The 72089-nt window shown below is 43.3% G+C and overlaps 2 protein-coding genes across 2 annotated transcripts in view; one reads left to right on the forward strand and one right to left on the reverse strand.

Annotated features, from left to right (window-relative positions):
* Positions 1–3496: 3496 nt before the first annotated feature.
* LOC147107675 (uncharacterized) lies at positions 3497–52774 on the forward strand. Its single transcript, XM_086006070.1, has 11 exons — positions 3497–3616; positions 5743–5809; positions 21253–21329; positions 30503–30563; positions 39160–39227; positions 40643–40747; positions 43049–43139; positions 46055–47556; positions 48903–48933; positions 50525–50639; positions 51593–52774. The coding sequence occupies exons 1-11, from the start codon at positions 3536–3538 to the stop codon at positions 51636–51638; spliced, it is 2244 nt and encodes a 747-aa protein (XP_085862196.1). The 5' UTR covers positions 3497–3535; the 3' UTR covers positions 51639–52774.
* Positions 52775–70913: 18139 nt separating this feature from the next.
* The window catches only part of LOC147107676 (T-cell receptor-associated transmembrane adapter 1-like), a 21741-nt gene continuing 20565 nt past the window's right edge, over positions 70914–72089 (reverse strand). The window contains exon 6 of the mRNA XM_086006900.1: positions 70914–72089. This exon is cut by the window's right edge and continues 1035 nt beyond it. The gene's annotated coding sequence lies outside the window, so the exon portion shown is untranslated.

Raw genomic sequence — 72089 nt, forward strand, 5'->3', positions numbered from 1 at the left:
AACGTTTTCTTCATGACAGGAACGATGGGTGTCGCCCACTCGCTCCAGTCGACCTTAGACAACACGCCCGCCTTCTCCAGATTCTCCAGCTCTGCCTCGACGGCTGGGCACATTGCATATGGTACCGGTCTTGCTTTGAAAAACTTGGGAACTGCATTCTCTTCTATTTTTATCGAGGCGGTTACGCCTTTAAGCGTGCCCAGTTCTTGTTGAAATACCTCTTTGGCGTTAGCTAAGATTGTTGACAATCGTCCAGGAGTGACGTCTTCATCTTTTTTACCATCCACCGTCATTGCATGAATGGAGTGCCAATCTAAGTTTATCTTCCTGATCCATTCCCATCCCAATAACGGTGGTCCACCATTTGGCAGTATGTAGGACAGCAACAATTTCGTTAAAACTCTTCGCCTTCGGTTTGGCTGGAGTAATCAGGTCCCGCAATAGGCCGTACGTTCTAGCGCCCATTAAGTTTAGCAATATCGATGCCTTTTTCTCCGCCGCTATTTCGTTTGCATCGAAATATACCTCGACTCTTTCCACATACGTGGTCCAGTCCTCTATTGTATTATCAAAAGCAGTGATACAGCCAGTCTTCGGCATCTTGCAAATCTAAAATGGCGCCTCCCGCGCTTTGCCTTCTTCCCCGATTTAACAAAATGGCGCCTCCCGCGCTTTGCCTTCTTCCCCGCTGATTAAGATGGCGCCTCCCGCGCTTTGCCTTCTTCCCCGCTGTTGTTAGCGCTGCTTTCCACGGTTTCTTGCGCGTTTAATATATATTTTAAAAAAAAATTATTTTCCCATCATGGAACAACCCTGTGGGACTCTTGCCTCCCTCTTCGCGGGTCTATACGCAGCCCGGCTTCGTAGCACCGGCCGCGCCCTGTGTGCTCCACCCTTTCTCTCTCTTCTTCCCGACAACGCTGCTCGGCCCCGTTGCAAACCACCCGCTCGAGTTCGCGACCGCCGCAGCCCAGGAAGGATCAGTGCGCTACCTGCCACCAGCCCGATTAGCTGAAGCACCGTCGACAGGAACCAGGCCCCGCATCCGACAGCTTCTCCAGCAATCTTCAACTCTGCAACACAGGGCGGATGCCCACGGTCGACGCCCGTTTCTACTGCCTCTTACTTTCTTTTCTTTCTGGCCTCGACCTCTGCTCACTTCGCTGTAGGAATGGATCCCAGGAGGTGGTGCAGACTGTAGGTAGGTTCGTATCTGCTCGTCGCCAGTATTACGTCCGTGAATGATTGAGACACGGACAGCAGGAGTGGAACAAAATAAGTCTTTACTGATGGAAGTCAATAGTGAAACTGAAACAACAGAGGCTCACTAGCGCCTTTTATACAGGGGTGGTCACTGCCGGTACTGCAGTCTGAGACCAGTTATCCTCTTAAAGGTACATACACAACAGGAGGCTTATGATCAGGAGCGCTGGGGGGCGGTAACAGATAGGAAGGGGGGTGTTTTGAGATTGGGGCTGAGGGATGTCGAAGGCTTCCTTGAGGGGCATAGCGAGGGAGCAGTGCTGAAAGAGCCATTTACCTTGGGGAGCCGGCAGCTCCGACCTCTGATCAGCTGCCAGGAATCCCGAAGGGCGGGTCTCCTCCTCACTATTAAATCTAAGTCGTGGCGCCGATGATGTCATCAGGCCATGACATTGGTATGTTAATTAGGCCTCCGCCTGCCTTTTGCGGGAGCCTCGTACATGGCCTGATTACTGCACTTTAAAATTTAAAGGGACGAATAAGGTTGAGTTGCCCGATCATGATATTTTAAACCAGCCCCGACAGGCGGGAGATGGTCCAGTGGCGGGGGAGGGGTTAAAATCGAGGTCTGTGTGTGTGTGAGGGTAATTTTAACTTGACTCACGGGAAACTGATGTGATCAGAACAGCTGCCCATTTTATACATTCCCTAATTTTACTTTCCATTGAAGTCAGCTTAAAATTACCCGTGTATGTATTGCAGGCATGCTATTGCTTCGGTAAACTTCAGTGTTGAATTTTTTTCAATACTGAAGTTTACCAAGGGGAGGAGAGGGTGTGTGTGGGTGGGAGGGAGTTAGTGTTTGTTCATGATACTATGGCCATCATGGTGTGGGGCAGGCTTGACGGGCCAGCTGGTCTTTTCCTGCCTGTCAATTTTGTATATTCGTATGTTCCTTATTTGGGAGGATGGCTATTTTATTGCAGAAACTGCATTCAGTTGCTCATCTTTTGCCAGGCAGCCCTGACTGCAACTTGCTGAAGAAGGTTCCCCTCATCTTTAAAAATGGCACACTTCCTTGCCTGTACTTCCCACAGTATGACTTCAATGCATCTCTTAGGAAAGGGAGCTGTCCTCCCTCCTCCTAAGAATTGGTAAACTTCTCGCTAATCTCCGCACAATACACAGCCAAATAAACAATTTACAGACAACAGAATGTACAACTTTAAGGTGTTGCACCAGCACATTTATGCTGCTGCCCAATAAGTCTTCCATCTCCCAGCCTCTGCAACCCTAACACATGATGCAAATCGCCCTAGAAGCCAACCAGACATATGTAAATGAGGAGACCTTGGAACATGCGGGGAAGTCACATCTGCAATAGAAACGTGAAATGCCCCAAATATGTCATGCTGTAGATGTGTGCACCATTCCTGCTGGGCTGGCAGGGTTAAAAGCTGAGCTGCTGTCTCCATACCAGATACAGCAAGTTGATGTCTATGCGTTAGCACTTAACATCTGAACCAAGCAATTTGGAGATGGGAATAAAACCAGAAAATGATGAATTGGTTACACACCTGAAATGTGGTTGATCTGTATCTTCTCTTTAGACCTGCTGTGTGTATATTCAGTATTTGCTGTTTTAATTTTAATTTCCAGCATTTGCAATTTTCCTTACTTCGGAGAAGGTGGGTGTTAGGGCAATACTTGTGGGGGAGTCCAAAACTAGGGGCTATGAAGATAAGATAGTCACTAAATCCGATAAAGAATTCAGGAGATACCCAGATTGGTTAGAATGTGGAACTTGCTACCAGGTGGAGTAGTCAAGGCGAATAGCATAGATGCCTTTAAGGGGAAGCTAGATAAGCACATGAGGGAGAAAGGAATAGAAGGATATGCAGATAGGGTTAGATGAAGTAGGGGGCCAATTGGGCCTAATGGTCTGTTTCTATGCTGTAAATTCTATGTAATATCACTAAAATTCACTTCTGAATTGAATGACACGAGATACATAGCATTCTTCCTTTTTTATATAAACCATGAAATCAATCCCTTGCTGCTGCAGACAGTACAGAAGAGAAGAAGTTCACTCTATCAAAAGTTACTGCTCAATCCAAACTACAAATCCACTCACTCAACCTCGCCTCACAAAATAGAACGGCTACAGTGCGCACGCGTGTTCGGCGAGAGCGCTCTGGGCCAATGAAATGCAGCACACGCATTGTGACGATGATCTTTCTGTTAGCAAATCAGAGACCGAGGCGCGGGGCCCTTCGGTTTGAAAGTGCGGGGCGGTTAGCAGCTTGGGCTGGTCGAGCGGACTGGAGTCGCCATGGGGGAGTGGGATCTGGGAGACGGGTTGAAGCACAACGGCTGCAGGTTCAGTCAGGCGCTGGAGCAGATATTCCAGAAGGTAGTGAGAAGCTTGGTGCCGGGAGCGGACGGCTTGGGCTTGTTGATTTGCAATAGGGCGGGCCGGCACCGGTTTGTGAGCTTTCAATTTTGGGCAGAACTTGGTGCCGCTGCGCAGTCCGGTGTGATTCCCAGCAGGCGGGGAGGAGGGAGGAGGAATCTGCCCCTGACCGCTATCCCGTGTCCCTGCTGGAAATATGTGGATGTTGCATGAAGAATGGGATTGCATTGATGCATTTTGGGAGGATGAATGAGAGACACTATAAACTAAATGGTACCACTTTTAAAGGGGGTGCAGGAACAGAGAAACCAGGGGGGTCTATGTACAGAAATCTTTGAAGGTGGCAGGGCAAGTTGATAATGCTGTCAAAGCATATGGTAAGCTTTATAAATAGAGGCATAGACTACAGAAACAAGGAGGTTATGCTACACCTTCATAAAACACTGGTTAGGCCTCAGCTGGGGAGTATTGTGTCCAATTCTGGGCACCGCACTTTAGGAAGGATGTCAAGCCCTTGGAGCGGGTGCAAAGGATTTTTACTGGAATCGTACCAGGGATGCAGGACTTCAGTTATGTGGAGAAGCTGGGATTGTTCTCCTTAGAAAGAAAGACTGACTTGCATTTATATAGTGCCTTTCACAACCACCGGATGTCTCAAAGCGCTTTACAGCTAATGAAGTACTTTTGAAGTGGAGCCGCTGTTGTAATGTGGAAAATGCGGCAGGCAATTTGCGCACCGCAAGGTCCCACAAACAGCAATGTGATAATGTCCAGATAATCTGTTTTTAGTGATGTTGATTGAGGGATATATTGGCCAGGACACCAGGGATAACTCCCCTGCTCCTCTTCAAAATAGTGCCATGGTTTTTTTATGTCCACCTGAGAGAGCAGACGGGGCCTTGGTTTAATGTCTCATCTGAAAGATGATTAGAGCATAGACGGTTAATGGAATATGTAATACAGGTGTTTAAAGTCATGAACTATTTTGATAAAGTAAATAAGGAGAAACTGTTCCTGCTGGTAGGAGGGTTGGTATCCAGAGGACACAGATTTAAGGTAATTGGCAAAAGAACCATTGGCGCGATGAGAATTTTTTTTTTAATGTAGCGAGTGGTTGTGATCTGGAATGCACTACCTGAAAGGGTGGTAGCAAATTTTCAGACCGTGCATTCCAGATCACAACAACTCCATGTATTTTTTTTAAAAAAAAGTGTTTCCTCATTTTGGCTCTGGTACTTTTGCCAATCAGCTTAAACCTGTGTCCTCTGGTTACTGACCTTTGTGCCACTGAAAACAGTTTCCCCTTATTTACTCTCATGATTTGAACTCCTCTCAAATTGTCCCTTAACCACCTTTGCTCTAAGGAGAACAATCCCAGCTTCTCCAGTCTCTACATAACTGAAGTGCCTCGTCCCTGGTACCATTCTAGTAAATCTCTTCTTCTCCAAGGCCTTGACATCCTTCCTAAATTGAACACAATACTCCAGCTGAGGCCTAACCAGTGTTTTATAAAGGTTTAGCATAACTTCCTTGCTTTTGTACTCTCTTCCTCAATTAATAACGCCAAGGATCCCATATGCTTTTTTAACAGCCTTCTCAACTTGTTCTGCCACCTTCAAAGATTTGTGTACATACACCCCCAGGTGTCTCTGTTCCTGCACCCCTTTTAAAATTGTGCCATTGAGTTCATATTGCGCCTCCTCATTCTTTCTGCCAAAATGTATCACTTGACACTTCTGTGTTAAATTTCATCTGCCATGTGTCTGACCATTCCACCAGTCTGTCTTATGTCCCCCTGAAGTCTGTTACTATCCTCATTGTTTACTGCATTTGAGTTTATATATAAAACCAGACTAACACACTTTTTTAGAATTAATATATGTATATATAGTTGCAGTGTGATATTCATGCTTTGAGAAATATGGTGTCAAGATGTCAATTATTTGAAAAAGCATCAGCACTGATAGCATTTTTCTACTAAAATTAAAATATTTAGATTGCAATTAAGTACGTTTTTTCAAATGTATGTGTTTTTGCATTTATCAAATACCAAATAATACAACCTTTTATATATAGTTTAACCCAACTGGATAATCAAATTATGTAATCTTTTTGGCTTTCTATAGTACGGTCAACCATTTGAAGATGACCTGGTTATTAATCTTGAGGATATGACCTATGATACTCCATCAGGTAAGACTAAATAACTCATTACAAATAATATCATCTAGCAAAGTCACAGGTCTGAGGTATGCACCTATTCTTTTGAATCAGATTGTGCAAAGTCTCTACCACTTGTGCAAATTTTAAATGCCGTAGTATTGTCAGCAGGTGAACTCCTTTTCCATACATTACAGTTGCCTATGGTAGAACTGGTATTACAACACAGGTTGGACAGTTGATGCTGCTTTTATGTTGCCCCTATTGATGCAGCACCAAGAGAATTTCAGTAATAGTGTGAACAGGGAACTATGGTTACGTTGTTTGATTGTACAGGAAACTCTTTATTATCCGGCACCAACAGGACCGGCATGGTGCCGGTTTATCAAAAAGTCCGGATTACAGAGAGGTATAGTTTAAAAGGTACAAGAGCTCCGTACACAGCAACAAATCCAGGCTTCCCTGTTGCTTAGCAACATGTGCAGGGACTCAGGCCACAGACCAAGCGTCCCTGTTGCTTGGCAACAAGTGCACGAACCCCAGTTACACAGCCATAGATCCAGGAACTGCCACTAATATGAAGTAAAACTTACCTGAACCTACTCCTGAATTTTGCCGGTTAAGAGAGAGAGAGTTTCCTGTACCATTATAAATGTGAGGCAGAACTTTCATTTGGGCATTGCTGGCTGACCCCTCATTTTTGTTTGTTCTGACTGAGGAAATTATTAGCCTCTTGTAATTGTAGAAATGAATATGGTACTGTACCATATGATTTTTAAAAAATAAAAAAAATTCAAACCAGGCTTTACGTTAGTGACAGTTATGGTGCTGGTGTAAAGTAAAACAAAGCAAGCCTGCATATTGTAGGATACTTTACTTTTAATATTGTTATTTTGAAAATGTTAGTGTGTCACTGTTACCAAAGAAGGCACAGTATAAAGATAGGGCAAAGTGACTGAGGCACCTGAACCTTTTTGATATGCACATTTTTGGATGATTTTTTACTTCCTTTCTGTCTCTAAAATGTAATTACGATTTAAACCAATAGGTCCAAATATTTCAGATTTCCAGCAGCTGCAGTATTTTGCTTTTGTATTAGTGTTTAATTCACTTACACTTCTCTTCCAGGAATGCCCACCTTGAAGAAGTTCTGCTCTTCTCTCTGATGGGATTTCCGTTTGTCTCGTTTACCTTGTTCATCTTCATTGCTTTCTGTCTCCCTTCTCATGTTTGATCAGGTACAGGAAACTCTCGTTTAAACGGCACCCGATTATCCGGAATTCTCTAATAGCCGGCAAAATTCAGGAGTCGGTTTTGAGGCTTCGGTATACTGTATAATTGCGGCTGTATAACCGGGGATCTCTTACCTTTTGCTGTGTAACCATGGCTCCTGCACCTCTGGTTGTGTAACCGGGTCCCCTGTACCTGTGCTGCGGGGCTGCAGCACTTCTGGCTGTGCTGCGGGGCTGCAGCACCTCTGGCTGTGCTGCGGGGCTGCAGCACCTCTGGCTGTGCTGCGGGGCTGCAGCACCTCTGGCTGTGCTGCGGGGCTGCAGCACCTCTGGCTGTGCTGCGGGGCTGCAGCACCTCTGGCTGTGCTGCGGGGCTGCAGCACCTCTGGCTGTGCTGCGGGGCTGCAGCACCTCTGGCTGTGCTGCGGGGCTGCAGCACCTCTGGCTGTGCTGCGGGGCTGCAGCACCTCTGGCTGTGCTGCGGGGCTGCAGCACCTCTGGCTGTGCTGCGGGGCTGCAGCACCTCTGGCTGTGCTGCGGGGCTGCAGCACCTCTGGCTGTGCTGCGGGGCTGCAGCACCTCTGGCTGTGCTGCGGGGCTCTCGTACCTTGGGCCATTGTCACTCCATGTCCCTTCTTCCTTATCCAGAATTTTTAAGCAACCGGCAGCATCCCGGTCCTGTCGGTGCCGGATACCAAAGAGTTTCCTGTATCTACCAAAACTCACTTTCACAGCCACATATCTTTCCTCGGCAACTGTCTCCGGCTCCGACTTCAACTTGTTCCATGTGGATTCCAACTGAAATTCCACCCTTCTTGTTTTGGATCCACCCAGAATTACAGATACCTCCGAGATATTCAGCGTTCCTCGCACCACTGCTCTCGCAGTATCCTGAGATCCACGCTCAATGCCATGCACCGCCACATGCACGCTCTCGACTTCTCTCTTCGGCAGCACCGACTCACTATCTCAAAGCTGTCCTGGTCCACAGTTCCATTTCATCCTTTGCCTCATCCGGCGCTTTAACAAAAAACTTTTTTCTTCCTTTTCAGGTGTTAAGGATTGTAAGCTTCAACAACTCTTGGACACCAACGCCCCTCCAGAACTACCTTCCCCATCACTTTCCTCTGACCCCATCCCTTCTTCCAATCTCACCCCCTGCTGTGTTTTCACTATCCCCTCTGATCCCAAATGATTAGTCTTCAGCAAAGGCCTGAGCTTCATCCCCTTACGCCCTCGCCTCAATGAATTTCGAGCTCGGCACGATGCTGAGCTCTTTTTCCATCGCCTTCGTCTCCGTGTCCACTTCTTTGGCCAGGAACCGTTCCCCTGCACAGCTGACCCTTTATCCCGTTTTCAGAATTCTTGTTCTACCTGGACCCCTCCCTCTGGCCTCTTAACCTCTAGATCTTTTCATTGCAAACTGCCGGCGTGACATCGGCTATCTCAATTTCTCTGTTCCCCTCACTCACTCCAACCTACCTCCCTCTGAACTTGCAGCACTCCATTCTCTCAGATCCAACCCCAACATTGTCATTAAACCTGCTGACAAGGATGGCGCTGTTGTTATTTGGTGTACTGACCTCTACCTAGCGGAGGCTGAATGCCAACTCTCCGACACCTCCTCCTACCTCCCCCTGGACCATGACCTACTACCGAACATCAAGCCATCGTTTCCAAGACTGTCACTGACCTCATCTCCTCCTGGAGATCTTCCCTCCATGGCTGCCAACCTCATAGTTCTCCAACCCTGCACAGACCGTTTCTACCTCCTTCCCAAGATCCACAAACAGGACTGCCCTGGTAGACCCATCGTTTCAGCCTGTTCTTACCACATGGAACATATCTCTTCCTATCTCAACTCTCTCTTTCTCCCCTTGTCCAGTCTCTTCCCACCTACATCAGTGGCTCTTCTGACGCCCTCCACCACTTTAACAATTTCCTGGCCCCAACGGTCTCCCTTTCACTGGACGTCCAATCTCTCTACACCTCCATCCCCCACCAGGATGGCCTGAGGGCGCTCCGCTTCTTCCTTGAACAGAGGCTCAACCAGTCCCCCTCCACTACCACCCTTCTTTGCCTGGCTGAACTTATTCTCACATTGAACAACTTCTCTTTTGACTCCACTCACTTCCTCCAAATTAAAGGTGTTGCTATGGGAACTCGCATGGGTCCTAGCTATGCCTGCCTTTTCGTGGGCTATGTGGAACATTCTTTGTTCCGGTCCCCTCCCTCACCTCTTTTTCTGGTACATTGATGAGTGTATCGGTGCTGCTTCCAGCTCTCGCCCTGAACTAGAAAATTTCATTCACTTTGCTTCCAATTTCCACCTCACCTTCACATGGTCCATCCCCGACTCTTCGTTTCCCTTCCTCGACTTCTCTGTCTCCATCTCTGGGGGTAGGCTATTGACCAACATTCACTAAAAGCCCACTGACTCCCATAGCTACCTGGACTACACTTCCTCCCACCCCGCTTCCTGTAAGGACTCTATTCCATTCTCCCAGTTTCTCCGTCTCCGCCGTGTTTGTTCTGACAATGCCACCTTCCATACTAGTGCTTCCGACATGTCTTCCTTTTTCCTCAACCGAGGATTCCTCTCTACCGTGGTTGACACGGCCCTTGACTGTGTCCGTTCTATCTCCCGCACTTCTGCCCTCACCCCTGCCCCTCCCTCCCAGAACCACAAAAGTGTTCCCCTTGTCCTCACCTTTCACCCCACCAGCCTCCACATTCAACGGATCACCCTCTGCCATTTCCGCCACCTCCAGCGTGATCCCACCACCAAACACATCTTCCCGTTGCCTCCCCTTTCAGCATTCCGAAGGAACCGCTCCATCCACGACACCCTGGTCCACTCCTCTATCACCCCCAACACCCCTTCCCCTTCATCCGGCAACTTCCCATGCAAGCGCAGGAGATGCAAAACCGGCCCTTTTACCTCCTCCCTTCCCACTGTCCAGGGCCCCAAACACTCCTTCCAGGTGAAACAGCGATTTGCTTGTACTTCTTGCAATTTAATATACTGTATTCGTTGCTCACGATGCGGTCTCCTCTACACTGGGGAGACCAAACACAGATTGGGTGACCGCTTTGCGGAACACCCTGGATGTCAAGGGATATACAAGAACGGATTGGGGAAAAAAAGGAGGCTTTTGGCAGATACAAAGGACTAAAAACAGTGGAAGCCCTAGAGGAGTATAGAAAGTGCAGGGGGGGTACTTAAAAAAATAAATTAGGAGAGCGAAGAGGGGCATGAAAAAACACTGGCGGGCAAAATAAAGGAAAATCCCATGGTGTTTTATAAGTATATTAAGGGCAAGAGGATAACCAGGGAAAGAGTAGAGTCCATTAGGGACCAAAGTGGCAATCTGTGTGTAGAGCTGGAAGATGTTGGTGAATTTTGCATCTGTGTTCACTATGGAGCAGGACAATGTAGGCATAGAAATCAGGCAGGGGGATTGTGATATACTTGAACAAATTAGCATTGAGAGGGAGGAGGTACTAGCGGTTTTAGCGGGCTTAAAAGTGGATAAATCCCCAGGCCCAGACGAGATGTATCCCAGGCTGCTGTGTGAGGCAAGAGAGGAGATTGCAGGGGCTCTGACACAAATTTTCAAAACCTCTCTGGCCACAAGGGAGGTGCCAGAGGACTGGAGGACAGCTAACATAGTACAGGGATCCCTCCCCAACCGCGGGTTTGACATATGCGGATTTTACATATCCGCAGTTTCCACTCTGCGACAATTTTTGTCAACCGCGGCCGTGAAATTTGCGTATCCGCGGTTTTTCATTTAGGAATAAGGTTAAAACATTATTTTTATGATTTTTATATGCTATTTATATGTGTTTTATAGTGAATTTGCCAACCGCAGTTTTACTAACCACGGGGGTTTTCAGGGACGTATCCCCCGTGGTTGGGGAGGGATTCCTGTCCCATTATTCAAGAAGGGTAGTAGGGATAAACCAGGGAATTACAGGCCAGTGAGCCTAACATCAGTGGTAGAGAAATTATTGGAAAAAATTCTGAGGGACAGAATTAGTCTCCACTAGGAGAGGCAAGGATAGTCAGCATGGCTTTGTCAGGGGGAGTTCATGTCTAACCAATTTGATTGAATTTTTTGAGGGGCTGACTAGGTATGTGGATGAGGGTAGTGCAGTTGATGTAGTCTACATGGACTTCAGTAAGGCTTTTGACAAAGTCCTGCATGGGAGACTGGTCAAGAAGGAAAGGGCCCATGGGATCCAGGGCAATTTGGCACATTGGATCCAAAATTGGCTTAGTGGCAGGATGGTCGATGGTTGTTTTTGTGACTGGAAGCCTGTGTCCTGTGTACAGTGGTTGGGCAGAACAGTGGCAAATGGAATTTAACCTTGAAAAGTGTGAGGTGATGCATTTTGGGAGGACTAATGAGGCAAGGGAATACACAATGAATGGTAGGACGCTAGGAAGGACAGAGGATCAGAGGGACCTTGGTGTGCATGTACATAGATCCCTGAAGGCAGCAGGACAAGTAGATAAGGTGGTTAAGAAGGCATATGGGATACTTGCTTTCATTAGCCGAGGCATAGAATATAAGAGCAGGGAGGTTATGATGGAGCTGTACAAAACGCTAGTTAGGCCACAGCTGGAATACTGTGTGCAGTTCTGGTTGTCACACTATAGGAAGGATGTGATTGCATTGGAGAGGGTGCAGAGGAGGTTCACCAGGATGTTACCTGGGCTGGAGTGTTTCAGCTATGAAGAGAGACTGGACAAGCTGGGGTTGTTTTCCTTAGAGCAGAGAAGGCTGAGGGGGGACTTGATTGAAGTGTACAAAATTATGAGGGACATAGATAGGGTAGATAGAAAGGAACTTTTCACTTAGTAGAGGGGTCAATAACCAGGGGGCATAGTTTCAAGGTAAGGGGCAGGAGGTTTAATGGGGATTTGAGGAAAAGCTTTTTCACTCAGAGGGTGGTTGGAATCTGGAACTCACTGCCTGAAAGGGTGGTAGAGGCAGGAACCCTCACAACATTCAAGAAGCATTTAGATGAGCACTTGAAATGCCATAGCATACAAGGCTACAGACCAAGTGCTGGAAAATGGGATTAGAATAGATGGGGCTTGATGGCCAGCGAAGACACGATGGGCCGAAGGGCCTCTTTCAGTGCTGTATAAATCTGACTCTATCCATGTTCAAGTCCATGCCAATTGGACTCGAGGGAGCAATGCTGGCGGCCATTGCTGGGGGAGCAACTGGGATGAACGACAATAAAAGTTTTGCTGGGGATAAGGCATTAAAGGTGGCGGTGTAGGACTAGTTGAGCAGAAGTATTGTGGTGAATGGAGGACCAAAGGTCTTGCAGTTGGGAGTTTGAAAGTGCAGTTGTAAATGATTAGGGAGCAGTAGATGACTAGGAATTTAAAGGAGAAAGGAGATGGATTGAACAAGGTGAAGTATTCCAAGGAGGAGAAGCTACCAGAGGATTAAGAGGAAAGACCAATGCATGATTTGGTGATGAAGGCCACACTGCCAGCATAGCGGTTTGGTTGGAACATGTGTTTGAAAGTATAGCCAGGTGGCGTGTCTTCAGTAAGGACCAAGGTGTCACCACCCATGGGCCCAGTTTCAGTCAGAGCCAGAACGTCGATGTAATCTTCCACAATAAGAACGTCAGTGGCAAGGGCCTTGTTTGTGACTGAACAGACATTCTGGAGGAAATGTGGTGATTGTTGCTCCGCTGGCAGGGTCCAAGCGGGTTGTGGTGGATGAGGTGAGCTGGTCAGGAAGGAGGTGGGCCAGGTTAGCCTCCAGTGGGTGTGTTGGGCTGGAAGATTGGTGAGGGAGGATGATGGAGCTGTTGGGGATGCTATTCATGCGAAGGCGATGCTGAATGCCATGAGAGGCACAGAGGGTTGCTGTGGGCTTACTCAAGGCGCATTCAAGCTTGGGACAGCAGCAGATAGTAGGAAAGCAGAGGAATAGTGATGGGTTGGGGGGGGACAAAGTACATGAGGAGAAATGAAAAGTGGCATGACTGGGTGATAGGAAAGGGAGGACAGAGCAGAGAAGGGCCCGACTGGGTGATAGGAAAGGGAGGAGATAGGAGAGAAGGGCCCAAGAGAGGCCCGGGGGGGAAAAAATGGCAAATAGAAGTAGTGTGCTCTGATAAAATAATGACCATTATTTAACTTGTATACATATACAGGAAACTTTTTTTTATCCGGCACCGACTGGACCTGCGTGGTGCCGGTTTATCAAAAAGTCCAGATTACAGAGAGGTATAGTAAAAGGTACGAGAGCCCTGTACACAGCAACAAATCCAGGCTTTCCTGTTGCTTAGCAACAGGTGCAGGAACCCCGGCCACAAGATCCAGGCGTCCCTGTTGCTTAGCAACAGGTGCAGGAACCCCAGTTACACAGCCACAGATCCAGGAGCGGCCACTAATATGAAGTAAAAATTACCTGAACCTACTCCTGAATTTTGCCTGTTAAGAGATTTCTGGTTATTTAGGTGCCGGTAAATCAAGAGTTTCCTATAATTTATATTAAGATAATTTTGTTTAAATATTTGGTTTACAAATTGGGAACGCTACAAAATTAAAATTATTATTGACTATTTTCACTTGCATTCCATATAATTCCAAAGTCGTGAGTTCCAGCTGTAAAATCTCTTCAATGAGCATTTCTTCAACACTATCTTTTTGATCATCTCTGCCAATGATCTATTTTGTCTTGGCCATGGTCTTTTTGTGGAGTGTAACATTTATTTAAAAATTACTTAATCTAAGTATGAATAACCTATTTGTTTCTGATTCCTCTAAGAACATAAGAATTAGGAGCAGGAGTGGGCCATACGGCCCTTCGAGCCTGCTCCGCCATTCAATAAGATCATGACTGGTCGTCGACCACAACTCCACTTTCCTGCCCGATCTCCATATCCCTTGATTTCCCCCTAGAGTCCAAAAATCTATCTTTCTTAGCCTTGATTATACTCAACAACTGAGCATTCACAGCCCTTTCGGGTAGAGAATTCCAAAGATTCACAGCCCTCCGAGTGAAGAAATTCCTTCTCACCTCAGTCTTAAATGGCTGACTCCTTATCCTGAGACTATGCCCCCTAGTTCTGCTCTCCAGCCAGGGCAAACAACTTCTCAGCATCTACCTTGTTGATTCCCCTTCAAATCTTTTATGTTTCAATGAGATCACCTCTTCCGAGTGTATAGGCTCAATCTCTCCTCATAGGACAACCCTCTCATCCCAGGAATCAATCTAGTGAACCTTTGTTGCACCGCCTCTAAGGCACATATGTCTTTTCTCAGATAAGGAGACCAAAACTCTGCACAGTGCTCCAGGTGTGGTCGTGCCAAAGCCCTGTACAATTGTAGTAAGACTTCCTTAGTCTTGTACTCCAACCCCCTTGCAATAAAGGCCAACATGCCGTTCGCCTCCCTAATTGCTTGCTGTACCTGCATGCTAGCTTTCTGTGTTTCCTGTACGAGGACACCTAAATCTCTGAATACCAACATTTAATAGTTTCTCACCATTTAAAAAATATTCTGTTTTTCTATTCTTACTACCAAAGTGAATAACCTCACATTTCCTCATATTATACTCCATCTGCCACCTTATTGCCCACTCACTTAACCTGTTTATATTTCTTTGCAGGCTCTTTGTGTCCTCCTCACAGCTTACTTTCCCACCTAGTTTTGTATAGTCAGCAAACGTGGATACATTGCACTCGGTCCCTTCATCTAAGTCATTAATACAGATTTTAAATAGCTGAGGCCCAAGCACTGATCCTTGTGGCACCCCATTAGTTACAGCCTGCCAACCTGAAAATTACCTGTTTATCCCTACTCTGTTTTCTGTCTGTTAACCAATCCTCTATCCATGCTAATATATTACCCCCAACCCCATGAGCCTTTATCTTGCGTAGCAACCTTTTATGTGGCACCTTTTTGAATGCCTTATGGAAATCCAAATATACTACATCCACTGGTTCCCCATTATCTACCCTGCTAGTTACATCCTCAAAAAAACTCTAATAAATTTGTTAAACACTATTTCCCTTTCATAAAATCATGTTGATTCTGACTAATATTATGATTTTCTAAGTGCCCTGCTACCACATTCTTAATAATGGATTCCAGCATTTTCCTGACGACTAATGTCAGGCTAACTGGCCTGTAGTTCCCTGTTTTCCCCCCTCCCTCCTTTTTTGAATAGCGGGGTTACATTTGCTACCTTCCAATCCGCTGGGACTGTTCTAGAATCTAGGGAATTTTGCAAGATCACACCCAATGCATCCACTATCTCTGCAGCCACCTCCTTTTAGAACCCTAGGATTTAGGCCATCAGGTCCAGGGATTTGACGGCTTTTAGTCCCATTAGTTTCTCAAGTACATTTTCTCTGCTGATAATTACTTTAAGTTCCTCACTCTTATCAGCCCCAGTTCCCCATTATTTTTGGTATGCTTTTTGTGTCTTCTACTGTGAAGACTGATACAAAAATATTTGTTTTAAGTCTCTGCCATTTCCTTATTCCCCATTATAATTTCTTAGCCTCTAAGGGACCAATGCTTACTTTTGTTACTCTCTTCCTTTTTACATACTTGTAGAAGCTCTTAAAATCTGTTTTTATATTTCTTGCTAGTTTACTCTCATTCTATTTTCTCCCTTTTTATCAATTTTTTGGTCATCCTTTGCTGGTTTCTAAAGCTCTCCCAATTCTCGGGCTTACTACTATTCTTTGCAACATTATAAGCCCCTTCTTTTAATCTAATACTATCCTTAACTTCTTTAGTTAGCTACAGATGGATCACTTTTCCCGTGGAGTTTTTATTTCTCAATGGAATGAGAATTTTGGAATATTTCTTTAAATGTTTGCCCATGCTTATCTACCGTCGTACCCTTTAATCTAATTTCCCAATCTACCCTAGCTAACTTGCCCACTTATACTTATGTAATTGGCTTTATCGAAGTTTAAGACCCTTGTTTCTGACTGAAGTATTTCACTCTCAAACTCAATGTGAAATTTAACAAATTATGATCACTCTTCCCCAAGTGATCTTTACTATGAGATTATTAATTAACCCTATCTCATTACACAATACAAGATCTAAAATAGCCTGTTCCCTGGTTGGTTCCATGACCTATTGTTCTAGGAAACTGTCGCGAATGCATTCCATGAACCCGTCCTCCAGACTACCTTTGCCAATTTGATTTGCCCAGTCTATATGAAGATTAAAGTCCCCCATGATTATTGTATTACCTTTGTTACAAGCTCCTATTATTTGTTGATTAATACTCTGTCCAACGGTATAGCTACTATTTGGGGGGCCTATAAACTACTCCCACCAGTATTTTCTGCCCCTTGTTATTTCTTATCTCCACCCATACTGATTCTACTTCCTGATCTTCTGAGCCAAAGTCCTTTCTCTCTACTCTTTCTTTCGTATGGTAGTAGCAAAGCAAATCAGATGTCAATATCTACGTCAGGTGTCCAGGCCAAAGCTTCCGGTGTAACGGCGTGGATATCTTGTAGGCTGCCTGCGAATTTCCTGAGGGCAGTGCTCAATGATGTGCTCCAGGGTCTGATTAGGAGCTCCACAGTTGCATGGTGGAAATGCTTTAATCTTCCATCTATGGAGAAGGTGGCAGCATCTACCGTGACCGGTTCTGAGGCAGTTGGTGGTTGTCCACTGTTTGCGAGGAAGGTTTGGTCCTTCAGGTTGTACTGCGGGGACCACTATAAGGAATCCATTCCGTATCTCACTGCAGTCCTTATGTCCTCCTTTATTATCAGGACCCCCACCCCACCCCCTGCCCCTTTTCCATTCTGCCTGTCTTTTCGAAACGTCAAGTACTGCGGAATGTTTACTTCCCAATCTTGGTCACCTTGTAACCATGTCTCTGTAATGGTTATTCGATCCAAGCCATTTCTCTCTATTTGTGCCACTAATTTGTCTATCTTGTTACAAATGCATTCAGATAAAGAGCCTTTAATTTGAACTTTTTCCCATGATTCCCAGGTTTCATCTTATTCGCTGATGCACTTTTACTGTTAAACTCTGTCCCTTCCTGTCACACACTGCTTATCTTTACCCAAATCGCTTCACTGCTCCATTGCCTTGACTTTTCTCTTTATAAATTTTTTAATTTCCCCTCATCTGACCCCTCCCACCACCCCACTTTTTAGTTTAAAGCCCTATCTACAGCCCTAGTTATTCAATTTGCCAGGACACTGGTCCCAGCCCGGTTTAAGTGGAGACCATTCTAATGGAACAGCTCCCTCTTTCCCCAGTACTGGTAGCAGTGTCCCATGAATCGACACCCCTTCCTCCCACACCACTCTTTGAGCCACACATTTAATTCTCTGATCTGCTTGTCTATTGACAAATTTAGAAAATTTGCCTTTGTGCTTGTGTACGTTGCTGGTGCAGTTCCCACTGCTTACAGCGGCCGCGTCGGTCTTAACACAATTTTCACGCTATAAACGGTAGGCAGTAAAACTTTCTAAACTTTAATAAGGGAGATGCATACACATGGGTTTAGTGGGTTAGTGCCCAAAGTACATAAATCAGCAGATCACACTTAAATAAAAACATACAAACCTGTTTATGCCGTTAAATATCTATTTTTGGATATTGCAATAGCTCTTCTCTCAATCTGACTGACTAATATGATTGTCATTTAGACCTAGTTAGCTTTGCAAAGTGAAAGACATTTAATAAACATTTAAGATCTGTGACGTCAAGAAAAGCGTGTAATTAATCGATCCATTCATAGCCAAATGTCTCTTCTCGGCAGTGTAAGTGGGAGTGCGGATGGTTGTTGGACCAGAATTTCGGGTCGGGGGCTTCCCGCGGGTGTAAGCCCCCGACCTGCACTTAACTTGCGCGCTGGCCGTTGAGCTGTGGGCCCTGTGGAATTCCGATCCGGGGCCTGGCCCAGCTGCCGGCATGCAGTGCTTGCGTGTCCCAGGGGCGCAGTTAGTTCGATGCGTCCCCTGGGATCACGTGGGTAGCCAATCGGAGCAGGGAATGCTCCATTCATAAGTCTTGACGGGAAGAGCTGTCAAGACTTATAAATACTACGGCCCCAAAATAGCAGTAAACCTTCAAATAAATTTTTTAAAAGCATCACATTTTCAAAATAAACTATAAATTACATTAAATAACTATTTTAAACAATTTAAATTTTTGAAAAAATAATTTTATTTTCTAACGGGGCTAAAAATAAACTTACCTTGCTTTAAAGTATTTAAAAATAATAAACCTGTTGGAAAAAAAATGTTTTAATTTTAATTAATTGACCACTTACCTTGTAAAAAGCAGGCCTTATGCCTGCTTTTTAAATTTCTAAATTCTAAAGACTTACCCTCACGGAAGAACCTGTATATAAAAAAAAAACGTAAGTTCAAAGCGAACGCGCATACTCCCCTGCGCACGCGTTCGACCTCTGAACCCCTGCTTTCAGAGGAACGGAAGTGCCGGTTTCCCGCGCATGCGCAATGCATGCAGGAAACCGGCACTTCCATCGGGCCTACGGGTGAGTACCCCGTGCGTACTCACCCGCGGAGACCCGAATTTCTGGGCCAATGTGTACTGAGCACCTCTTTTATTGTGATTTGTGTGAAATGAGTAAATACACTTTTTTTGTTTTTAATTCTCTTTCCCAAATGATACCACTGAAATTTCAGGATATTTGAGGATTTCAAATGACATGGAAATCTGTCTTTGTAGTTAATTTATTCTTTTCAACTTATCAGAGCCACTAAACATTAGGTACAGAATATTAAATCATTATGGTAACCTCGCTTTAACAAGATGCAAAGAGCTTATTGAATTGCCCAAAATAGTGGCCTGGATTTTGCGATCCACGGCGAAGTGATGGTGCTCGCCGTTGATCTTGAAGAAAGCTGCCCACAAAGATCTAGCGATCTCTGGTGTGGATTTCACCCCTCCCGACATTAATTTGAATCTGCTGCCAAGTCTAGGGTATCTCCAGTGTCCAGCAACAGTGATGTCATCAAGCTGGTTAAGCAGTCAATTGCATTGAAGAATTCTCAGGTGGCAAACCAGGAAGTAAAATGCACTGATTATCCTTCACTTTTTAATCATTTTAGAGAGTGAAATAAAGATTGGTAGAAGCTGAAATATCATAAACAAACTACAAAACATTTTTTTCTACCTTAAGTACCATGGGAGTTTAATCATTGAAAAGTTTGTTAAAGTGAGATTACCAGAATGATTCCACAAATATAAAATTAGTTTTTCAGGACCAGAACGGTTGCTCAGCAGTAATTATGACTCAGTACGCCATTTATAAACCCAGTTACACCTTATTGAACAAGGCTTAACTTTTTCGGGGGGTTTTTAACAGCGATATTAGCGCATAAAAGCTGAAGTTCCTGTCAGTTCAGTGATTTCAATTGATTGCTGTCTGTGGGGAGTTCAACAGCGCGCCCTGTGGGGGAGCAGGGAATGGCTGACAGCAGCTTCTGGATTTCCGCGTTTAACTACGCATGTGCGGACACCAGCAGTTACTGTAATAGCAAAATTACATGCTGGAAATCTGAAATAACAACAGAAAATGCTGGAAACACTCAGCAGGTCAGACAGCATTGAGGAGAGAGAAACAGAGTTAACGTTTCGGATCGAGGACCCTTCGTCAGAACTGGAAAAAGTTAGAGAAGAGAGATTTTTAAGCAGGGGCGGGGAGTAAAGAACAAATGGAGGGACTGTGATAGGCTGGAAGGCAGGAGACATTGACTGACAAAAGGAGAGGTAATGGGACAAGTTAAGAAACAAAAGATGACTAGATGAGGTGTAAATGGCAATGGCAGAATCATCAACAGCTACCATGTGAGAAAAAAAAGGGGAAAAAATATAAGGGCCGTGGTTATAGTCTGTAATTGTTGAACTCTCTGTTGAGTCCAGAAGGCTGTAAAGTGCCTAATCGAAAGATGAGTTGCTGTTCCTCGAGCTTACGTTGAGCTTCGTTGGAACAGTGCAAGAGGCCGAGGACGGAGAGGTCAGAGTGCGAGTGGAGCGGTCAGTTTCGCTGTCATTACAACTGAAAATTCCGGGCCTATATGTTGTAAGCGGCACACTTGTAATAGACTTCTATGGTGTTGGAAAATGGTTGTCATTAATTGCCTGATTTAGACGGTTGCCGGCCAAAAGCCTGGTGGGAACTGTAAATGGGTCCTTTTTTAAAAATGTAATTTTATCCGGTACAAGTCTGGTCTGGCATATAATATATTTCCAGGGATTTGAATAGATTGGCGTTTACATAAAAGTTTGGTTGATGCGGTAACGCGCAAGGGTATGTGTGTGTACATGTGGGTACACACAGCAGTAATATTTGGTGTGAAACACAATCTTGTAAAGAATTCTAGTTAAAGTCTCTGATCTAATTTAGTTAACTTTTAAATGAAAAGAAGAAAATCTTTCACATGATGGAATCAAAAGAATACTTGCTAAATTTAAGTAAAATGTTAAAATTCCGCTAAACAATGATTTGTTCTTAATTATGTTACTGTGGTGGGGTAGGAACGCGGGTTCCTAACTAAAAGACTGAGTTCCACTCAGGCGATCAAACAAAACTAACTTTAATGAAACAAACAGGTTTTAACAAGAAACTGCTGGATAACATCGAATGTAAGTCTGCTCTCTGGAGGCTCCATGAGGATTGCCCCTGCAGTCTCGTGGCTGACGTCATGACGTCCTCACGTTTTCCCACCAGTGGGGAATCACGTGATGAACGGCGTGACGTCATCGCGTTTTAGCCGCGCTGTTAAAGTAACCACGCTCTGTACAGTTAAACAGCATAAATAAAGATACAGACTCAGGCTGTAGCTAACATGTTGTTAAAGGAATTATATACAAACGATCTGAGTCCTTTGGTGGCTCTGCCACAGTGGGGTATTTATCTCTACTCAAGCCCACTCTCTGGAAAGGTGAAAAATCTGTCATCCTAGCCGGAGTGTGACATTGGTTGAGACCTAGTTACAAGTTAGTTGCAGCAATCAGGTTGGCACAGCCAAACCTGTGGGTTTAAAAAAAAACGGAAAATGTAGAGATTTCATGCACTGAAAGTATTCCTGCTTGGCTTCTGTTTCATTGTGCCAAAAAAATCTGAATCGGGGTGTAGCTGGGAACATCCATTTAAGGTAATTTTTCCTGAGTATTGTATTTTCATATTTATAAAGCATGGAACTCAGTGACATTTATAGAAATTCTTTATCTTTTAGGTCCAAAAGCATGGTGTCCCATTGACTCGCAAGTTTGTTTGCTGAAAAAACAAACCAGAAATAACCCTAAGGAAAAGGTACATATGAAATAATGTATCCTCAATTCAATTCAATTCAATTTTATTTGTCATATATGCAACAGACGTGTGTACTGCACAATGAAATGTTGATTTTTACGAGTCCTCCCAACATTGGAATAAATATGGCATAACAATAATAAAAATACTAATAGCAATACTAATAGAAAGACAGTAATAATAAATAAAACAACAGTAATAAATAATAATAAATTAATCGTTCATGAGTCTTATGGCCTGGGGGTAGAAGCTGTTTCGAAACCTGTTGGTATGAGACCGTATGCTTCGGTATCTCTTACCGGACGGGAGCAGGGCGAAGAGGTTGTGGCTGGGGTGACTCACGTCTTTAATGATTCTCGGGGCCTTCCCCCGGCACCCCTCTGTTATGTTCATTAATAAATAGACATTCTTATTATGAACACAGCTAGCTTTTGCTAGCTACTTTTATTGAGCACATGTGGACTTGTACAGCATCTTGTAGAGGCTTCCATCTTGACTGCTGCCTTGTGGGTAGCCTAGCCTCATGGGTAATGTAGTCTTAATATAATATATAGCTGGGTAGTGTAGTCTTATACATACAGCTATATACAGCTTTACGGCTCCACCTAGTGTCCACTATAGAATGACATGCTATTGATCACTACATCCCCCTTTGAGGTTTAACAGAATCAATATCAATCAACTTTCAAGAAAACAATAAAGATACTATCAGTAACACTTTTGTTAGTGCTCTATAAACATAAACATTTTCAAAACAGTCAACACATTTTCAAAGCTTTACATTGTACTCAAAGATGAAGTCTATCAGGCTCTTTTACTTCACGTGTGGATCTTCTCAACATGGGTAAGTCTGATGTGTCTTCATGAGATTGTTCTGGCAGTGAATGACAAGATGCAGTTGCGGCATTGTCATCAATCTGGTCTTGAATAGTCTCTTGTGTTTTTAGGAGGGAACGGCGGTTCCTCCTGAGAATCTGTCCTTCAGTTCTCATAGTGTATGACCTTGGTCCTACTTCCTCAAGAACTGTAGCTTTCCTGTTCCTTGCATCTGGATCCTCAATCCTGACAACATCATCCTTTGTCAATGGTTTTAGAGTTTTGGATGACTTGTCATAGTATGATTTCTGTTTCAGCTTTAACAGTTGAAGTCTCTGTCTCAGTTCCTCACTTTGCTGTTCTTTTGCACAGCAGGGTAGCGTGGTGCGCAACTTGCGACCCATTAGTAGTTCAGCAGGTGAAGAACCACAGTCTAAAGGTGAGGCTCGGTAGCTCAGCAGGGCGAGATAAGGATCAGACTTGCTTTCTGTCACTTTCTTCAGTAGCTGCTTGAGAACTTGAACACCTTTCTCTGCCTTACCATTTGACTGAGCATACAAAGGACTGGATGTGATGTGCTGAAAGTCATAATGTGCTGCAAACTATTGCCACTCCTTACAGTTGAAGCACGGACCATTGTCGCTAACGGCAATCCTGGGAATTCCATGTCTGGCGAAGATGGATTTCACATGTATTATGACACTGCTTGCTGTGGTGCTTGAGAGCAGCGCCATCTCAGGATAGTTAGAATAGTAGTCAATCACTATTAGATAGTCTTTACCATTTAAATGAAAAAGGTCCATACCAACCTTTTGCCATGCTGCTGTTGGTATGTCAGCTACTATCATTGGTTCCTTTGCTTGTTTGTTTTGGTGTTTCTGACATGTCTCACATTTGCCTATCATGTTCTCAATGTCCTTATTTATGCCAGGCCAATAAACAGTGTCTCTTGCTCTCCTTTTGCATTTTTCAATTCCGAGGTGTCCCTCATGAATCCTTTTGAGCATGTCTTGACGTAGAGCCCGTGGAATGACTTCTGTTTTAGTAATAGTCCACTTGCGACACTCAATTCTGACCACGTGAAAATATTTTGGACAGGAACCTTTTGGCCAACCATGATGAATGTTCTCTCTTACTGTTTGTAATACTGTATCTTTTACTGTTTCTTCTGCTATTTGCTTTGATTTTGTGTCTGACACGGGCAGCGCAGTAGTGACCATACTCACATGAACATCCACGTCTTCTTCAGTAGAGCTCCCATGACTCATTGTGGGTGCTCGGGATAGTGCATCTGCTAACACTATGTATTTGCCTGGTGTGTAGATCAGTTCAAAGTCATATCTTTGCAGCTTCATCATGAGTCGTTGAATCCTTGGAGACATCTCATTCAGGTTTTTTTTTATGATGGCAACCAGAGGGCTGTGGTCTGTCTCAACTGTGAAGGTGGGAAGTCCATATATGTAGCCATGAAACTTTTCTAGTCCAACTACCAAGCCTAGACATTCCTTTTCAATCTGGGCGTATCGACACTCAGTATCAGTCATAGACCTGGAGGCATAGGCAAGAGGCTTCCAATCTTCACCCTCTGCTTGTAGCAAGACCGCACCTAGGCCATCTTTTGATGCATCCGTTGACACTTTGATTCTTTTTGTTGGGTCAAAGAATGTGAGTACAGGTGTGATTGTCAGCACTGTTTTGAGGTTTATCCACTCTTGTTCATGTCTTTCTGTCCATGCGAACTCATTTGTTTTATGTAGCAGGTCTCGCAGACAGGCTGTCTTGGCTGACAAGTTAGGAATGAACTTTCCAATGAAGTTTATCATCCCCATGATGCGTAGCACTCCTTTTTTGTCAGTGGGTCGGGGCATTTTGAGTATGGCGTTTACTTTTTCCATATCTGGCTCTATTCCTTTACCAGATAGATTATCTCCTAGGAAAGTGACTTCCTGGACGCCAAACTGACACTTGGCTTTGTTGAGCTTCAGTCCATTCCGGCGTATGCTCTGTAGCACTTTAGTCAGTCTCTCATTGTGTTCTTTCAGTGTGGAGCCCCAGATGATGATGTCATCAACATAGACCCGAACTCCTTCCAGACCTTCAATTGTGTGTTCCATCGCTCTATGAAAGATTTCAGATGCAGATATTATCCCGAAAGGCATTCTGAGGAAACAATACCTGCCAAATGGTGTGTTGAAGGTACAGTATTTGGTGCTCTCTCCATCCAGTTTTAGTTGCCAAAATCCTTGTGAGGCATCGAGCTTTGTAAAGTATCTGGCACCTGACATTTCACTGGTGATTTCTTCTCGCTTGGGAATCTGGTAGTGTTCGCGTTTTATGTTTGCATTTAAGTCCTTTGGATCCATGCATATTCTTAGATCATTGTTCTTTTTCTTTACACATACCATGGAGTTAACCCAGTCTGTTGGCTCTTCGACTTTCCTGATGACTCCTAGTGTGGTCATTCTGTCCAGTTCATTCTTGAGCCGGTCACGCAGGGGTGCTGGAACTCTTTGTGGAGCATGTACCACTGGCTGAGCATCCTGCTTTAGCTGGATCTTGTAAGTGAATGGTAGAACTCCAAATCCTTTGAACACATCCTGGAAATTATTCACTACAGAATCCACCGAGTCATCTGGTCTGCTTATGGCACAGTTTATACGGTAGACTTTTTCTGTATTTTGGGCTTTTCTTTCATATTGTTAATGTCACTCATACTGATTAAGTTTGCTTTTGCCCCAGTGTCTAGTTTCAAGGTAACTAATGCTCCATTTACCTGCAGTGGGATCATCCATTTGTCCTCTTACTGCATTAACTTTATGTTCAGCATTGTCCATTTCTGAGGGCTGCACATTTTCTGTATCCTTTTTGATATTGTCACATGACACCATTTCTACAAAAAATGTCTCACTTAAATCAGTGTCCTCAATTACATTAACTCGTTGCCCTTTCTTAGTTTGTACTTTTGAAAAGCATTGTTTGGCAAAGTGATTCTTTCCATTACACTTTGTGCACATTTTTCCAAACGCTGGGCATTGTCTTAACTGGTGTTTGTAACCACAGCGTTTACAATTAAAAATTTCATCCTCCGATTGCTTTTCATTATTGATTTCACTGAAAGTCTGTGCGTGCTTTCGAGCTAGCTCGCTGGCTTGGCATATTTTCACTGCATTTTCCAAATTTAGTTCGGTTTCTCTCAACAGACGTTCCCTGACTTTTTTTTTATCATGAATACTAAACACAATCTGGTCATGAATCATGGATGCTTTGAGCTCAGAGAAATTACATGTCTGTGCTTTCAGTTTCAGATCAGTTATAAAGCTATCAAAAGTCTCATTTTGTTGTTGTGTCCGAGAACGGAAGATGTATCTTTCATACGTCTCATTCTTTTTGGGAGAACAATGTGCATCAAATTTCTGTAGCACATCGTCTAATTTGTCTCTGTTCTCCGCTGGATTAAATACAAATGTATTAAATACCTCTATCGCCTGTGGGCCTGCAACCGTAAGCAGCAACGCTATCTTCCTTGCGTCTGGCTTCGTACCGAATCCGATGGCTGCAATGTAGAGTTCGAATTGCTGTTTAAAAGTCTGCCAATTGTAGTCGATTTTTTCCTGAGAGTTTCAAACGCTCTGGTGTCTTCAAATTCTCCATGTCGCTTTTCACAATTTTCAGCAGATCTTCACCACCCTGGTACCATGTTATGTTCATTAATAAATAGACATTCTTATGAACACAGCTAGCTTTTGCTAGCTACTTTTATTGAGCACATGTGGACTTGTACAGCATCTTGTAGAGGCTTCCATCTTGACTGCTGCCTTGTGGGTAGCCTAGCCTCATGGGTAATGTAGTCTTAATATAATATATAGCTGGGTAGTGTAGTCTTATACATACAGCTATATACAGCTTTACGGCTCCACCTAGTGTCCACTATAGAATGACATGCTATTGATCACTACACTCTCGGTAGATATCCTGCACAGCAGGTAGTTTAATTCTTAGTGTTGTGCAGCTTTCACTACCATCTGTAGAGCCTTGCGGTCTGTGGCGGTGCAGTTGCCATACTAGGTAGTGATGCAGCCGGACAGGATACTCTCGATGGTGCACCGGTAGAAGTTGGTGAGAATCTGGGGGCCATTCCAAATTTCTTCAGTCTCCTGAGGAAGAACAGGCGTTGGCATGCCTTCTTGGTTACAACGTCGATGTGATGAGACCACGTTAAGTCCTCCGTAATGAATACACCCAGGAATTTGAAGCTGCTGACCCTCTCCACCTCAGCCCCTTCAATGTAGATTGGGGTGTGTCCCTCCCCCTGCCGCTTCCTGTAATCCAAGATCATCTCCTTTGTTTTGCTGATGTTGAGGGAGAGGTTGTTGTACTTGCACCATTCTCCGAGGGCTCTTACCTCCTCCCTGTAGCCTGTCTCGTCGCCATCTGTGATCAGGCCTACAAAGATAGTGTCATCAGCAAACTTGATGATGGAGTTGAAGTTGTGCGTGGCCACGCAATCGTGAGTAAACAGGGAGTACAGGAGGGGGCTGAGCACACGACCCTGGGGAGCTCCCGTGTTCAGGATCACTGTGGAGGAGGCGTTTCTGCCTATTTTCACCACCTGGGGTCTTCCCGTCAGGAAGTGCAGGATCCAGTTGCATAGGGAGGTGTTAAGTCCTAGCTCACTTGAGCTTGTTGACAAGCTTGGAGGGGATAATGGTATTGAATGCTGAACTATAATCAATGAACAACATTCTCACATAGGTGTTCCTCTTATCCAGGTGTGATAAGGCAGTGTGCAGTACAGTGGCGATGGCATCATCCCTAGATCTGTTTGGGCGGTAGGCAAATTGGAGTGGGTCCAGTGTGTCAGGTAGTAACAAGTTGATGTGGGTTTTGACCAGCCTCTCAAAGCACTTCATGATGACAGAAGTGAGTGCTATGGGGCGGTAGTCGTTTAAACAGGTTACTTTTGTTTTTTGGGGGACTGGAATAACCGATGTCATCTTGAAGCAGGTGGGGACTACAGACTGGTACAGTGAGCGATTGAATATATCCGTAAACATGGCTGCCAGCTGGTCAGCGCATGCTCTAAGGACACGCCCAGGGATTCCATCTGGACCGGGTGCTTTGTGGGTGTTCACTCTCTTAAATGTCTTGCTCACGTCAGCCATGGAGATTGAGAAGACCCGGTCGTCCTGAGCCGCGGGCGCCCTTGTAACAGGCCAGTTGTTGTTGGCCTCAAACTGGGCGTAAAAAGTGTTAAGCTCATCCGGGAGAGAGGCATTGCTGGGCATGACACAGTTGGGTTTCCCTTTGTAGTCTGTAATAGATTGTAGTCCACTCCACATCCTTCGCGAATCTGAGCTATGATAGTGTGGCTCCACTTTGTCCGTGTATTGTCTTTTTGCATTTTTGATGGTTTTTCTGAGGCCGTACCTTGATTTCTTGTACTCATCCATGTCCCCAGAGTTGAATGCGATGGACCGTGCTTTTAGCATAGCACGGATATTGCCATTTACCCATGGTTTCTGGTTGGGAAATGTTCGTACAACAATCCTCGGAACAACGTCGTCTATGCACTTGTTTATGAAACCAATGACTGAATCTGTATATGTGTTGATGTCATTGTCCAAGGCATTCCGGAACATATCCCAGTCAGTGGAATCAAAACAGTCTTGTAACATAGCGTCTGATTGATCCGACCACTGTTGTAGAGATCTCATCACAGGCTTTTCCTGTTTCAGTTTCTGCCTATAGGTGGGTAGCAGCAGGATGGAGTCGTGATCTGATTTGCCGAAGGGAGGGCGGGGGAGGGCCTTGTATCCATCCCGGAATGGAGTGTAAACGTGATATAGTGTGTTCTTGGCTCGTGTTGGGCAGGTGATATGCTGATGGTATTTAGGCAGTACTTTCTTCAGATTGGCTTTGTTGAAATCGCCAGCCACGATGAATGCAGCCTCTGGATGGGAAGTTTCAAGCCTGCTAATGGTCCCATACAGCTCGTTTAGTGCCCTATTTGCGTCGGCCTGTAATGATCACGGATGAGAACTCTCTCGGGAGGTAGAAGGGTCGGCATTTGATCATCAGGTGTTCAAGATCGGGTGAACAAGAAGATGTAAGTAGTTCCACGTCGGAACACCAAGAATTGTTGATCATAAAGCATACTCCACCCCCTCTATTTTTCCCCCGAGTCCTTTGTTCGGTCTAGCCAGTGAATGTTGAATCCCTCTGGTTGAATGGCCGAAGCTGGTGTCGATGGATCAAGCCAAGTCTCAGTAAAAATCAAGACATTGCCGTTCTTAATGTCTCGCTGGAAGGTGAGCCTCCCTCTGAGTTCGTCCAGCTTATTGTCCAGTGACTGCACATTCGCCAGGAGAATACTTGGAAGGGGGTTGGTGTTCACGTCGCCTCAGCTTCACTAATGCACCTGCTCGTCTGCCTCGCTTGCGCCGTCGTCGCTTCAAGATCACAGGAATGAAGTCAGGTAAGCAGGTGGGAGGGTAGATGGTAGTAGCAGCAGAATCCCAGTTCGAAAAATATGGGGTAGGTCCTATATCTCCGGACGATCTTATGTCCCGAAGTGATTGACGGTCGTAGCGGATAAGTGAAGAAACAGTGCTTACAAAATTGTTTAATAATAACAATAAAATAATAAATAAAGTGGAAAGTTGTGGACGAGCTCGTAAAATAGCGGCTACCCTCATAAGCCATACAGGTCGGTTAAACAGTAGAATATTTTTTTTTTAAACAACTAAACTAATACTAAAACTAGAATGCTAAATACTAAACAGTAGAATACTAAAAAACTAACAGTATGATATATTAAAATACAACATTAAAATACCAGTTGGGGAGCTCATAAAACAGCAGCCATTCAGGTCAGTTAAACAGTAGAATATTTTTTTAAAAACAACTAAATTACTAAAACTAGAGTGCTAAATACTAAACAGTAGAATACTAAAAACTAACAGTACGATATATTAAAATACAATATTAAATACAAATAAATAAATTGAATACAACATTAAAATACCAGTTGGGGAGGAGCTCGTAAAACAGCAGCCATACAGGTAGGCTGTATGTATTTCCTGTGTTGTTTCTCAGCAGTTGGTTTACCAGTATTATAACTATAATGCACTAATTTTGGCTTGAATTTCAGTTGATAAATTTTGACTTTGGATATACTCAACTTGGATACGGGAAGTTGAATTAACTACTTTGAAGATGCATCTATTTCAAAAATTGCACTAAATTTAAATTGGATCATACGTACAGTGTATTGGCAAACTAGGTGGTTGGGTCTGTACTGTAATGCCTTAGACACATGGGGCCACCTTGTCTTTGGTCAGTTGCTACACTTTCTAGATGGTCCTTCTGTACGTTTCACTCATTTAACTGCTTGAGTTATCTTGAGCATGTGACCTAGCTACTTAAGGTGCTTTTTGCTTTGCAAATTGGTTTACTGGCGGTTGTTTTGTTTTGCATGCTAAAACCATTGCAAAAATTGTGATAAATAAACCATTAAGTGTGGGTTTTTAATCCTGTTTTCTGCTAATCTGTAGAACCTAGGAACACTATATTAAAGGGGCACCTGATGTTCATTTCTGCTGTGAGTGACACTGCTTTGAGTGTCATGGAGATGCCTATATGATGGGCCTGCCATATTCAGACTGGAGGAGACTTCTTAGTGGAAAATAAGTGTAGATTAACACTGCATGATCCCATGTGGTTGTCATTTACACAGATTCTGAAGGGGCTTGACAGGGTAGATTCAGAGAGGATGTTTCCCCTCGGGAATCTGGAACTAGGGGGCATAATTTCAGAATAAGGGGGGGGGGGGGCACCCTTTTAAATCGGAAATGAGGAGGAATTTCTTCTGAGGGTTTTGAATCTTCGGAATTCTCTTCCCCAGAAAGCTGTGGAGGCTGGGTCATTGAATATATTTAAGGTGGAGATAGACAGATTTTTGAAAGGTAAGGGAGTCAAAGGTTATGGGGAGCAGGCAGGGAAGTGGAGCTGAGGCCAAGATCAGAGCAGCCATGATCTTATTGAATGGCGGAGCAGGTTCGAGGGGCCAAATGACCCACTCCTGCTCCTACGTCTTATGTTTACTGCACTTCAGTTCTCTGCACATGTAGTAAAATAACAAGAAAAACTACAGATGGGGGAGGGGGATTTAGTCCTCCAAAGCCCCACCCTTTAGTACATTAACTTTCCCATCACAAAATCTCATACTTTGAAAACTTTTTGGTTGTGGTTTCACAGAAAATTTGAACTTTAAACTTGTTACCATTGAGAGTCAGATGTAGCTGGACAGAACCAGGAGAAAGCCACTGAAATGGTTTTCTTGTCTTTATGTATTTCAGTCTGAAAAACCGTATGAACCTGATGTAAGCCAGGAGCACCTGATGAGCAGTAAGTTATCAAGTAAGGCAAAACACTCTTCCTGTGTTCAAAGTGTGACTGAGCATTTTGTATTTGTGAGGAGCAATTCATTAAACCTTTTACAGGCTGCTGCTAATCATTTTTCATAAAATTATAATTTAAAGCTTCAATATGGACACCTAAATCCCTTTTTAACCTCACTGATGTAGTTAAGCAGCCATGGTAAACAAACGATGCAAGAGACAGTATCAAGCCCACATTCCAGCTTGCTGCTTTCTTAATATATTTATAAAAACTTTTGCTGTTGGCTTTGATGTCTTTTTCAAGATCATTTTCGTATTCCCTTTGTGCACCTCTTACTTTTTATAGCTCTGCCAGTCTGCTGGATTGCCACTTTTCCTTGCATCTGTGTAAGCCTTTTATTTTAGCTTGATACTGTCTCTTGCCTCGTTTGCTTACCATGGTTGCTTAACTACACAAGTGGAGCCTTTGCCTTTTCGGAGTATGTACTGGTTTTGTGTCCTACCAGTTACTCTGTGAATACTTCCCACTGTTCGATAATTTACCCATTAAAAGTTCAGCCCAGTTTACTGCAGTCAGTTCATTTCTCAGCTCATCAAAGTTAGCCTTATTAAAATTTAAAATCCTGTTTTGTGACTCCACCTTCTCCCTTTCAAACCTAATAGCAAATGTCTCGCCCCCCCCCACCCCACCCACTACATCATAACTATCTGCAGGTATGTAGATAACTACCAGAAGTCTTCCATCCTTTGCTGTTCCTTAAATATACGCACTGTTTCCACTGCCGGATCACTTTTACTGAAATCCCTTTATACTGCTGTAATTGTTTTAATTCATTAATATTGCTATTCCCCTTTTCTTAACTTTCCTGTCCTTTCTGAAGATCCTATAGCCTGGAATATGTAGCTCCAATCATGCCCAGTTTGTAGCCAGGGCTCTGTGGCTGCTACATCATACCCTTTAAGCTGAATTTGTGCTTCTAACTCATTTGTTTTATTTCTTCTGCTGTGTGCATTTGTGTGCAGAACTGCTATTTGGGTAATTAACCCCATCTTGCCCATTTATCCTGCTGGTCTTTTTCTCACTTTGACTTGCAATGTGGATTTTTTTCCTTCCCACCCCACTGTCCTATTTACCCTTTCCATAGGATTACGGAAACATGGTTGCAGGGTGAGCAGGGCTGGGAGCTTAACATACAGGGGTATTCAGTATTTAGGAAGGATCGACAAAAAAGAAAGGGAGGAGGGGTAGCATTGCTAGTAAAAGAGGGGATAAATGCAATTGAAAGGAAGGATATTAACTCAGTTAATACAGAATCTATATGGGTGGAGCTAAGAAATAGCGAGGGGCGAAAAACATTAATAGGAGTGGTATATAGGCCTCCAAATAGTAAAATAGAGGTTAGGGAGGGCATCACGAGGGAAATTAGAGAAGCGTGCAATAAGAGCACAGCTGTCATCATAGGTGACTTTAACTTACATATAGATTGGACTAGCCTAATCAGTAAAAATAATGAGGAGGAGGAATTCCTCGAGTGTTTAAGGGATGGTTATCTGGATCAATATGTCGAGGAACCAACTCGGGAACAGGCTATATTGGACTGGGTACTGTGCAATGAGAAGGGACTAATCAGTAATCTTGTTGTACGGGGACCCTTGGGTCAGAGCGATCATAACATGATCGATTTCTCACTCGAAATGGAGAGCGAAGAAATTGACTCAGAGACTAAGGTCCTGAATTTAAACAAGGGGAATTATGATGCCATGAGACGGGAACTGAGTAGGTCTGATTGGACAACGTTCCTGGGAGGACTGGAGGTAGATAAACAATGGCAAACATTTAAAGATAGAATGACAAAATTGCAAAAATTGTTTATACCAATCTGGCATAAAAGGAAATCTAAAAAGGTGACTCAACCGTGGATAACAGGGGAAATTAGAGACAGCATAAAATCCAAAGATAGGGCGTATAAAATAGCCAAAAAAAGCGCCAGAGCGGAAGATTGGGAACAGTTTAAGATAGAGCAAAGGAGGGCAAAGGGCATGATCAAGAGGGGCAAAATAGCTTACGAAAACAAGCTGGCGGAAAATATAAAAACTAACTCCAAAAGCTTTTATAAATATATCAAAAGGAAAAGACTGGTGAAAACCAAAGTTGGTCCATTGCAGTCAGATACGGGGGAATATATAATGGGAAATAAGGAAATGGCAGATCAACTAAATGCATACTTTGGGTCGGTCTTTACGAAGGAGGACACAAAAAGCCTCCCTGGGATGTCGGGAAAAATAGGGACATTGGCAAAGGAGGAACTGACGCAAATCAATATCTCTAAGGATATGGTGTTAAGGAAGCTAAAGGGATTGAAGGTGGACAAATCCCCAGGGCCTGATAACATGCATCCTAGGGTACTGAAGGAGGTGGCCCTAGAGATAGCGGATGCACTAAGGATGATTTTTCAGAATTCATTAGACTCGGGAACAGTGCCGATGGATTGGAGGGTAGCTAACGTTACCCCACTATTCAAAAAGGGGGGTAGGGAAAAAGCAGGTAATTACAGACCTGTAAGCCTTACATCAGTTGTGGGCAAAATGCTGGAGTCCATCATTAAGGATGAAATAGCGGAGCACTTAGCAAATGGGGACAGGATAGGACAGAGTCAACATGGATTTACAAAGGGTAAATCGTGCTTGACTAATCTATTGGAATTTTTTGAGGGAGTAACTGGTAGAATAGATGGGGGAGAGCCAGTAGATGTGGTGTACCTGGACTTCCAAAAGGCCTTCGATAAGGTCCCACATAAAAGATTAGCATGGAAAATTGAGGCTCATGGGATAAAGGGGAAAGTTTTGGCGTGGATAGGGAACTGGCTGTCAGATAGAAAACAGAGAGTTGGAATAAACGGCTCATTTTCTGAATGGCAGGCAGTAACAAGTGGGGTACCACAGGGATCTGTCCTGGGCCCCCAGCTGTTCACAATTTACATTAATGACCTGGATCAGGGAGTCGGATGCAGCATTTCCAAATTTGCAGACGACACTAAACTAGGAGGGGGGGTGGGCTCAGAGGAAGAGACCAGGAAGCTCCAGAGCGATTTGGACAGACTGGGCGATTGGGCGGATAAATGGCAGATGCACTATAATGTGGACAAGTGCGAAGTTATCCACCTTTGGTGCAGGAACGGGAGGGCAAATTATTATTTAAATGGCAATAGATTGGGAGAGGGGGAAGTACAGAGAGACCTGGGTGTTCTTGTACACCAGTCACTGAAGGCGAGCATGCAGGTGCAACAGGCGGTCAAGAAGGCAAACGGTATGCTGGCCTTCATAGCAAAAGGGTTAGAATACAGGAACAGGGATACCTTGCTGCAGCTGTACAGGGCACTGGTGAGACCACACCTCGAGTACTGTGTACAGTTTTGGTCGCCTCATCTGAGGAAGGATGTTCTTGCCATGGAGGGGGTGCAGCGGCGATTCACCAGGCTGATACCAGGAATGGCGGGAATGACCTATGAGGAGAGACTATGTAGTTTAGGGATGTACACACTGGAGTTTAGAAGATTGAGAGGGGACCTCATAGAAGTGTATAAAATTCTGACAGGTCTAGACAGACTGGATGCAGAAGGAATGTTTCCCTTGGCGGGTGAGAACAGAACTAGAGGACATAATTTAAGGATAAGGGCTAAACCATTTAGGACAGAGATGAGGGGGAATTTCTTCACTCAGAGAGTGGTGAACCTGTGGAACTCATTGCCACAGAGGGCAGTGTACGCCAGCTCATTAAATATATTTAAGAGGGAATTAGATATATTTCTACGGGCAAAAGGGGTTAAGGGTTACGGAGAGAAGGCGGGGACGGGATACTGAATTAAAGGATCAGCCATGATCTCATTAAATGGCGGAGCAGGCACGAAGGGCCGAATGGCCTACTCCTGCTCCTATCTTCTATGTATCTATGTATAAGGACCTGGGCTCCTCTCCAGTTTAGATGAAGACCATCCCATCCATACAGCCTCGGTTCCAATGTGCCAGGAACCTGAAACACATTCGCGCTGTGCAACTTTCTGCTTAAGGAATGCAACCTTTGTATGCTTCAAGCTACTTGGAAATTTATACCTACTCCAATGGCTTCTGTTTGCCCAAAATGAAGTACGCGCAATCGCTTCTTCTGCGGACTCTTCCTGTTTTCCTAAATTCAGAAAGATAGATAGAGCCAAAGATTTATTGCTGGAGAGTAACAAGTTAAAATGTAAGTAAGCTTCCTGGCCCGTGACCAGCTGGGGCCTCCAAATCTGTTAAGGAATTGGCCTGTGGGATTGTATGTTGTTCAGTGGGAATAATTCCAGCCCTAAGTGGGTCTATCTCTCCACCTTCCATTCGTGGGTCAGGCTGGTTGGTCGATCATTAGCAATACAAGGAGCACTGTGGACAACAACAACTTGTATTTATATAGCGTATAACGTAGTATAACATCCCAAGGAACTTCACAGGAGTATTAGAAGACCAAAAAAAATTGACACCAAGCCACATAAGGAGAAATTAGGGCAGATGACCAAAAGCTTGGTCAAAAAGGTAGGTTTTAAGGAGCGTCTTTAAGGAAGAAAGAGAGGCGGAGAGGTTTAGGGAGGGAATTCTAGAGCTTAGGGCCCAGGCACCAGAAGGCACGGCCACCAATGGTTGAATGTTCTAATCAGGGATGCTCAAGCGGGCAGAATTAGAGGAGCGCAGATATCTCTGGGTGGGGGGGGAGGTGGGGTGTTGTGGAGCTGGAGGAGATTAGAGATGGGGAGGGACGAGGCCATGGAGGGATTTGAAAACAAGGATGAGAATTTTGAAATTGAGGTGTTGCTTAACCAGGAGCCAATGTAGGTCAGTAAGCACAGGTGTGATGGGTGAACGGGACTTGGTGCAAGTTAGGACACAGGCAGCCGAGTCAAGTCTAGAGGCAACAAAGGCATGGATGAGGGTTTCAGCAGTGGATGAGCTGAGGCAAGGGCGGAGAAAGGTGTTATTACAGAGGTGGAAATAGGCGGTCTTAGTTATGCTGCGGATATGTGGTCGGAAGCTCATTTCAGGGTCAAATATGACACCAAGGTTGCGAACAGTGTGGTTTAGCCTCAGACAGATGTTAGGGCAAGGGATGGAGTCGGTGGCTAGGGAACTAAGTTTGTGGTGAGGACCGAAAACAATGGCTTCAGTCTTCCCAATATTTAATTGGAGAAAATTTCTGCTCATCCAGAAATTGAGACAATTTAGAGACTGTGGAGTGGTGGTGAGGTAGAGCTGGGTGTTGTCAGCGTACATGTGGAAACTGACGCTGTATTTTCGGATGATATCACTAAGGGCAGCATGTACATGAGTAATAGGAGGGGGTCAAGGATAGATCTACCAGAGTCAGGTATTGGATTACCAAGGAAAGTTCACTTACTTGTAAATTTCCATTGCTAGGTGTGTCATTTTGCAGCTACCTTAATTCAGCTCTTTCCCCACCCCGCCCCCCCACCCCACTCTAGGAGAATAGTAACTAGTTGGCTAAGACAAGTAACAAATGCAGGTTTGAGCCCTCGCTAGGTAGACAGCAGTTATTAGCAGCTCCTCACAAGCAACATGATGAACAACACAACTTGCCATAAAATGAATGCATGGCCACATGGACATACACAATTGAACCTGTTGGAGATGTGGAGCCTCGGCAGCAGCTGCTTGTCTCTGTAATCCAATCATGGTACGCACCACCACCCACTGGCTATATGTGCACATTAACTCATACCTGGCTTTTCAGCAAATGTCCTCATCAGGTAGAAGGGCCTAATGGAATGCTGGGCTTTATATCTAGAGGACTAGAATACAAGGGAGTCGAAGTTCTGCTGCAGCTATACAAAACCCTGCTTAGACCACACCTGGAGTACTGTGTTCAGTTCTGGGCACCACATCTTAGGAAGGATATATTGGCCTTGGAGGGAGTGCAGCGTAGACTTACTAGAATGATACCTCCACTCCAAAGGTTAAAATCTAGGGAAGATTGCGCAAACTAGGGTTGTATTCCCTGGAATTTAGAAGATTAAAGGTGATTTGATTGAAGTTTTTGAGATATTAATGGGAACTGATTGGGTATTAGGAGGGAAACTATTTCTGCTGGTTAGGGAGTCTAGGACTAGGGATGTAGCCTAAAAATTAGAGCCAGGCCTTTCGGGAGTGAAGTTAGGAATCACTTCTACGTGCAAAGAGTGGTCGAAGTTTAAAACTCTTCCACAAACGGCAATTGATGCTAGGTCAATTGTTAATTTTAAATCTGAGATTGATAGATTTTGATAACCTACGGTAGATTTTTTGATAACCTAAGGTATTAAGGGATATGGGGCAAAGGTGGGTATATGGAGTTAGGTCACAGATAAGCCATGATCTCATTGAATGGTGGAACAGGCTCGAGGGGCTAAATGGCCTACCCCTGTTCCTAACAGGGCAGTTTGCGTTATGTCCGCAACCTTTGTTTTCCAAAGCCAACATAACCATTTCTCAAGTTTGGAAAAAATGCTTTTAAAGCTCCAGCAACCGGGATCATTTTAAGTTTCTAATATTGGATTACAGTTGCTGGGACAGTTGGCCAATTAGAAATTTCACTAGTATTTGGAGGCCAGTGAGCAGAACAAAAGCAGTATTCCTGTGAATGGGCCATGTAACTCTGCTGTCTAGTTGCACTGTCCTAAAAGCAGATGTTTACATCAAAGGATACCTGCAATGTAACTAGCATTAGGGGTAAGTAAACCACAGCTCTTGTGTTAAACCCAGGGCTTCTCAAATTATGTCACAATTTTGAGATTGTCATTGGGCCAGAAATTCGCGGCCAAAGGCGTGAGTGCGCTCGGGGTACTCACGCATCTGGCCGTTGGAAATGCCGGCGTTCAGCATGAACAGCGCATGCGGGGAACGCCGGCATTTCCAGACCTCGAGCGCGTGCGACTGCACAGGCAGCGCTTGCGCAGTGAACTTCGTAGATTTCATTCATGAAATCCGTGAGGGTAAGTCCTCAGAAGTTACACGTAAAAAAAGCAAGTGTAAAGTGGTTCATTGGCTGCGGAGGAAGAAACATTTTATCGTGGAGCTTCTGAAATGCAATATTTTTGTTTGGGAAAGGGAGGGAAGTTATTTTAAGAAATTTTAAGTAAGTTTTAAAGTTAAATTTTTTTTTTTTTTTTTTTTATAAAGGGTTTTCAGAACGGTAGGTAAAAGGAGCAATTGTGGCTGTGAATGGAATGTGAGAATGAGTTATGTATGTATGTCCACATATATTCCTTTATGTATATGTATGTATGTTTTATATTCCTTTACTAATGTGTATGAATGTATGTTTTTAATTATGATTTTCCAATAAGTTACTTTCTCTGAAAGTCATAATTAAATAATACATTCATACACATAAGTAAAGGAATATATACATAACACGCAAAGGAATATATACAGACATACTTTCAGAAGCTCCACGATAAGAAATATCTTCCTCCGCAGCCTCTGGAGCAACTGTACCCATGCTTTTTTCATGTGTAAGTTGTAATGACTTGACCTCACTGAAAGCATTAATGAAAGCGGCGAATTATACTGCACACGCGCTGCCTGTGCAGTCGCACGCGTTCTGCCTCTGAACCCCTTCGTTCAGAGGACAGGAAATGCTGGTTTTCCCCACATGCACTGCATGCTGAAAACCGGCATTTCATCCAGCCAGATGCGTAAGTACCCCGACCGTACTCGCGCATTTGGAAGGGAATTACTGGGCCAACATTTTACATGTCAATAAAATGAAAAATTTAACACTTGCACGACTTGCCCCCTCGCATCTGCGACTGAGGGTCCAAGGAGGTGCATTGCGCAAGAGGTCATCATCGTACGTATCCTCACACTGTTCCCTTTGGGGAACTGTATGAAGTGGTGGAAGGATTTATGGCCGTGATTAACGCTCATTCCGTGACCGTAACCATCTTTGAACCAGCCATTAGGGTGGTTAGTCCTATGGCGGGAGGGTTTTACGGGCTCCCACAACCCATCTGAGGGGGGGGGTCCACCAACCCCCACGGACGCAAGTATCCCGCTGGATGTCCACCCAGAATTTAAAGTTGGAACTCCGACTCCACTTGCCGGGACTGTCTGGAGTGGGGTTCAAAACCCTACTCCTTCTGGCCCAGCGGCGGGGATGCTTACTGCTACGCAAAAGGCCCACTCCGCCAAAAGGTGGCACCCATACGTTTCCTGCGCCTTTTCCCTCCCCGTGACTGGAGCCCTATGCTGCCATTTCACGTTGCTAATCGGATTGGGCCTTTGTCATATTGAATTTTGAGCTTGAACGATGCTGAGCTCTTTTTCTGTTGCTTTCTTCTCCCTGCCCACTACTTTGGCCAGGAGTCTCCACCCCCCCCCCCCCCCCCCCCCCCCGGGCACAGCTGACCCTTTCTCCCGTTTTATGGGGGGGGGGAGCAGTTCTGATGAAAGATCATCGACCTGCAACATTGTTTCTCTCTCCACAGATGCTGCCTGACCTGCTGAGTATTTCCATAATTTTCTGTTTTTATTTGTAATATCTTGCATGTGTTTAAGTAAAGTGCAACTAAGCAGAACTTTTTCTTTAAAAGGTCAAGCCGATCAGATTTCTGATATTGAAGTTTTAAACGATGGGCAGTGCACTCAAAGTACATCTAAGGTACAGTACGGTTGATCAGAAACTATATTTTATATATCTAATACAATAAAGGTGTATAAATATAGCACATGTGATTTTTAAATTTGAAGTAAATCACATGCAAGATTTTGTCAAGATGATCCTAAATGACCTCTGGTGACGTGAGCATGTAAAACATTCAGTTCCAGCTGTTTTGTTAAACTTGACGAGTTGATATATTGACGTTAACTGTGGAATTTCTTTACCTCTGCCATTGCTTTACTCAAGTAGAAATTCCTCTTTGTTACATTGATTTTACGAGCAAAGCGAGTGTTAATGTGGAGTGTTTTGTGGTGTGTTCACTGCTGCAGCACTTTTCCACATTTCCTTTGATCTTGAGTTGCTTCCTGATGTGAGGAGTAATAATGGAAATTCGAGGGGTAATTTGTCTAGTTTGTTAAAAGGCCAATAAAGAGGACCTAGAGCTTAAACTGTCCAGTTTGCATTATCCTCTGATAGATTTGTACATAATGCCTGTATGGAACAATTCTCACAAGACCTGAGCTGGATTTCAATCTCGTGAAAAGGCAATCTGCTAGTTCACTAACTTCCACCCCCCCCTCCTTTTTCCCCCCTACCTTTAGCATAAACTTTCTATTGTTGTAGAGTTTGATCCCACAAATAGCATGTTTGATGTTGCTTGAGAAATAAATAATGGCCAGGACATTAGGGAGAAGTTTGCTGCCTTTCAAATAGTGCCATGAGATCTTTTACGTCCACCTGAGGGGGCAAACAGGGCTTCGGTTTAACGTTTCATCCAAAAGACGGCCTGTCCAACAGTGCAGCACGCCCTCAGTACTGCACTAAAATCAGTCTAGATTAAGTGCTCAATAGAGTGGGTGTTGAACCCTCAACCTTCTGACTCAGAGGCGAGAGTGCTACCAGAGTCGAGGCTGACACCTACTGGTATCCCATACATGATGCAAAATTGGTCTTAACATCAGTTCTCTTGACGAAAACTTGTGATGATTTAAACAATAATGGGTGGTAAAAAGAAACAGTAGTTAGATGCAAGAAGCTTCACACATTTCCTTGATGCCTCAATGGGTAAATGAAATTTACTCTTGCGATGCAGACTATACAAGTCCCAATGTTGATCAGTGCTGACCATGCGATTGATTTTTAAAAAAATCTAATGTATGACTTGTGCATTTGTGTAATTTTAATGTTGACAGCTCTTGTACAAAGGTTTCTGACTAAACTAATACATTTTTTTATAGTAGTCCGTCAAAATGTCTTTGAATTTTGTCTCAATTGCTTTGCTGTGAACACTTTTTTTGATATTATGATTAAAGTATGATGGAAGTATTTTGGATCAGGGTGAAATTTATAAAACCCTTTGCATACTCGAGAGTAAAATGTAATACAGCCATATGTTGCTTTTTTTTATCTACTAGATACAAACCAGGATCTCCATAGGGGAGATGAATGTGGGAGATAAATATAAGATAGATGTTGATATGCTGGCTACTGATGGTGGTAACCTTGGAAAGGAAGTCTTGGTGAGTGTAGCACTTGTACATGTATTCAGAAAATAGCATTTACACATTTTGGGGGAAGTGATGGGCAATTATGGGATTAGCAATATTTATGCAAATAGAAAAAAATCATAAGTAACATTTAAAAATTGATTATAAATCTACAGAATGTTGCTAGTAAATCTGACTTAATTTTTATGAACTAAACGTGTGTTGAAATAATATCCTGTTACAGCATTAAGATGTTTAATCACACTTTAATCCCATAACTAAATCTTCAAACGTGAGATTTCGGTTTCAAGGATCACTGGTAATGCATTAATATCTATTAAATCCCTCTGACTAATTTTATAGAATCATTACTGTACAGTGCAAAGAGGCCATTCCACCCCACTGCTTGTGCTGCCTCTTTGAAAGTGCAATTTGTTAGTACCATTCCCCTGCCTTTTAAATTTTCTTTCAAATATTTATTTCCCTTTTAAAAGCAATTCTGGATTCTGTTGCTATCATTCTTTCTGGGAGGACATTTCATATGCTAACAAACGTCTACATTTTAAAAGAAAATCTAATCTCTTCCTTTGCTCTTTTGGTGATGCCCTCTAGTTTCTGGCACAGTAGTGGAAATAGTTTTGTCTAATTTACCATGCCAAAATCCCTCATAATTTTGAACATCTTTATCAGATCTACTCTTGCCCATCTTTGTTCTAATGAAAATAGTTCCAGTTTCTCTAGTCTTCCCTTTATAACTGAAGCCTCTCATTTCTGGTATCATCTTGGTAAATCTCATTTGCACCCTATCCATGGCCTTGACGTCTTTCCCAAAGTAAGGTGGCCAAATTCAATAGTAGCTTTCAAAAGGGAATTGGATTAACACTTGAAAGAGAAAAAAATTGCACGGATATGAGAAAAGAGCCGGGGAATGGGACTAACTGGATTGTTCTTCGAAAGAGCTGCGCAGACTCAGTGGGCCAAATGGCCTCCTTTTGTGCTGTATAATTCTGATAAGATCCTTCATATCCGCCATGTTGCCATGGAAGGGCATCATTGAGAAGTCTGTTGCTTATTCATAGGGATGGAAAATTTGAGGGGCGTGTTGCAGCATGTTGTGCTTGCATATATCCTAATAAATTTCAAAACATAGAAACTTAGAAAAGCAGGAGCAGGCCACTCAGCCCTTCGAGCCTGCTCCGCCATTCAATATGATCATGGCTGATTCTCTATCTCAATACCATATTCCTGCTCTCTCCCCATACCCCTTGATGCCTTTTGTGTCTAGAAATCTATCTATCTCCTTCTTAACTGTATTCAGTGACTTGGCCTTCACAGCCTCTGTGGTAGAGAATTCCACAGGTTCACCACCCATTGAGTGAAGAAATTTCTCCTCATCTCAGTCCTAAATGTCCTACCCCGTATCCTGAGACTGTGACCCCTCGTTCTAGACCCCCCCCCCCAAAAGCCAGGGGAAACACCCTCCCTGCATCCAGTCTGTCTAGCCCTGTCAGAATTTTATACCTTTCAATGAGATCCCCTCTCATTCTTCTAAACTCTAGTGAATACAGGCCTAGTCGGCCCAATCTCTCCTCCTACGACAGTCCTGCCATCCCAGGAATCAGTCTGGTGAACCTTCGCTGCACTCCCTCTATGGCAAGCGTATCCTTTCTTAGGTAAGGAGACCAAAACTGCACACAGTACTCCGTGTGGTCTCACCAAGACCCTGTATAACTGTAGTAAGACATCCTTGCTCCTGTACTCTCATCCTCTTGCAATGAAGGCCAACATACTATTTGCCTTCCTAACTGCTTGCTGCACCTGCATGTTTGCTTTCAGTGACTGGTGTACAAGGACATCCAGGTCCCTTTGTACATCAACATTTCCCAATCTATCACCATTTAAAAAATACTCTGCCTTTCTGATTTTCCTACCGAAGTGGATAACTTCACATTTATCCATGTTATACTGCATCTGCCATGTATTTGCCCACTCACTCAACTTGTCTAAATCACCTTGAAGCCTCTTTGCACCCTCCTCACAACTCACAATCCCACCTAGTTTCGTGTTGTCAGCAAACTTGGAAATATTACGTTTGGTCCCCTCATCCAAGTCATTGATATATATTGGCAATGGCTCTGTCTGCCTACCAAGACAATACCTTGAATGGGTTATTTTCCCAAGAGGCACATTTTGTGACCTGCACTGTTAAGATAGCTGGGTCAAAATATTGTTGAAGTTATTCTAACTTGCAGTGTGGTGGAGTGCTGTTTAATAGAAATGTATATAAAGCGCACATGGATATTTATGTTTTAACCATTAAATATGTTTTTGAAGGTGGAATGTGTAGGGAGGACGAAAGACAAACCATTGATCATGTTTACTCCTATGTCGAAGGTGAAAATTGGATTGTCACGTGTTTATCATGGTATGGACACTTGTTATCATTGTAGTTGTCATTGCTACTAAAATTCTGTGACCACAAGATTTGATTTCCTTTAATCTTTTTCAGTGTTATAAAGTAGCTTTTTCCCTATAATTCAAAATGTATTACATTTTATAGGTAATCTAATTTGTAAAGGTCATATAAGCTTTGAATATTTGTCTTGGTGCTTGTGCAAAAGGAAGCCTTGTATAGGGAAGTAACCCTGTACACCAAAAATAATGCCAATAAACTGGTGCTTGGAGCTAGAGAGTATAACCTTGTAGATTTTGGGTGTGCATTGGGTATTCTTCTGGGTACAGCAGTGCATGCTGGTCACTCCTGTAAGTTCAGAATATCCAATATCTAATTATACAATAGCATAACCTGAAGGTGTAACAATACGACCCCCTTATAATCTGAAATAGATATTGTGTCTTCCACACGTGCATTTCCCCAAGCTTTTTGAAGGTGTACTGAGGAATATTTGGTGAAATGAGGTCAGATAAGAATTATTAAGCAGTTTTATTTCAGACAGCAAGGGAACATACTGTGTAACAGTCAAGACAAATTCCTCTTAACTTAATCTCACTTTTCTTCTTGAACATAACCATGTGCCCTGTGGCTTTTGGAGGCTGACTTGTTTTTTAGTATTCCTTTGCTTTCTAGACAGCTTCTAACTGAAAGGATTGTCCAGCTCCAGGCTAAGGACTTAGTCCTCTCAGTCCTTTGTTGAAAATGTGACTGGCCTGGAACATGTTTTTTCTCTTTTTTTGTTAATTCTGAACCCAGGAAGCAGAGGAATTGTCAACATGAATTGAATCATTCTCGCCATTATGGGTGTGATGCGATAACTTGACATCTGCAGCCATCTTGGCTAATCGGCCAGGGATGAGACAATGGACTCATTCTATCAGTTTGGAAATACTGTGAGCTGTGACATTCCACAAACTGGCTTGTCCGGCTTTAATACACATCTTAAAAGCCTGAATCCTGTTGCACCTTTCCTATTGCACCCCTGCAAATTCACTTTGCTTTAAAACACAATACAGGAAACTTTCGTTTAACCAGAGGTTAAATGTCTGGAAAGCTCTATCTACCGGCAAAATTCAGGAGCCGTTTCCTATAAGTTTTTTTACTTCTCGTTGCTTTTTTTTCCCCAGTCAGGCTCTGCAAGGTCTAGCTGAAGCTGTTGCTTAGCTACAGAGATGCTTTTAAGCTGCGGCCGACTGTTTTGAAGCTGTTGCTAAGCAACAGGGTTTGTTGATTCACACACAGCACAAAAGCTCTCATGTTTTAACGTTAGCGCTGGTTTCTACGGCAGTTTTGATGGTACGGCACCAGCTCAGTCCCGTCAGTGCCAGATACCAGAAAGTTTCCTGTATTCAAATGTAACTTGATCCTAAAATCCTTTTGGGGAGGGGGAGGAATTAAAATTCATGCAACGTGACAACTTCCTAGGGCCTTTAAAGATGGTTACATATACACTGGGTCAAACTTGTGTTACACAAGCGTTCTCTTTTGTTCTCTCCCAGCCTGGCCTCTTAATTTATTTCATTCCCTGTGCCTCTTTAGTCTTGACACAGGGTTTTGACCCGAAACGTTGACTCTAATTTCTCTCCACGGATGTTGCCTGGCCTGCTGAGTTTTTCCAGCATTTTCTGCTGTTATTTCGGATTTCCAGCATCTGCAGTATTTTGTTATCGTAACATGAAGTGGCACTAGTTCAAGCTCTTGCCAAAGTGGCTCAAAACCTGTGCGACAGATAACAGTTTTGTCCTGATGGGTGCTGGAAAATTATTTCAATGTTGTTGCTGCTCTTAAGGCATTGTTGTATTTTGTAGGCAAGCTGGGTCTCCTGTTCCTGAGCATCTCCAGTAAAAGTTGTTTAGACCTTTTTCCAAAAGAAAACACTGCTTTAGGGAGCAATTTGATAACATGTTGGGATTTCTTTTAGGAAATACATTTGTTTCAATGGGATTACTCCTGACCAGTTGCCCAACACTTGAAGGGAATGAGGACCATCAGAATTTTTAGGAACCGGAAATGGCCATTAATGAACAAACTTGTATTTTTATAGCACCTTTCACATCCTCTGACTTCCCAAAGTACTTCAATGAATTACTTTTGAAGTGTAGTCACCAATGTTCTCCATAAATTGTGCAACCCGGGAGCAGCTTTTCCTATGTTAAAGTTCGCGCATGCGCTACTCTGAATGGGTCGCACAGCCCCTTAAAGGGGCTGCGCACCCAAAAAAAACTACAGAGAACATTGGTAGTCACTGTTATGTAGACAACTGCAGCAGCTAATTTGTGGAAAAACAAGGTTCCACAAACAGCAATAACATAAATAACCAGTTAATATGTGTTAGAGATAAATGTTAGCCAGGGCACAGAGAGTTCCCTGCACTTTTCAAATGTGCATGGAATCTTTTTAATATCCACTGTAACAAGTCCTACAGTGGGATTGGAACCCATGACCTTCTGACTACAAGGCAAGAGTGCTATCACTGAGCCAAGCTGATGTATCCATTTTTCATGGATCGAAACCAACTACCTGCCTTCTCACCCTCAACCCATTGCTCTCCCCAGTAATGCATCTAGTTGATGTAATATTGTTCCATTTATACTTTTTCATTTGGTTCCATGCTCTTGTATCTGTGTAATTGAAATCATCCATGATTAGAATTATGGCCATTTTACAGTACTTTCAAATCATTCAAGTTTGAGTACTGTCTTCCAGTTGTAACTTATTTACCAGGTAACTTCTTTTTGTTTTGGCAATGAAGAGTTTTGTATCTACAGCAGCTTTACAATATAGTTTCAACTTAACTGTTTACTGTTTTCTAATAGGGCCAAATGTTATTTATAACTTGTACTAATTTCAGTGTCTTAAGTATGTAATTTCTTTGTCTCCTAAAGATTGCAGTGATGACTTTCAAACAACAATTTCTGGAGATTTAAATCATTCAGCAAGATCTGAGCATGATGACAAAGATTATTCAAATTTAGCTGCTTCTGTGTCCCATGACCAGTTGTTGTCGTCGAGGCCACTTTGTGTACCTGGTAGTGAAGAACTTTCTTATCTGCTCAAGTTTGAGAAAAGCAAAAGCAATGTATTGGATTTGGGAGAAACTGTACCCACTTATATCGACCAAGCTCCCATGGAAAGCTGTGATGATACTTCATCTGGTTTAAGTGATACTACACTTATTGATATCTATCCAAGTATGCTAGCTTCGATGAGTAACTTGCTTGACCGTAACTATAAGACACACGCTGCCTCAAAGTTAATAAAACACTATCGACGTCTCCAGTTAAATGTATGCAAATCAAAACCAAATACAACTCGAGATGGAATAAGAATCAAGGCCAAGATGGATGCCCAGAAATTAAAGATAGAGGATTATCCTTTTATTGAATTAAAGGCATGTGCTGGAACCAAACATATGCATAGAAAAGTTTGTTCTCTGAAAAGATACAAAACCACACAAGGTAACCTAGCGACAAGTTTTTCCATGACTGCTGCTGAAGTTTCTAAGACTGTGCTACAAACAAATTCAAAATCATCTGAAATTGAAACTTTGAAGTTTAGAAATTCATACAATGATGCATGTTACTCCCAGCCACTACTGCTAAGCCCTTGTAACCCAAAAAGTCCAGTACCAGTTACAAATTGCTGCAAAATAAGGACAACTTCAGCTTGGAATGTAACCTCTTTGAATGGATCATCTTTGCCCCAGCTGAATACCATGACTAAGTCCTGCAGCTTAAAATGTTTGAGCCCAAAACCCAAAATGGCAATGGCACAGTCACCAAGCTCGAGAACCATTCTTAACCATCTACCGAATGCTGAACTGTATCCATTGAAGAACAGTACAGTGACAAAACCGGATTCTGTAGTAGCAAATTTCAACAGATCACCATGCGGACTGCTTTTGTGCTCAAGTAACAGTTCCTGTACTGGCCAAAGAAATAAACGGAGACATTCACTTTCGTCTGTTGTGAGTTCTGTTCCAACCATGTTCCATTCTATACAGAGCCCATTTAAAACTCAAGTAAAAGAAATGGATGCATTTGAAGCAATGTATCAAAACTTAGTTCATAGTTCATTCCCTGTTTCAACTTCTATGAAGCTTCCCAATCTATGGAATGTCTGTTCTGTCCCTGGTAGAACTATAACATCAGTGGCATCTGTTACAAACTCCCCATCCCAGCTATCAAGAAAACGAGCTGCCTGTATTGACCTGACGAGGGAAACTGCTCGATTACCATTAAAGAGGTTTCGCTCCTTCCCAGAGTCCTCTAGTTCAAGGCAAAGTAGTCAGGAAATGTTGTTTCTGAATACTGTATTACAAGGACCGAATTACCGCTGCACACAACTGGGTGGATTTTATTCCCCGAGAAGCCGACAAGATGGAGAGGTGAAGGTTTAACTGCATTTTTTTAATGTGCATGCCTAGTTTCATACTGATGTTTAACCAGGATTTTAATAAAACATAATCCTGGACATATGAAACTTCCATACTGTGCCCACATGGAATGTCAACAAAGAATTAGCGGTGGCGTTCTAGATTTTTGTCATTGCAAGTTTGGGTCGTATCTAGCGTGTTTTCACTGTCTACCACTAGGCTGCAGCAGTGGCTGTGATGAGACCAAACTGAGGCGATGAACTAAGAGTATTGCATCACAAACTGCATTGACTTAGATGTGGGTTTTATTTCTTCCCATAGGCATATTTAGCGTTGTGGTATCAATACACTAATAGCAAAACTAGCAACTGTCAGTAACCAAGCTGTAGCTCAATTTGAAAACCCCATAAGATCTAAACTGAGAATTAAGATTTTTGTTTTGAGCATTAGTAGAATTGTAATCTGTGGTTGTATAGAATGTTTTCCATCCAGTTTATTTACTTAATGTTAGTAAAATGTTCTGACCCTTCACGTAAATTATAGGCATTTGTCTAGTTGAAGGGGTGGCATGTTTTAACTTTTGTGTTCGTTGTATTTCTTTTTACCCCCCACCCTATAAAGCTAATTTAGGATGGAAGACAATCATCTGAGCAACGCCGTTAAAGGGCATCAAGTTTATTTGTTTGTGCTGGAAACTGTTCACAAAATGCAGCACAAATTTGCTGCAAAATGAATAAGCTTACTTCCCTTGCATCTTAAAGGCTCTCGTCTGTACTTCAGTTGTACAGGAAAAACACATTCTGTCTAGTCAGTTTCCTCTTTTGGTATGCGTTTTAAGATGTCTCTAGTGTATATTCTTGTTTGTAATGGCAATTCGCTGATGCACATGATTAATCCGTGACCTCTAATTTATACCGGCTAACGCACATACCTGTCTGAAGGTAGAGCAGCATACAGTAAAATGAATTAAATTAATACATTTCTGTTTGTCTTTGAGCATGCCTTAAATTCAAGGTTAATATAATTTAAATAATATTGTAGATCTTGTCTGAATGCCCTTTGTCTCCATCATAATTCTATGCACACTATGTGAACTAGGTTCTTTGACTACTTAAATACTCGGAGAAAAAAATTGCAAGGATATGGCAAAAGAGCTGGTTGAATGAGACTAACTATTTTGCTCTTCGAATGAGCTGCCGCAGACTCGATGGGCTGAATGGCTTCCTTCTATGCTATAATATTCTATGAATGTTGCAGTCTGTAATGCATATTGTAACATTTGAGCTAACTGTAATGCAATTCAACCCATTTTGTCTTCAGTTCAATTTACAATTTTTCACTTTTTTTACATTTTCCAGAAAATTACTGCTGACCCGTACTCTAATTCTGGTATGTATTGAACTACATAGTCTGGCTCTTTGTAGTTAATTATAGTCCACTTAATGGAATTTCTTTGCACTTAAGACAGTTTAATTCCTTTAAGTCGAGAGTATTGTAGATCAGATGGATGCTAAAGCCCTCTGAACACCCGCAGTATTTCAGGCGTTTTGTATTGAAAAATCCCAACTTATAGCTGTGACGTGCAACTGCTTTACAGCAACTATATAGTTAGTATAAACACGTGCCTGTTACCACTCCCAGCTATGAAATTACCTTGCCCACAAAATACAAAAACCCCAGAGTCAGCTTTCAGTGTATTCATGTTACATGCAGCAACTGTGCAAAATAGTTTTGGCTTTGTACTAACGCAAAACATGTGGCCTTTGAAAATCGATCACAATGTGCCTGTTTTACAAGGGTCCAATATGACTGGCAACAGCATGCATTTATTCTGTGCCGTAAGTGCATCACACACCATATTGGTTAGGGCACCTCTCGTTGTCCAGGGTACCTGCCTGAAACTAACGTTAGGCCCCAGATTTGCATCTGCAATGGGCTTGTTGCCTTTGAAATTTGTTTTGTTTTTTCCTGACTCCACATTAAAACCATGGGCCGCTCATGCCCCTCCCAATTTCCTACCCCAACCCCGGACTCACCCGAGTCCCTCGGACAGTGTCCGAGCTGGCAGCATTTGCTCCATCTCTGCAACCAGCGAGCTGCCTCTGGGGCTGAGACTGGCACCCGTAGAGCGTCGATACTGCCATAATGAGGCCAGCAGACCAACCACAGCCTCGTTGGGTATGCACCCTGGTTTGGGCACAATCTAATTTCGAAGCTCTTGAGTGTAAATTGAGTATCGAGACCCGAAAAGACTTCAAGCTGAAGCAGACGGAGAGTCTCTCTTCCAGGGGCTCATCCTGTTTTCCTTCAGTGTCTGGTTGAGCTCTGACTTGTGAATCAAGTTAAATTTACACTGCAACTGTACTGTAAGAACATAAGAAATAGGAGCAGGAGAAGGCCATTTGGCCCCTCGAGCCTGCTCTGCCATTCAATAAGATCATGGCTGATCTACCTCAACTCCGCTTTCCTGCACTATCCCCCATATCCCTTGATTCCCTTAATATCCACCTGTTGGTGCCTATTTGGTTTAAATGTCTTCAAACTATTAATTTTATTATATGGTTTTGTATCTTGCAAAGTTTGAAACTTTCAAGAGAAGATGCAACAAAAATTGCCCTATTGGCTGGCTTTTTTAATGTTGTAACAATTGGTTAAGTATATAGTTAACCCAAGGATTAAGTTGGATAAAAACTACCGATCTTCTGATGGTGAGTCTTCCTGCCCTTTGGAACAATAGGCACAGCTGTACGGAAGTAGAAAATAAAAGCAACCAGAAGGAAAACTTGATTAGATTTAATGGTAGACAAATCCCCACAGAGAAGAGATCTTAAAAATGACGGACAGATTTTTATTAAAATTTGGTCTGTCTTGAGGTGAAGATCCTCCCTTGAAAGGTCTTAAGTACTGCACATCCACAGCTCTTCTGTGATGAAATAGTCCTCCTAGTTCTATTTTATTTTGTTACTGTAATTTTTTTTAGATGTAAACTTGGCAATGTTAAATTTGATTTGCTTATTTTCAGGTACTGCTTTGCCTGTAATAAATAGTTCTGGAAACACAGTGAGCTTATGTTTATCGCCCAGACTTCGAAACAGGTATCCAGTGAAATGTTAATTTTATTGTACAGGTTCTTCATCTTCTATTGAACTCCATTGTGAATGGCCTGCTACTGCTGAAGGACCTAGATTTAAATAAACCAGGCAAATTATTTGAACTTTTGTTTGTTGGTATTTGATGATTGTGGAGGAAATTATTTTAAGATCTTGTAATCTATGCTTTGGTATGTGCAGCACTGCTATCACTGGGTGCTAATTCTATTGCAATATTGTTGTGAAAGCTCGTTTTGTGGCACATGACTAGACTGTTCTTTACCAGGGAAAGCTTCATTTTGTCACCAGATGTAAAGTTTTTGAACAAAAGTGTCACTGCCTCAATAACAGACACATTCGATCTCATCCCCTTAGTTCTCCTGCTCCCTTCATGGGATGGCTATTAATTGTACTCCTGAAGTTCAAAATAGGTAAATTATATTGAATAAGTTTCCCAGCTCTGCATTTCCAGCCTATGCTTCATTAAATAACCTGCACAATTTGTGATGATTAGTATGTTGGTCTCCCTAAGAATGTGCCCGTGATTGTGGAGATGAAAAGTGAGCATTGTGGTTTTAAAGTACTGCAGGCAATAGTTTTAAAAGTAAAAACAATAGATTCAATTGCTTTCTACCTATTTGTTGAATTATTGTGAAAATGGGGAGCAACAGACTGCACTGGTTTCACATTATCTACTATTTATTAGCACAGAATATTTGGTTTGTTTAATTTTAATACAATATGGTCCTAATGATTCAGTTTTGCACTAAAATGTAAATTCTCCAATAATCTGAATAAATCAATGTCTGTAATGGCAAAGTGGGATTTTAGTGCTTCAGAAAAATTAAGTGGCTGAATTAAGAGTAGACTGTATTCCTAGAAACACAGTTAATAGCTAGAATGTTGTATGTCAGGAATTATATTTTAAAAATCTAACTCCCTTTTATTTTCTCCAATAGAGTGTCTAGAAAACTGGACTATAACAAACTGAACACACCAGCCTGAACTGCCCTGACCTCATTATGAAGAAACTGTAAAGTGCACCATAAACTTGTTTTTGGTTGTGTCTGGCTATGTTGATTTTTAACTGACAGTGTTCTCCAGTATTATAAACAGAAAAGGCTTTTTTTTTTTTTAAAAAGTACAAACATTTAGCCTGGCTCTCTCTTTCCCACTCCTCTTCCTCCCCCACAAGTGTGGTACTGTGCAACTTGGATAACAGGACATGTGCTTCAACATTAGTGGGGGAGATGATCAGACAACCAGCAGTTGATGCCTCCACATGTTGGTGAAAGAACATTGAATCTGAATGCTAGTCACTGCCACACTTTAAACCTTAGGCCTTGATACTGGATAAAATATAAGCCATATTACCATAGCACCTATATAACATACTTCTAGTGGGAAATTATTTACCTACTCATTTTCTGTTCAATCTAATATGACCATATTTTAATACTATTGCAGCCCCTCTTGTATTTCACTATATTGATGTGATTAATACTACAGCTAAAAAATCTCCCCTTTTATGGCTTTTTAATTTTTTATTGCTAACTTTTATGTATGTATGGTGCTGAATTTTATGCAATATTTTCTTGTATTATCTTTATATATGATTACCTCTGTTACTAAGATGCACGTGGATAATTTGGCATGAAAGGAACTGTGTATTCACACCACAAGTTTAGAGTCTGTGCACAGCAGTTTTGACTTTGCCGCAACACTAACTTGTGGACTAGAATTCAAGTGTCAAGGCCCAAATTGATTCTGAAGCAAAAATGGAGCAAGACTATCTCTTCCAGGGACTCTTGCTCCTCTTTGCTCTGGATTCAAGCTGCATACATTACAACTGCAGCTTCAGTGTGAAGGGCAGCTGCCTCACACCTTACTACAGTTGCAGTGTGAACTTTTCCTTGGTTTCCGAGTACCTGTCTGTAAAGTATGGCTTGTAATTTCCAGCTATTGTCTTTTTAATTTTGACTTTTTAATTGAATAGTACCTGCATCAAGAAAAAATGCTGAAAGTACATTGATTCATTGGCCACTGCCGATGAGCAGCAAGCATTTATTTGTTTTATGCTAAGATTTCTGTGCTTAATTTATGACTTACAAAGTAAATTTGAAATAAAGATGAAAATCCTAGTTTGTCTATTATTATAGTGACTACACTACAAAAGGACATGCAAGGTTTTATATAAATGCAAGTTCATGCATTTACAAAAACAGAAAATGCTGGAAACACTCAGCTGGTCAGGGAGCATCTGTGAAGAGAACAGACAAACTAATGTTTCAGATGTAGACTCATCAGAACTGGAAGATGTTATAGATAAACATTATTTAAAAAGGAACGCAACAAAGGGAAGTGGAAGAAAGAAAACATGTATGCAACTACACCGCCGGAGAGGGACGGACAGACCGAGACGGACCAAGTGGAGAACTGGTTAAATGGCAGCAATGATGTTTGATAGTAGCAGGTATAATATAAATCAAGAAGTGAAAGATGTTTTTGAGGCATCGTTTGTGTGAAAGTGATAGGCAGGTTGAAAAGAAAACTTGGAAAAACCACTAAAGTAGGCTTTACTGGCCTAGGAACCAGGTAGAAGGAAAAAGTAGGTTAACACCAATGGTATAGACTACTTTGGCAGAACTATTCTTGTGGAAAGTCACCATCCCAAGCACTAACCCACTCTTTCCTTTACCCCCCCCCCCCCCCCCCCCATATCTCCAGAAATGCAATGTGCACCTATCCTACATTGCCAGAGAAAATGGGAGCTACAGTTAAGGTCTGAAGTTGTTAAAAGTCAACATTGAAGCCAGAGGGCTGAAAGTGCCTGGTAAAAAGAGAAGTTGCTGTTCCTAGAGCTGGAGTTGAGCTTTATTGGAACTGTGTAGAAGGCCAAAAATAGAGAATCAGTGAGACAGAGAATTCAAGGGGCAAGCAACAAGAAATTCAGGGTCTTAAATGTGGACAGAATAGAGGCATGCAACAAAAGATCACCTAATCTGTATTTTGTCTCCCCCGATCCCTGATGTAGAGGAAACTAATGTGTATTTGCTGCTTGTGGTGTTTTCTGTTGGCTCATATGAAACCACCAAGGTAATTGCTGAGTAGCATTGCACTGATTCAAGTATAGTAACTAGAAAATGCTCAAGATTCCAGAAGCTAATACATATCTCAGCATTGCTTGAAATTGCCCTGTCTACTTACTGTTGATGGGTCTGAACAACCACCCCCTCCACCTGGTAGACTTGACCATTTGAACTGGGCCATAGACAGACTGATCTCCTTTAAAACTCTGCCACTATACATGTTGAATATATTTCTGTACACTGTTAATATGCTTTGGAAGAAGGTGCAATACAGCTAATTATAGGCAAGGTAACCCTGTATGAGAGTGTATTGGCATTATTTAATGTGTCAAATAGAGTCCTTAATGCAATAAGACTATCCTAAACCATGAGGTAAGAAGTTCTCTGGTCGGTCTGTCATGATGTCCTAAATGCATTCAAATGACGATAGTAATAGACTTCAAGAGGACAAAAACAGGCTGGTGGAATTCAACACAGAAAATGCAGGTAATACATTTTGGTAGGAAGATTGAGGAGAAACAATACATGCTAAATGGTACAATTTTAAAGGGGGTGTTTATGTACAAATCTTTGAAAGTGGCAGGACAGGTTAACAAAGCAGTTAATAAAACATGGGGTCCTGGGCTTTATAAATAGAGGCATAGTGTACAAAAGCCAGGAGGTTATGCTAAACCTATATAAAACACTAGCTCGAGATGGAGTATTGTGTCCAATTCTGGGCACCACACTTTAGGAAGGACATGAAGGCTTTGGTTAGGGTACAGAAGACATTTACTAGAATGAGATGAGAAATTACAGTTACGTGGATGGACTGGAGAAGCTGGGGCTCTCCTTCGAGCAGAGATGGCCAAGAGGAGATTTTACAGAGGAGTTCAAAATCATGGATGGTTTGGCTAGAGTAAATGAAAGAGAAACTTCAATGGCTGAAGGGCCAATAATGAGAGGGCACAGATTTAAGGTGATTGGCAAAAGAACGAAAGGCAGCATAGAGTCATAATGGCACAGAAGGGGGCCATTCGGCCCATTGAGTCCGTGCTGGCTCTCTGTAGAGCAATCCAGTCAGTCCCATTCCCCTGCTCTATCCCCGTGTAATGATATAAGCAAATAGTGATGGTATTTGCCTGTTTGATTATTATGCCTTACCAGCATATTTGCCTGTTTGATTATGCCTTACCAGCAGAGGGCATGTGAGAGAGACAGTTTAGTTTTAGTTTCGTTTTAGATGGATCTCTAAGATGGTGTCTCCTGTAAAACTGTTAACATGCTTGAACATACTTTAGATAAAAAGACATTCTCTTTCATCAATGTGTCATTGAACCCACATACAAACCAATACATGGTGTCAGAAGTGATTGAAAGAGATGAAGAGGAAAAATCTGAAGTTAAATCAGCTCTCCACATATTAGCAAGCCAAAAGAGAACATCGTTACTTACCTTTGGAGAATAGCTAACGAAGTGAAAAATGGAAGGTTTACACCCACCGGCGAAGCTTCAGTTGACAGGTAATGTGGCTGAAAATTGGAGGAGATTCAAACAACGTTTGGAGTTGTATTTAGCAGCAATCGGAGCTGACGAGAAAAGTGATAAAATGAAAGTCAGTGTTCTTACATGTCGTGGGTGATGAAGCGCTGGAAGTGTATAATAACTTCACATTCGCTGCTGATAGAGACAAAATGAAGCTGGATAAAATAATGGAACAGTTTGAGGCCTACTGCATACCTAAACGTGACGTTTGAGAGGCACAGATTTTTCACGTGTACAGAAAACGGGAGAGACTATTGATCAGTATGTGACTGAACTGAGAAACCGAAGCAAAATATGTGAATTTGGGGGACTGACAGACTCGCTGATAAAAGACAGACTGGTGTGTGGTATTCCAGATAATGGTCTAAGGGAAAGACTGCTAAGAGAGCAAGATCTAGACCTGGGAAAAGCCATAGCACTGTGTAGGGCTACAGAGACTGTGAAGTCGCAGGCAAAAGAGCTGTTCAGTGACAGTAGCTGCAACGTGGATGCAGTGAGAAAGAACGGACACAAACCGTTTAACAAAAAGAGCGCCAATGTGAAAAAAGAGGCGTGGCCAGCGAACAAAAATGAAAGGGGCAATCGAAAGTCATGTAGTCGATGCGGTACACAGCATCCACCAAAAAAGTGTCCAGCATATGGTAAAACATGCAATAGTTGCAACAAAAACAACCATTATGCCCGTTGCTGTAAGAACCAAGCGCAACAAAGTAAGGTCCATACAGTAGATGAAAGCGAAATAGAGGAGTTCTATGTGGATGTTGTGTCTGAAAAGAAAAAAGAGACTGGATGGTGACACTAAAAGTGAATGACATACACATTCCATTTAAATTGGATACTGGAGCACAAGTTAATGTGATATCAGAGACTGATTTTAAGAAAATTAGACCCAGACCAAAGATACATGGAATAAAAGTGAAAGTGACAGGATACTCAGGTACTGATATACCAGTGAAAGGAAAATGCATTGTCAAAGTAACACACAAGGACAGAGAGCACATGCTAGCATTAATCGTGGTGCCAAAGGATGTGCAAGCCATACTAGGTTTAATAGCCTGTGAGAGACTGAACCTGGTAAAGAGAGTCCTCGTTGTGGAAAGCGAAGGAGAGACAGTCTATGATGAACTCATGAAAGAGTACAATGACCTATTTCAGGGTCTAGGCTGCCTTCCAGGAGAACACACGATCAGAGTAGATAAAAGTATGCCAACGGTCATACATCCATGCAGAAAAGTTCCGTTTGCTCTTCAAAAGCAACTGAAGGCAGAGTTGGACAGGATGGAAAGCCTGAACGTGATTCAGAAGATAGATGAGCCAACTGAGTGGGTGAGCTCCCTTGTCGTTGTGGACAAAAAGAATGGAAAGCTCAGAATTTGCCTGGATCCAAGAGATCTAAACAGAGCAATAAAGAGGGAGCACTTCAAGCTTCCTACACGTGAGGAAATCATGTCACAGTTTGCAAATGCAAAGTATTTCAGCAAGTTAGATGCATCATCAGGATTTTGGCAGATGAAACTGGACGAGGCAAGTTCAAGACTGTGCACGTTCAACAGTCCATTTGGCAGATACAGATTCCTAAGGTTACCATTTGGCATTGCCTCAGCTCCTGAAGCGTATCACAAAACTATCCATATGATCTATGAGCACCTGAGGGAGTTGATACATCAATGGATGACATCATAGTATGGGGAACCACGAGAACTGAGCATGACGAGAGACTGAAAAAAGTGCTGGAAGCAACAAGGAAAACAAACCTGAAGCTGAAAAGCTGAATAGAGAGAAATGCCAGCTCGGGGTGACAGAACTGACATTCGTGGGAGATATCCTTAGCAGTGAGGGCATCAGACCAGATCCCAGAAAGGTGTCCGCCATTGAGAATATGCCAAAGCCACAATGCAAAAAGGACGTGCAGAGGTTTAATGGAATGATCAACTACATGGGTAAATTCATATCCAACCTCTCAGAAAAGATGGCGCCACTGAGACGACTAACTGAAAAGAACATAGAATGGGAATGGAATCATGAGCATGAGAAGTCATGGAGCGATCTAAAGAAACTGCTCACAGAGGAACCAGTTCTGAGGTTTTATGACCCAGCGAGACCCATCAAGGTATCATCAGATGCATCACAGAGTGGGCTCGGTGCCGTTCTTCTGCAAAAATATGACTACTGGCAACCTATTGCATATGCATCGCGCTCAATGACAGACGCGGAGACGCGATATGCTCAAATAGAAAAGGAGCTGCTCAGCATCACATACGCCTGTGAAAGATTTCACCAGTTTGTGTCAGGACAAGCAATCAGTGTAGAGACTGACCATAAGCCCTTGATTGCATTGTTCCAAAAGCCACTAAATAGCTGTCCGCTTAGAATACAAAGAATGATGATCAGGCTGCAACGCTATACACTGAATGTTGCGTACACCCCGGGTAAGCTGATGTATACAGCAGACACGTTGTCCAGAGCTGTTGACCCAAGAGAGCCCGCAAACACCAAAATGGATGAAAAAATGAACGCCTACGTGGACATGATCACAAGTGCACTGCACATAGCAGATGCAAAAATGGAGCTCATAAAGACTGAGACAAACAAAGATGAAACAATGAGACGACTGAGGAAAAGCATAAGAACATAAGAACATAAGAAATAGGAGCAGGAGTAGGCCAATCGGCCCCTCGAGCCTGCTCCACCATTCAATAAGATCATGGCTGATCTGATCCTAACCTCAAATCTTCTATCACTCTGCATCCACCCGAACCCATGTGATCTCCCGGGAGAGGCGAAAAACCAGATAAAGACCCAATGGCCAATTTGGGAGAAAAAAATCTGGGAAATTCCTCTCCGACCCATCTAGGCGATTGAAATTCTTCCAGGAGATCACTCTGTCCCTATATTTTCTACAGTACTTACCTTCTGTAAAGGCGATCTCCACCCCAGCCAGGAACAGGAATAAAACCATCTCCTGAAATCTAACAGAATTAGAACACAGTAGGAGCAGAACAAGGCTACACGGCCCCTGGGCCCGCTCCACTACCCACAGGGCCATGACCATTCCGAACCCAGACTCATGTCCAATTTCCTGCCCGCTCCCCGTAACCCTTAATTCCCTTTACTTCTAGGAAACTATCTATTTCTGTTTTAAATTTATTTAATGATGTAGCTTCCACAGCTTTCTGGGGCAGCAAATTCCACAAACCTACCACCCTCTGAGTGAAGAAGTTTCTCCTCATCTCAGTTTTGAATGAGCAGCCCCTTATTTTAAGATTATGCCCCCTAGTTCTAGTTTCACCCATCATTGGGAACATCCTCACCGCATCCACCCGATCAAGCCCCTTCGCAATCTTATATGTTTCAATAAGATCGCCTCTCATTCTTCTGAACTCCAATGAGTAGAGTCCCAATCTACTCAACCTCTCCTCATATGACCACCCCCTCATCCCCGGGATTAACCGAGTGAACCTTCTTTGTACTGACTCGAGAGCAAGTATGTCTTTTCTTAAGTATGGACACCAAAACTGTATGCAGTATTCCAGGTGCGGCCTCACCAATACCTTGTACAACTGCAGCAATACCTCCCTGTTTTTATATTCCAACCCCCTAGCAATAAAAGCCAACATTCCATTGGCCTTCTTAATCACTTGCTGCACCTGCATACTAACTCTTTGAGTTTCGTGCACCAGGACCCCCAGATCCCTTTGTACTACAGTACTTTCCAGTTTCTTGCCATTAAGATAATAACTTGCTCTATGATTTTTCCTGCCAAAGTGCATAACCTCACACTTTCCAGTATTGTATTCCATCTGCCAAATCTCTGCCCACTTACTTAGCCTGTCTATGTCCCTTTGCAGGTTTTTTATGTCCTCCTCACTCACTACTTTCCGTCCCATCTTTGTATCATCTGCAAACTTTGATATGTTACACTCGGTCCCCTCCTCCAAATCGTTAATATAGATTGTAAAGAGTTGGGGACCCAGCACTGACCCCTGCGGAACACCACTAGTTACTGGTTGCCAATCTGAGAATGGATGGATGGATGGCCCAACATGAAGCAAGACTGCTCACCTGACATGGCAGAGTACTGGAACTGCAGGGCGGAACTATCAGTGGTCGAAGACATCGTCTACAAAAGAAGTAAAATAGTTATCCCAAAGAGTCTGAGAAAAGAGATGCTAAAAAGGATCCATGGAGGACATCTGGGAATCGAAAAGTGTAAGAAAAGAGCACGAGAGGTGATGTACTGGCCACGAATCAACCAAGATGTGACAAATGAGGTGTCAAACTGCACAATATGCCTGAAATATCGAGCAAGCAATCCGGTAGAACCACTAAAGTTCGGGGGAGAGCAGCAGCGGAGGAGGAGCCCGGCTTAAAAACCGGCACGAAGACAGAGGCCCGACCAGTTCGGGGGAGAGCAGCAGCGGAGGAGGAGCCCGGCTTAAAAACCGGCGCGAAGACAGAGGCCCGACCAGTTCGGGGGAGAGCAGCAGCGGAGGAGGAGCCCGGCTTAAAAACCGGCGCGAAGACAGAGGCCCGACCAGTTCGGGGGAGAGCAGCAGCGGAGGAGGAGCCCGGCTTAAAAACCGGCGCGAAGACAGAAGCATACCAACTCAGCAGCGAGGAGAGAGGTTAAAAAGTAATCAGTGTGTGACGTCACCAGGGAGCAGGTAAGTGATTGGTTGGTGAGTATTTCTCTTTTTTAAACTTTAACTCTGTAGTTTATAGTTACTAGGGTCTTTTCTGGTGTAGCAGGGACTGTAGGTAGACTATACAAGCGCCTTAGAGATATCTTTAATTGGTGTTAGTGAATTTAATTTAAATTAATTAAAGGGAAGGTCATGCCAGGAGAGCCCAGCCCCGTGATGTGCTCCTCTTGCTCTATGTGGGAATTCAGGGACACTGCCCCTGATGACCACGTGTGCAGGAAATGCATCCATCTGCAGCTACTAGCAGACCGCATTGAGGCACTGGAGCTGCGGGTGGATGGGTTGTTGAGCATTCACGATGCTGAGAGGGTCGTGGATAGCACGTTTAGTGAGTTGGTCACACCGCAGGGAAGGGCTGCACAGGAAGATAGGAAATGGGTGACCACCAGGCGGAGCAATAGAAGCAGGCAGGTAGTGCAGGAGACCCCTGTGACCATTCCCCTCTCAAACAAGTATACTGCTTTGGATACTGTTGAGGGGGATGACTCACCAGGGGAAGGCAGCAGCAGCCAACTTCCTGGCACTGGGGGTGCTCCTGCTGCCCAGGAAGGGGGGAAAAAGAGTGGGAGAGCAATAGTGGTAGGGGATTCTATAGTAAGGGGAACAGATAGGCGTTTCTGTGGCCGTAGACGTGAATCCAGGATGGTTTGTTGCCTCCCTGGTGCCAGGGTCAAGGATATCACTGAGCGGCTGCAGGGCATTCTGGAGGGGGAGGGTGAACAGCCAGAGGTCGTGGTCCACATTGGTACCAACGACATAGGTAAAAAGAGGGATGAGGTCCTGCAGCAAGAATTTAGGGAGCTAGGTGAAGGATTAAAGAGCAGGACCTCAAAGGTTGTAATCTCTGGATTACTCCCGGTGCCACGTGCTAGTGGGTATAGGAATAGGAAGATAGAACAGATGAATGCGTGGCTAAAGGGATGGTGCAGGGGGGAGGGCTTTAGTTTCCTGGATCACTGGGTCTGCTTCTGGGAAAGGTGGGACTTGTACAAGTCGGACGGTTTACACCTGAACCAGAGGGGAACCAATATCCTTGCGGGGAGGTTTGCTAGCACTGCTGGGGGGGGGGTTTAAACTAACTTGGCAGGGGGATGGGGTACAGAGTGGAGCTATAGTAGGGGGTGATTTACAGCCAAATACAGAGGAAAAAACAAGTCAGCTGGGAAGGCAGAGCAAATATGTGAAGGTAAAAGGGAATATGGCAGGGCTGGAAGGCATATATTTTAATGCAAGGAGTCTTGCAAATAAGGTGGATGAACTGAAGTTGTTGTTGAACACATGGGAGTACGATATTGTTGCTATCACGGAGACATGGTTGAGGGAGGGTCAGGACTGGCAGCTCAATATTCCGGGGTATAGAATCTTCAGGCGAGACAGAGGGGGGTGTAAAAGGGGAGGGGGTGTTGCAATATTAATTAAGGAGTCAATTACTGCTGTAAGGAGGGACGATATATTAGCGGGTTCCTCTAATGAGGCCATATGGGTAGAACTTAAAAACAAAAAGGGGGCAAGCACTTTGCTGGGAGTGTACTATAGGCCCCCAAACAGTCAGGGGGAGATAGAGGAACAGATATGTAGGCAAATCTCAGAGAAGTGCGAAAATAATAGGGTAATAATAGTGGGGGATTTCAACTTCCCCAATATAAATTGGGATAGTCAGAGTGTGAAAGGCTTAGAGGGTGCAGAATTCTTAAAGTGCATCCAGGAGAGCTTTTTGAGCCAACATGTAGAAAGTCCTACAAGAGAGGGGGCGGTACTGGACCTAATTCTGGGGAATGTAGCCGGGCAAGTGGTGGAAGTATCAGTAGGAGAGCATTTTGGCGACAGTGACCATAATTCGGTGAGATTTAAGGTGGTCATGGAAAAAGACAAAGACGGCCCGGAAATAAGGGTTCTAAATTGGGGGAAGGCCGATTTTAATATGATAAGGCAGGATCTGTCCAAAGTGGACTGGGAGCAGCTACTTATAGGAAAATCCACATCAAAACAGTGGGAGACTTTCAGAAGGGAAATAGAGAGAGTACAACGCCAACATGTTCCTGTAAAGGTCAAGGGTGGGACCAACAAGCAAAGGGAACCTTGGATGACAAGGGATATACAAAAATGCATTAGAAATAAAAGGGGGGCTTTTGGCAGTTACAAAAGACTAAAGACGGAAGAAGCCCTAGAGGAGTATAAAAAGTGCAGGGGCATACTTAAAAAAGAAATTAGGAGGGCGAGGAGGGGCCATGAAATAACACTGGTGAGCAAAATAAAGGAAAATCCTAAGATGTTTTATAAGTATATTAAGGGCAAGAGGATAACCAGGGAAAGGGTAGGGCCCATTAGGGACCAAAGTGGCAATCTGTGTGTAGAGCCAGATGATGTAGGCGGGGTTTTAAATGAATTTTTTGCATCTGTGTTCACTATGGAGAAAGACGATGCAGACATAGAAATCGGGCAAGGGGACTGTGACATACTTGAACATATTAGCATCGAGAGGGAGGAGGTGCTAGCGGTTTTAGCAGGCCAAAAAGTGGATAAATCCCCAGGCCCGGACGAGATGTATCCCAGGCTGCTGTGGGAGGCAAAGGAGGAGATTGCAGGGGCTCTGACACAAATTTTCAGAACCTCTCTGGCCACAGGGGATGTACCAGAGGACTGGAGAACAGCTAATGTAGTACCATTATACACGAAGGGTAGCAGGGATAAACCAGGGAATTACAGGCCAGTGAGCCTAACATCTGTGGTAGGGAAATTATTGGAAAAAATCCTGAGGGACAAAATTAGTCTCCACTTGGAGAGGCAAGGATTAATCGGGGATAGTCAGCATGGCTTTGTCAAGGGTAAATCATGTCTGACAAATCTGATTGAATTTTTCGAGGGGGTGACTAGGGGGGTGGATGAGGGAAATGCTGTGGATGTGGTTTACATGGACTTCAGTAAAGCTTTTGACAAAGTCCCGCATAGGAGACTGGTCAAGAAGGTAAGAGCCCATGGGATCCAGGGTGCCTTGGTGCGTTGGATCCTAAACTGGCTGAGTGGCAGGAGGCAGAGGGTGATGGTCGAAGGTTGCTTTTGTGACTGGAAGCCTGTGTCCAGTGGGGTACCTCAGGGATCGGTGCTGGGTCCCTTGTTGTTTGTGATCTACATAAATGATTTGGATGAGAATGTGAAAGGTATGATCAGTAAGTTCGCAGATGACACGAAAATTGGTGGGGTGGTAAATTGCGAGGAGGAAAGCCTCAGGCTACAGGACGATATAAACGGGTTGGTCAGATGGGCGGAAAAGTGGCAAATGGAATTTAACCCTGAAAAGTGCGAGGTGATGCATTTTGGACTGACAAATAAGGCAAGGGAATACACAATGAGTGGTAGGACCCTAGGAAGTACAGAGGGTCAGAGGGACCTTGGTGTACATGTACATAGATCCCTGAAGGCAGCGGAACAGGTAGATAAGGTGGTTAAAAAGGCATATGGGATACTTGCCTTCATTAGCTGAGGCATAGAATATAAGAGCAGGGAGGTTATGATGGAGCTGTACAAAACGCTGGTGAGGCCACAGCTGGAGTACTGTGTGCAGTTCTAGTCGCCTCACTATAGGAAGGATGTGATTGCTTTGGAGAGGGTGCAGAGAAGATTCACCAGGATGTTACCTGGGATGGAGCGCCTCAGCTATGAAGAAAGACTAAACAGGCTGGGGTTGTTTTCCTTGGAGCAAAGAAGGCTGAGGGGGGACCTGATTGAGGTGTACAAAATGATGAGTGGCATAGATAGGGCAGACAAAGAGGAACTTTTCCCCTTAGTAGGGGGGTCAATAACAAGGGGGCATAGATTCAGGGTAAGGGGCAGGAGACTTAGAGGGGATTTGAGGAGGAACTTTTTCACCCAGAGGGTGGTTGGAATGTGGAACTCAATGCCTAAAAGGGTGGCAGAGGCAGGAACCCTCACAACATTCAAGAAGCATTTGGATGAGCACTTGAAATGCCATTGCATACAAGGCTATGGACCAAATGCTGGAAAATGGGATTAGACTGGACAGGGATGGATGGGCGGCGCAGACACGATGGGCCAAAGGGCCTCTTTCTGTGCTGTAAAAACTCTATGACTCTATGACCCAGCGCCAGACAGACCTTACCAGAAGGTAGGCGCTGACCTATTCGTATGTCAAGGGAAGGACTATCTTGTAGTCACAGATTATTACTCCCTGTATCCAGAGGTTTGTAGACTGTACACCACCACTGCAGATGCTGTGATAACATGTATGAAAGCCATATTCTCCAGACATGGCGTGGCAAGCGAGGTCTTCACAGACAACGGACCCCAGTTTTACAATGCAAGTTCCCGACACTTTGCCAAAGAGTGGGACTTTGTCCACACAACGTCAAGTCCTCATTTTCCACAGTCCAATGGACTAGTGGAAAAATCGGTCCAGACAGTGAAAAGACTGATGTACAAGGCAAAAGACAGTGGAACTGACTTCTACCAGAGCATGCTTGTATACCGCACAACGCCGCTCGAGTGTGGTATGTCACCAGCCCAACTCCTTATGGGACGTCTGCTAAGGTCAAACCTACCCATCCCGGAGAACCTCCTGAAAACAAAAGAGGGGGAGAAAGTGAGGAAGTTCAAAGAACAACAGAAAGAAAAGCAAAAGTACTACTATGACAGAGGAACACAAAACCTACCTGAACTCCACACTGGTGACCAAGTAAGGTTCAAAGACAAAACAAACATATGGACTCAGAAGGGAACTGTCCTGAGTGAAGTTCGACCAAGATCATACACCATTCAGACAGATGAGGGTGCTGTTCTGCGAAGAAATCGTCGGGATCTTCTCATGGGACCAGCCACAGCAGGTCAAAAGACTGATACTGTTGAACAACCTGATCACACAGCAGGTCAAAAGACTGATACTGTTGAACAACCTGATCACACAGCTGAGAAACCATCATCTGAGGCAACAACTCAGATTCAAGGACAATCAATCAGAAAATCCTCAAGACACGTGAAGCCTCCTGAGAGACTCATTGAGCAAGTTTAAGGACTTGTTATAGAAGGAAGTAATGTTATCTTATTCTCTCTTCAAGTTCTAGTGTATTTACATATTTCATGTGAACACACAAAACAAGGTTAAAAAACCTTGATAATGATAATGATAATGTAAGTTCATTAAGTGTTACAGCTAAAATGCAGAGTAATACAAAGAAAACATGTTGTTAGATAAAAGTAAAATACTTTTGTTTTAAGAAAGGGAGATGTAATGATATCAGCAAATAGTGATGGTATTTGCCTGTTTGATTATTATGCCTTACCAGCATATTTGCCTGTTTGATTATTTATGCCTTACCAGCAGAGGGCATGTGAGAGAGACAGTTTAGTTTTAGTTTCGTTTTAGATGGATCTCTAAGATGGTGTCTTCTGTAAAACTGTTAACATGCTTGAACATACTTTAGATAAAAAGACATTCTCTTTCATCAATGTGTCGTCATTGAACCCACATACAAATCAATACACCCCGTAGCCCTGCAAGTTTATTTCCCTCAAGTGCCTATCCAGTCTCCTCTTGAAAACATTGAGTGTCTCCGCTTCCACCACTTCCGTTGATAGTGAGTTCCAGGTCCTCGCCACTCACTGCGTAAAAATGTTTTCCCTTGCATCCCCCCTGTATCTCTTGCCCAAAACCTTAAATCTGTGTCCCCCAGTCCTTGTACCATCAACTAGTGGGAACAGCCTTTCCCCGTCTGGCCTATCCAAACCCGTCATAATCTTGTACACCTCTATTAAATCACCCCTCAACCTCCTTTGCTCTAATGGAAACAAATACAGCTTCTCCAACCTGTCCTTGTAGCTAAGATCCCCGGAACCATTCTGGTAAATTCCTCTGCACCCTCTCAAGGGCCTTCACATCCTTCTTAAGGTGTGGTGACCAGATCTGGACTCAATGCTCCAGTTGTGGCCTAACCAGCGCTTTATAAAGGTTCAGCATAACTTCTCTACTTTTGTACTCAATACCTCTATTTATGAAGCCCAAGATCCCATATGCTTTGTTAACCACTCTCAATATGTCCTGCCACCTTCAGGGACCTATGCACATTAACTCCATCTGTCCCTGCACACTCTTTAAAACTGTGCCATTAAGTGTATATTGCCTCTCCCTGTTCCTTCTGCCAAAATGCATCACCTCACAATTCTCTGTATTAAATTCCATCTGCTACTTGTCTGCCCATTCTGTTAGCCTTTCTATGTCCTGTTGCAGTTGATTGGTATTATCCTCACTGTTTGCCACGCCCCCATACTCTGTATTCCAATATTCAGGTCATTTATATATATCAAAATAAGCAGTGGCCCTAGCACTGACCCTTGGGGAGCACCACTGTCTACCATCCTCCAGTCCGAAAAACAGCCATTTACCACAACTCGCTGTTTTCTGTCCTTAAGCAAATTCCTTATCCAAGCTGCCACTGACCCACCTATTCCATGAGCCTCAATTTTGTTAACCAGCCTTCTATGTGGTACTTTGTCAAACGCCTTCTGAAAATCCATGTAGACAACATCCATTGCATTCCCTTCATCAATCCTCCCCGTTACTTCATCAAAAAATTCAATTAAATTAGTCAAACACGGTCTGCCTTTTACAAATCTGTGTTGGCTCTCCTTAATTAACTTAAACCTCTCCAAGTGCCTGTTAATTTTTTCCTTGATTATTGTTTCTAAAACTTTACCCACCACTGATGTTAAACTGACCAGCCTGTAGTTACTTGAATTGTCCTTGCAGCCTTTCTTGAACAATGGTGTCACATTTGCCACTTTCCAATCCTCGGGCACCTCCCCCGCAGCTAGGGAAGATTGGAAAATTATGGCAAGCCCTTCTGCTATCTCCTCCCCCAATTCCCTTAGCAATCTGGGATGCAAGCCATCTGGTCCAGGCGACTTGTCCACTCTAAGCATACCCAGCCTTTCTAGTACATCCTGTCTATCAATTTTCACCCTTTCCTTTGCTTCTACCTTTTCCACTTCTAACAATATTTTGTCAGCATCCACCTCCTTAGTAAACACCGATACAAAGTTCTCATTGAGTATTCTAGCCTTGCCCTGCGCCTCTAAGCATATATCACCACCTTTGTCTCTAATAGGCCCCACCCTGCCAATTACTACCTGCTTACTGTCTACATGCCGCTAGAATATTTTTGGGTTCCCTTTTATGTTAACCGCCATTCTACTCTCATATTCTCTCTTTGCCAATCTTATTTTCATCTTCACATTCCCTCTCAACTTAATGTATTTGGTTTGGTTCTCCCTTGAAGGATTCACCTGACATGCATCATACACCTTTTTTTGTTTCATGATCACTCGTACCCAAGTTCTCCCACAGACACTTGGTCGACCTGGCCCACCTCATTCCCCAGCACCAGATCCAGCAATGCCTCCTTCCTAGTTGGGCCAAGAACAAATTGGTCAAAGAAATTCTCCTGAACACATTTCAGAAATTCCTTTCCCTTTACCCTAGCATTATCCCAATCGATATTTGGGTAATTATAGTCCCCAATATCACCACTCTATAGCTTTTGCATATCTCTGCGATTTCCCTTTAGATTTGCTCCTCTACCTCCCTCTTGCTATTTGGAGGCCTATAGAATACCCCCAAAAGCACGATCATACCCTTTTTGCTCCTCAACTCTAACCAAATGGATTCTGCCCTTGTCCCCTCAAGAACATCCTCCCTTTCCAACACTACCAATGTCTTCCTTAATCAGCACTGCCACCCCACCTCCCTTTTTTCCTTCCCTATCTTTTCTGAATACCTTGTACCCTTGAATATTAAGTGCCCAGTCCTCACTGTTTTTAAGCCACGTTTCCGTTATTGCCACAACATCATATTGCCACACGGCTAATTGTGCTTGTAGCTCACCAACCTTATTCATCACACTTTGTGCATTCTAAACCCATTTTTGAATTTTTCGTAGTCTTTCTTAGTCTGCTCCTATCTAATATGGTACTACTACCACCTCTAGTACTACTTTCTTCTCTAGTACTATCCAATACACTCACTCTTTTATGCACCTTATTCCTCTTTTCTACTCCTATATGCTGGTGCCCACCCCCCTGCCAAGCTAGTTTAAACCCTCCCCAACAGCACTAACAAACCTCCCCGTGAGAATATTGGTCTCAGCTCTGCTGAGGTGTAACCTGTCCGGTTTGTACAGGTCCCACCTTCCCCAGAAACGGTCCCAATGCCTCAGGAATCTAAAGTCATCCCTCTTGCACCATCTCTCCAGCCACGCATTCATCTGTTCTATCCTCCTATTCCTGTACTCACTAGCATGTGGCACCGGGAGAAATCTGGAGATTACTACCATTGAGGTCCTGCTTTTTAATCTCTCTCCTAGCTCCCTAAACTCTGCCTGCAGGACTTCCTCCCTCTTCCTGCCTATGTCGTTGGTACCGATATGGATAACGACCTCTGGCTGTTCACCCTCCCCCCTCAGAGTGTCCTGCAACTGCTCAGTGACATCCTTGACCCTGGCACCAGGGAGGAAACATACCATCCTGGAGTCACGTCTGCAGCTGCAGAAATGCCTGTCTGCCCTCCCCCCCCCAACTATTGAATCCCCTACCACTGTTGCTCTTCCACTCTTTTTCCTCTCCCCCCCCCCCCCCCCCTGCAGCTGAGCCACCCGTGGTACCGTGGACTTGACTCTGGCTGCACTCCCCAGAGGAACCATTGCTCAGAACATGAGAAACTTTTTAATGCAATGAGTGGTTAGGATTTGGAATGTACTGCCTGATTGGGACGTGGATACAGATTCAATAGTAGCCTTCAAAACGGAATTGGATAAATACTTGCAGGAGAAAAAATTGGAGGGATATAGGGAACGAGCAAGGGAGTGGGACTAACTGGATTGCTCTTCAAAATAGCTGGCACAGACTTGATGGGCCAAATGGTGGCGTCCTGTGCTGTACTATTATATGAAATAGAATGTTTGCAATAATATAAAGTAATTCCCAATCTTCATGTAGATCCAAGCATTATTGGAAGCAACCAAAAGTAAGTGTGATATGTCTCAAATATAGGCATGTGAGCTTAAGTTGATGGCAGCAATGCCCTATTTAAGTTGGCTGATGAGGTAGTCTGAGGTTTGGATATTTGTACTGGGAGTATATCTGAAGGTTTTTCAGGAATAAACTTACTCGTCATCTCTTATCTTCCACATACCTTGGTAATGGATGTCTCCAACACAGTACCCTTCTTTGTCAAGGCACGCAAGTTGACGTTTGATCTTGGCTTTAGTGGCAGTATTCTTGCCTGTGAGTTCAAGCCCCACTACAAGACTTGAACACCTAACCTAGACTGACACTTCAGTGCAATACTGAGGGAGAGCAGTGCATTGTCGAAGGTGTTTTTTGGATAAGACATTAAACTGAGGGCACATCTACCTTCTGGGGTGGAGGATGTGAAAGGAGTTATATAAATGGAGTATTTTTGTCTCAACTTCACCCTCTGCTATTTCAACACCATGCATAGTGTAGGTGTGTCATCAATTTTTCCTTTCTAGGTGCTGCACTTCGCACTTTTTGTCCAACCCAATTTCTGAGTTGAGTTTTGGTTTCCTTTGCAAATTTGACCAGTTTGTATGAGTTTCTGAATTCATTTCATTAGAGACCGTAGCAGGCTCAATAGCAATTCCTTGGGGCATCCTGCTCATTACATGCCACCCCCCACCCCTCCCCAAGGAATAACTCCTCTAACAAGTACCTGTTTCCTATCTTTCATAAGAACATAAGAATTAGGAGCAAGAGTAGGCGATACAGCCCTTCGAGCCTGCTCCACCATTCAATAAGATCATGGCTGATCTTTGACCTCAACTCCACTTCCTGATCCCCATATCCCTTGATATTCCATAGAGTCCAAACATCTATTTATCTCAGCCTTGACTGTACTCAACGATTCAGCAACCACAGCCCTTTGCGGCAGAGAATTCCTAAGATTCACAACCTTCCAAGTGAAGAAATTCGTCCTCATCTCGGTCTTAAATGGCTGACATTTTATCCTGAGACTATGCCCCCTAGTTCTAGACTCTCCAGACAGGGGAAACAACCATTCAGCATCTACCCTGTCAATACCCCTCAGAAACTTATGTTTCAATGGATCACCCCTCATTCTACTAAACTGCAGAGAGTATAGGCCCAATCTACTCAATCTGTCCTAATAGGACAACCCTGTCATCCCAGGGATCAATCTAGTGAACCTTTGCTGCACCGCCTCCAAGGCAAGTATATCAGATAAGGAGACCAAAACTGTGCACAATACTCCAGGTGTGGACTCACCAAAGCCCTGTACAATTGTAGTAAGACTTCCTTACTCTTGTACTCCAACACCCTTACAATAAAGGCCAACATGCCATTTGTCTTCCTAATTGCTTGCTGTACCTGCATGCTAACTTTGTGTTTCCTGTACGAGATCACCTAAATCTCTCTGAACACCAACATTTAATAGTTTTAATTTAATAGAATATTTAAAAATATTCTGTTTTTTACCAAAGTGAATAACCTCACATTTCTCCACAGTATACTCCATCTGCCACTTTATTGCCCACTCACCTAACCTGTCTATATCCCTTTGCAGGCTCTTTGTGTCCCCCTCGCAGCCATCTAACTTTGTATCATCAGCAAACTTGGATACATAACACGCGGCCCCTTCATCTAAGTCGTTGATATAGATTGTAAATAGCTGAGGCCCCAACACTGATCCTAGCGGCATCCCACTGGTTATAACCTGCCAACCTGAAAATTACCTGTTTATCCCCCTACTCTCTGTTTTCTGTCTGTTAACCAATCCTTGTCCATTCACAAGATTTACCCTGAATCTCCACCACTTTTGAGTCTTTCATGTGGAACTTCAATATCAGTAATTTATACGAAATGGTTTTAAAACAAATTAAATACTTGCCATATAAGTAGCAAAGTTTAAAAAAAACCTAAGCTTTACAATGAAAAATAATTTAATGCGCCCATGGCCAAAAAATTCACTTTTCTTATAAATTCACCAGCTATGTAAAGACCTCCAGTAGATGCATTGAAAATCTCCCAACAATATCTTTATTTATCTTAAATTGACATTAATTTGGAAAACCAATTGTAGCTCACAAAGTACTTATCAAAATGAAATACTTCATTTAAATTATTATTAAATATTGCTATACAATAAACTGAGGATGTTATCTTTTACTTCAGAATACATAGTCAGTATATAAGAGAATATAATCATTAGCATTACCATTTTGTTAGCAAATCTACAAATAGCGCATTGCCTTGTCACTATATGTTAATGATGCCTCTTATTAGAGGTAGCAACCTTTTCAAATCTGTCCCTAGGCCTAACTGTTAAATGGTAATAGTGATGATTCCTGTTCAATTAAAGGCAAAAAAAATTATAGAATTACAATGTACATTGGCCACAACCTTCATCGCATGCCTCCAGGTTAAGTGCTGACATTCCACTGATCTATGATTGTGCTGCCTCATCAATCAGGCAATGGTTGAGGTTTTCCCATCAGAATTTGGCTTAAAACATTCTATTTTAGATTTTGCGTCATGTTGGTGACTATTTGGGGAAAAAATGTAGAAATTTCACTTTGCACGCACCAGCCTGTGACTTTCTGCTTATTCATTTGAATGGAAGGGAAATCACAGGCTGGTAAGTGAAGACACAGGATTTCTACTCCAAAAAGCATTTGCTCCTAGTCTTAAGCCAACTGCATTTTCAAATGCAATTTGAGGTGGGTGACCCCCAAGCTGACTTTCCTTCTAACCTTTGCCCCACGCCCCAAGGAAATGCTTGACTTCCATTTAGAATAGCAGAGTTCAGAAATGCAGCATTACTTTTAGGCTCCAGTGTGCTGTGCCACTGTGTTACCTGTGTGAGACCAGACTTCAAAACTGCTATGGTATTACACATATATAGCTGTCTGTTTAAACATGCGTCTTTCTGTATATCACCCTTAAATGTCAAATTAGAATTTGCATATTCAGTTTAGCAGTGTCTTACAGTTGCTACAACCTACATTAATACAGTTGTAGGGACGTTTGTTTCTCCTGGTCTATAACAGAAGAACTCTGGTAAAAGTGAGAGGGGAAATGCGGTAATATAAATGCTACAT

This window comes from Somniosus microcephalus, chromosome 14 (genome assembly GCF_052327205.1).
Source record: "Somniosus microcephalus isolate GS21.2 chromosome 14, FLI_Smic_1.0, whole genome shotgun sequence".
Taxonomy (NCBI): Eukaryota; Metazoa; Chordata; class Chondrichthyes; order Squaliformes; family Somniosidae; genus Somniosus; species Somniosus microcephalus.

Excerpts from the sequence above, each read along its gene's own strand:
- LOC147107675 (XM_086006070.1), top strand. The coding sequence starts at position 3,536 with ATGGGGGAGTGGGATCTGGGAGACGGGTTGAAGCACAACGGCTGCAGG. Across the intron at positions 40,748-43,048 it reads ACCTTGGAAAGGAAGTCTTG|GTGGAATGTGTAGGGAGGAC; the intron begins GTGAGTGTAGCA and ends ATGTTTTTGAAG. Across the intron at positions 50,640-51,592 it reads TCGCCCAGACTTCGAAACAG|AGTGTCTAGAAAACTGGACT; the intron begins GTATCCAGTGAA and ends TTTCTCCAATAG.